At 42.2% G+C, this 57,581-nt stretch overlaps 1 protein-coding gene across 1 annotated transcript; it reads left to right on the top strand.

Moving 5' to 3' along the window:
* Nucleotides 1–19,110: 19,110 nt before the first annotated feature.
* On the top strand, nt 19,111–46,806 carry T265_11034 (hypothetical protein; the record flags this gene model as incomplete). The annotated part of the gene is made up of 11 exons (XM_009177577.1): nt 19,111–19,459; nt 28,779–29,144; nt 30,304–30,424; nt 34,966–35,514; nt 39,254–39,381; nt 41,332–41,457; nt 42,373–42,603; nt 44,366–44,757; nt 45,558–45,771; nt 46,406–46,618; nt 46,742–46,806. 11 exons carry the CDS (start codon nt 19,111–19,113, stop codon nt 46,804–46,806), a joined length of 2,754 nt encoding a protein of 917 aa, XP_009175841.1.
* Between the last annotated feature and the right edge of the window lie 10,775 nt (nt 46,807–57,581).

The raw sequence follows: 57,581 nt of genomic DNA on the forward strand, positions 1-57,581 counted from the left end.
TAACCAGTGTTATAACAAAAAGTCACATGTGCCAGTGAGTCCGGTTCTGCGTCACATTAAAAGGATTCTCTAACAAGGCACTTTCGTTGTCTTTTGCGTCTCATTCAAGGAGAAGCGAGGGAACAATTGATGCAGGTTGAGTAGTAAGCTTCTCTATAAATCAGTATCAGGTCATCGTTTGCTCTCCCTATGACCCACACCTACCAGCTTCTAGTTTAGGAGGGAAGCCCAAGCCACGTGGTGGGATATCTCAACCAAATCCTTCTCACCGGCCTGGACACACGTGAAGCATTATTCGCCCTTACACAAGCACCTAAACCGAGTTATTCGGGTTTCTTAAGCTTCAACCAATTAAACGATGCTGAATCTAAAATTTCGTCCACTATAACAACCGAAACAAGCCCATGGTGAATTTCATGAATAGTTTCCAGATTGCGGCTTTCAACGTTCATACCCTGTGGTGAATTGGTTAACAGTCACCTCTCTATAAGATTTTGCTCCCTCTTTCGAACGACGTATGTTGTTTCTCCGAAACACACACAGAGACTCACTTCGGTCATAAACTTCGAACCGTTCGGGAGGAACCCACATTTTTGCATTTAGTGTTCAGGTGTCTGGGAACCACGGTGCAATAGCCTGTAGCGTAGGAGTTAGGAAGTGTGCTTAGACCCGGGCTGAATGAGCTTCATGGGACTGAATTCCAACAAACTGTAGTATTGTGCTCCTCGGTTGACTGGCTCAATGTTTCTCAAAGCAGTTTCTTTTGCAACATGCGCTCACACAGACGGCGGCCGAAGTTGAGAAAAATAGCTTCCGTTGAAGCTTCTCACGGCTGTTTCGGTCATCAATTAGCACCGTATCGTCATTCTAGCAGGTTATATGAGTGCTGTGATATGATGGGTGATATGCGTCCTCAAGCCCATATTGGTGGTTGGATCTGGTTTGACTTTGTAGAACAACTTTCTTCAGTTGTGTGCAGAATGTACTTTGTTTCAAACCGGTACGAGCTTTCGTCACAAGCGTTCATACCGTCTTCTATCGAGATTATCAACTTTAAACGACACAGACTCCAGCAGACCATTTGACAATCAGCTACCGATGGACAACTTCAGTACAAAATTGCGATCGGTTTTAGAGTGAACAACCTGAATTTTCACCATCATCAGTGACAGCAACATGAGATAGGAACACTAGTGTTTCACTGCCATACAACAAGACTTTGATCATGCATTGAGGAGCCACGCCTAGTAATTCAACTTCCCTCCAGAATACATAGGGGGGGAGATGGACCGAGTGGTTAGAGCGCGGATTTGCTGACCGGAAGGTCCGTGGTTCGAATCCGACCTACACATTGGAAGTTGTATTAGTTCTGATTGCAGTGTGACAGATGAGGTGAATGCACGAATCTGCAAGGCTCGGGCCGCGTTTGCTAACTTGAGACACCTATGGCGTCAGAATGGTTTATCCCTGAATCTGAAGGGACGTGTGTATCAAGCTACAGTACGGGCTGTTTGGTTGTATGGCTGTGAGACTTGGCCTATTCAAGCAGCGGAACTGAGACGTCTTCAGGTGTTCGACAATCGTCTCAGAACCATAGCTCGTGCGGGTTGGTGTCAGCGAATCCGTAACGAGGCAGTTAGAAAGCGTGTTTCCGGTTGTGTAACGGATACTTCCATTGAAGAATGTGTCCAGCACCAGAAGCTGCGTTGGGTGGGACATGTGTTGCCGAAAAGAGTGCTGTTTTCCATGCCCAACTCAGAGTGACCTGGCAGTATCCCAGCCCTCGTGCTTACTTTGGGTGGCATGGCAGCTAGGAACCGAAAGGGTTCTACAGTTGAACGACTGACTGACCAGAATACATACATAGGTTAATGCAGTTCAGCACCCGCGAAGCATCCCTGTGGACAAAAAGATATGAATTTCAGGTGGCCGGAAAAGATTTCAGAACATTCGAATTCCTAGAACGCCGAGTTATGCAGGGCCTAAGGATTGACAGCGACCACTCGTAGACATCAAAAGCCCTGTAAATGGAGAAGGCTTTGGTGAAAGGTTACACCCTATTTCAGTTAGTCCTACTTACTGTTCTAGTGTGCGCACTAGTGGACCTATTGCCAGAAAGGATAAGGCCTCCAATCTTTCATTAAAACGCTGTCTTGGACGATGCACCGAACACTTTGAATACCAAAAATAGCCGCAATCCTGGAGTGATAGTCCGTTTTGAGTGCTACAACGGCTGATACTCCGTCTCATAAAGTTCAGCCATGCCAGGTAGGCAAAAAGGGAAAACAAACGAAAGCAACAGAACCCTGTACTAGGAATAGTCATAATGCAAGGTGGTCTACAACTAAAAAACGTACTATCATCCGCAGCTAAGGGCAGTTAGGTGCTCTCTCCAGGTGATATGCCTGCTCACATCTACATTCATGGAAGCCCCGATGCTACCTTCAAGGGAGGGCGAGTTAGAAAATGTTAGCCATAAAAATGGTACATTCAGATCGTCGACCAGTGGATTGTGACTGCCAGCGAGTTGTCCAATACAGCCGAAATAGAATCGAAACCCACCGAAAGCCTGATGCGTCTCCAAACGCACCTGTTATAAGCCATAGCACCAGCATTAAAGCACCTATGTCCAACTCCCTGAGGCTTCGGGCTGGCAGCCACACATTTCGGATTATTGTGTCAGTGACTCCGGTTGGGTTCACAGTAAAACCCACTACCTTTTCTGTGGGATATTTGATATACTTTTTGCTGTCTAACATATCGTCCAATAAAAGGGTATGATTCCTTACCAAACCCAAATAACTTATCCATGACACAGCCTTCAATGTTCGCGCTCCGTCAAACTCGGCAACAGGCCCCTTCTGCTGAAACCTTGCTTTCCCATTCTATGTGCGCTGTGCCACCGAAGCACGTAAACAAGAGTCCACTTCGATCATACACAACAAGCCGGTTAGGATAAACCAAGGTATTTCACATTCCATCATTCGTGTACCTGATTATCCTGATACAAGGTCTCGTGAGTTGCACTCAGCCCCAGGGCCGAAGGCGCTCTGCTAGAATGGGTCTCAGTAAGCAGTTCCGTTTGCCTGAACGGTTGTCTTGGTCAACACGATAAACGGGATTTATTTGTCGTACCACCATACGCCCGACTGGCCGCGGTTCTGAGACTCCGGACAGGTTTTACCAAGATCCACTGAACCATATAGAAACCCTTGTCGAAGAGTGGAAACATAAAAAAGGTAGAAACAAAGAAGGGCGATGTCCAATGACTTAGGGGATGCGATCCAAAATAAGGTACGTACACATTCCGACATCTCTTAAGTAAGCATATCCGAACGTCACGTAGAATTAAGGTGCTATCAAGAGGATGGGCCAAGAGTCCTTTGAGAGCTCACCCGTTATAAGCGGAGGGAACGACTGGCAAATTTAGTCTAGCCAACGTGGTTAGGTAATGCTGGTATGTGCAGCGCTGAATGCCACGACCTGCAAGCGCTATATAGACAGCCATTTAGGGGTACAGTCACTTGGAAGAGGGATTATTTAGAACCCCACCAAGAACATGCGAAGATCCTATGGGATTCAGTTGGACTTCAATCACGGAGTCACAAAGGATACGAAATCCTGAAGCAATACCTTGTAACTTGAAGGCAAGCGGCACACGCTGAATCATGGGATTAACGCCGATATCCTGTCTGGAATACATTCACGGGCGAACAGTTGTCAAACAACACAACGATGTGTCGCCATAAACCAAGACTATCAACCATCTTCCGGGGGTGTTGTGACCTACCGGACGGTCGTGCAACCCTGTATTGGCCTCTTGGCTTCCTGCCCCTCCCACTATGTTATATCAAAAGCGACGGTAGCTCCAGGCAGCCCTTCATGAATGATGTTATTACCACAACCTCGTAAACAATTTCTCGTGGAGGCAGCGGAAGATTATTACAGATGTATCTATTGTGTGTCCCACAAGGTCGTGCTAGAATTCCCGTAAGGGGGCGAGAAGCGTCGGGTTAAAGCTGCTCGATCCAGATTGGCTGGGATTCTGACCAATCAGGGCGTGCCTTATTTTGTCTGTAGCCCGCTCGTTACTTTCATCAATTTGACCCGCTGATCGGTTATTAGGGGTGGTTGGTTTCCACACAGTGGTTACGTCCACACTCGCATTTGCAGTCCCTCAAAGCGCGCACCACGTGATAATGCCAATGACAGAAATGAACAAATTTGGAGAAAGGGACAACCCCGGAAAACTCCACTAGCTGGTCTTTGGGTGGATAGCGGATCAAAATTCATCATCGGAAGAAGGATCCAATTTACTAATATTTCGTCACTGTGGACTCCAGTAATTGTGCGGAAGCCTTTGCACGCCTCAAGTGCACCAGGGTGTGCAGTCAGTAACAGCAGAATAACAAGCCACGAAGGAAGTTGAAACCAACTCCCCCTAATCAAGATTATTTAGAAGCACCCTTCTATCAAGAGCCGAAAGCTCCCTAAGAGCTACGGAAAGCTGTGATTTTTTTTCAGTAGCATGAGCGGCACTGTTCGAGCATCTGGCCTCATGCAACATTATTTCAGTGCTCCTTTACACGAATCTGAAGTCCTGTTGGGGGCTTTCGATTTATTTCACATGCCAAATTTTGGTGGCATAGTTTGAGCATAACAGGTAGGCACGTTACCACTGCCCTGGGGCTAGTAACCTAATGATTGAATGGTAGGTTCAGCAACCATTTCCGACAACTAATAAAACCATCGATCGAACCCAATCTCCAAGAGCAAATCCATATTCTTAAATACACAAGAACTTACTGAACAGAATGCGAAGAATTCGTCATCCATTAATGGCACTGGGAAGAACGTATCAGACCCAGAATGGTGTTTGCGCCTCATAAAATGTGGGTTATATACCTGCCCATTACGACCCAAAACAAGCGGGTCAAATGACTGGCACATAGGCACCCGGAAAGAAGAGAAACACACCGTTGTTGAGAGCATTGCTATCACCGTTCTAGAGGCCGGCATATATCACATATACTGTCTATGGGCATCTGATTCATGGAATACTTTAATGAGTGGATGAAAAAAAAATTTGTGGATTGCCAACCGCATCAGACAAATCCACTTCTTGAACGCCCGGTTCCACCACATTTTCCACCCGGAGATAGGTTGCGCGTGAGCCGTCTTGCAATCGACGATCTAACCCAGCTCTGCCTTCGACTCGAAGAGAGAGCATATCGCACAAAGAATTGATGAGATGCACTTACTTCCGTGTACACTCACGAAGCTACAACAAGGGGTGTGCGTGTATTATCCTTGGTTGACGGAGTTAGCCAACTGGTTAAAGAGCTGAGAACATCTTCCAACATCAAGCTGAGCCGTCGAAGAAGTTCCTGGATGAACCGACTTGTATTACAGCCATCATATCCCATGAATTTTGAGATCGCAAGCAACTAATTTGGTCTGATGGGGTATAGCTTGGGCGTAGAAAGGAAGATCGGCAGGCAGGAAAGCTACGTAAATGTGTGTGGTGAGGAAATGTACACACCCCAGGATACACGGGCTCTTCCAACAGGATGCAGCTTACTTAAAGCAGCTGTTTGCCACTAGGAGCCCGTCGAAATTGTGGATGTTCATTTTGGTTCTAGAGTTGATAAGGCAGTCAGCACTAGGTTGCCGGTGTCTATCGAACCGCAGAATGGTACATCCTGCATGAGGGACACAGGCGCACTTATTCCCCATACAGGATGAAACAGATATACTAAGTATACCAGAAAAAATCCACGTGGACGCAGTGCAACTAAGGAGTTTCAGTAACGCCCAAGAGAATTTGAGGAGACGGTTGAGATGGTTTGGATATGATGCAATTTAGATACGAGAGGGCGAACTTTGAGTAGAAGAATAATGCTAAGACCTGCGGGTGACGCGCAACCCCTATATCGGCCCCTGGCTTCATGCTCCACCCATTATGGTGTACCGATAAGCAACCCAGCTTGACAAGAAGGATTATCACCCATGTATTTATAAGGTTATGGCAAAATCCTCTACAAAACCGGGCCAGGACCGTCGGGCGGTGCAGTTTGAGCACCGAGCCCCCGGTGCTCGATTCTCATTGCATAAATTTCTGAACAATCGGGAAGTTTTCTCGTTTGGCCGTATCCTTGAACGAGGGGAACTTCCACGTAGTTTTGGCATTTGATGGTATATACTGAAACCTTCAAAACCTCTCCGGACAGTGGCAGTTTTACCAAAAAATGTTTAAGTTATCTAAAGGTATACGTTGGGCGCCGTATCCATACGTTAAATGGCCCTCGGGGCTCAGTATACTCACTCCGCGAAAGCGGTGGTGGATTTTTTAAGCTGATTTCTCCAAGTCATTTTCCTGCACTGGAAATAGAGATATTTGAAAGTGTGGATGAACAACAGTTACGTCGTCTTTGTTCTCGCATACTCAAAATGAGCCAGCCATTGGTGACCTGTGTAGCGAAGAGTTTCCTCTCGGTCCAAGAGGCATCTAGCCGGCCGAGGCCAAGAAATCCGTCGCAGCCAGTAAGGATGATAGACTCCCTTATGGTAGCCAGCACATGATGTATTGGGCGTGTGGCAAGGTTTTATCTTCGCTGATATGCTGCCACATTGATAGTCCGATGGGTATGTTTAGTTGGCCTATGGGTAGTGCGAGCAAGCGCCTTAATAAGCTGGCCAGTATTTCGAGGTTTCTGTTCTAGTTCATTGGGGTTCTATGTTCTTTTGTGCGCATGTATTATGTTCGGCGGATAAGTGATAGAAATTTGCTGAAATACGGGCAAGATATCAGATTGAGTGAAGCCATTGTGGTTCCGCTATTTCGAGTAGCACTTAGGTCCGCTGACAGCCCCATGCATGTTGGAGCTGTCAGAATAGTTGACATTGGCGAACGGATCGTGGCATATTAAAACTGTCATGAGTCAAGTTATTCTTGAGAACATTGCAGGTGCAAAGCGTTTCTTTGTTGCCAGTGGACTGGGACCCGTAATAACAGGCAGCTAAGAGTGTTTACAATTTCTGGCTGCCGAATAGGGCGCAGATTTCAAAAACGAAGATCGGCGCTCTGGTGAAGATAACAGGGAATGGCCGTAAGCAGCTGACGCAAACCTGCCTGAACATAAATGAAAAATGGGTAACATTCATTAGCCAAGTTTTGTACTGCCAAGTTCACAAATGAGGCTATTGTGCATAGTTCAGGCCTCATAAACACTGTTGAATAGCAGCGTTGAACAGCATAGACAATAAGAATACAAGATAAGCGACAGCGCGTACAGTTGTCGTGACGATCGGCAATGATTTACTTTATTTTCCGTTAGGACTTCTTCGAACGAAGGAGCATGAGCATTTCCAATCGAAAAGATATCTCCGTTTTGGCAATTCCCATGCAGGTATCTTATAACGCTGCAAAGTCTAATGACCATTTGTGCATATCTAGCGATGTGGATCATTCGCAGAGATCACATTGACATGTACAATGGCTTCCGCTGTTATACGGAAGGGTGAATGAGCATCCTAGACAAAACTGTGTTGCACCGAAGTCGGCTGAACGGCTGCATCTCATTTTTCACGTCTGAGGGTATAAAGCAAATAAAATTTAATCACCCACTTACATGAATGGAATTCGCTTAGAATATTCTATGGGTGTTGTTATCTTACTTTTCTAGAACATCGCGAAATGCTAAAACATGCTAAAGTTTGATTTTAGCTTTTATCTCTTGAACTGGTACCCAAATGCGAACCGGTGATGTTCTGTGAGCTTGAACTTTCACTCAGTGAGTGAATTCAACGAGAGACATATGGACGAAAGGCGCTCACGGATAAAACTCACTCTGAGCTTTTTGACCACACAATGCTCTTGGCTGCAAAACCTTTGTGAGCGCAACGAACTTTTTACTCCAAAATACTGCATTTTGTTGTGCTTAAAACAAAAACTACCCCAATCTGTGTTTGTGCTTTAAACCTCACTGCATTTCGTTGTTCACTGAAGCAATCATACCTCTGGCCGAGGAAGTCTGTCAGAATAATTTTCTAACATCATTTGGACACCGGGCGTTCTAGATGAAGCTCAAAATCTTCAAGTTGTACTCCGAACTCCACTGTTTTCCTTTTCAGTCCATCAGGGACACGTCAATGCTTCCGAAAATTCAACTCCCTTGAGCGAACCACGAGAGCCAGAAAAGAGGGTCATATGTAGTACAGTAAGGCCAGAGAATGCTCGGTGGAATGGGTTGATGGTGGGATGAGACCAGATACAAGGAGCCATCGTTCTGTGATGTGCAGATACTGGGTATGTGGTGTAGCTGGCGTTATCAGTATCGTCGTCGGCAGCATTGCGTAAGTGTTCAACGCTTATTCTTTGCTGTTATATGGCCCTGATATAGTTGGAAGACTTACTGTGGAGAAAAAAATAAAGGTGGATGGACAAAAAACTTGAAGCTAGCCTAACACAGTCAACCTAGTGTACCTTCATCTCTACACACTCACCCAGGCAATCTGGGTGTTGACGGACAACAAGAATAGTGTTGCTATCGAATGACGGACATACTTTATAGTCTTCAACCGGGCGCAGTGGGTCTGCTGCGGTCCGGTGGTCTTAAGGGGCGGGTGACACTGACAGCACCCAAATGTTTAGCAAATCTTTTCATCTCCTCCCGCCAGCTCAACGGTTCATCACGTTTCTTTTTCCGCCACTCTGAATAATTTAGCACGGAAAACAGCGCTCTCTTTGGCAAACGGTTTGTCAACATGCGCAATGCATGGCTCAAGTAACTCAGTTTTGGTTGTGAATACGTTCAAGGCAGGCACCCGTAGCGCAACTGAAAACTCATTTTGTATTTGCCTCGTTGCGGTTCTCAGACACCAACTAACAAAAGCTATTTCTCTAAAACAACGATTGTTAGAAAAACTGAAGACGCCTAAATTTCCCTTTTACCAGGGTGTGTTTTACAGCAACACAACGAATCAATTCGTACCGCAGCCTGATACAGATGTCCCTTGAGGGTCAGGGCTATACCATCTTGACAACGTAGATGTTTTAAATCGGTAAACGCGACCTGAGGCTTGCAGATTCATGCATTGAACTTGTTTGTTACGCTGCACTCAAAAGTAATGCAAATTCTAAGGTACGCAAACCGCGTTAGTTAAGTGAATTCAGTTCCAGGAGCGTGACCTTGCACTTTGTTGGTGCGAAGTGTATTTAGTGAGATCCTAAAAATTTGTTGCTTCGTCTACTCTTTGAATATGCGAACGATGTCCCCCGCATCGATAAGGTTTACGTCACCGGCTATTTGAACACCGATGTTTCTGAAGACAGTCCGAGGTTCGTCTCATTATTTCATCGACTACAAAATCAAGTAGGACTGAAGAAGTAGCAAATAGAGATGAACCGCGGGCTAGATTTAGCCAGTCCTTATAAAGACCTTGTACTCCGTATCCGAGGATGGTGGAACACATGGCACTTGGACGAAAATAGCGGAGTAGGATCACACTGGATGGATCGCCGGGTGGAGTGTCTAAATGATGAAACATACGCTAGAAATGTTGAAGTAGAGGGCATTCTTGAGGACCGAAAAATGGGATTAAATCAGTGATACTTACGTGGAAGTGGTTGAAAATTTGACAAGAGTGCCTTAAGCTAAGACATGTTGGCTAAGAATAAGAGGAAGTCGGGAACAACGGGTAAGTTGACAGTGCAGACATTCCATCTGGGAAAAGAACTGCGGGAGACAGGAGACATTTAGCCTTCTCGGCTGTGGTGGAGTGCGCTTTGTGAAAGGACCAGGTAGAGTCGGTAGTGATGAAGGCATTTAGATGTTTTTGAGAAGGGGACAACCGTACGAAATGGAGCTCAGGCAAAAGCGTGCGTGTGGCTGCGGAAGCGAAAACTCACAAAGACTAAAACCGAGAAACAGTGGGCTGGGGTTAAGTGCTTATGTGCGCGGCTTGCAAAGCCGTGTGTTCACATTTTTAGCTTTCCAAGCGTCGGCCTATGTTGGAGAGGTTTTATCAATTGATTGTGATTCTAGGCAGCCATATTTTGTCCCAACACTTGAATGTGTTTCAAATGTGCGCAAATCGACCTTTTATGCTTTAGGCGACTCAGAGGATATATAAATTGCAACCAACCAATGGTCCCATGGAGGTCTTCTCTGAAAAGTTTGCAAAATGAGGAAATTTATTTGGACAGCCAGGGTTCACTTAAATAAATAATTTGTGTGTGAATCAAGAAATACAAAGTTTCCGTATACCTTCATGGCAACTGTACATGCGGATTCCGTCACGTCGGGGGTGCACAACACGCGGTGTCTCCCTTTTGTAGATGGGTCTTGAAATTAGCCTCATTCCAGTCGATGAGCTGCGGAAGGTGCACAGATATACACAAGGTATTTAGCACGGAACTCCTCGTATACCCTTGTCTACATACCTGAGGGTTTGCTTACGGTCGAGGACGTACTTCTGTGGAGTGTGCAAATAAATCGTTGAGCGATTTTGAATATGTAACGACAACATTGACGACACCTTGAAGTATGTTTGGCGGCTACTAATAGCCGTCATGAGGTGTCAGTTTCATGGAGATGGAGAAAATGTAATTGAAACCGAACGATTTGTTCCTTTTTTGTGCCAAAAATTATAGCATTAGATTGACCGGAATGCATGAAGACCCTCTACTGCTACCTCGATCGTCAAGATGACTCAGCAAGCTGTGGCTCGAAGCAAATTTGTGTCTATCGCGTTATCGACTATGGATTTTTTTTCCGGTGGTATTGCCATGCCGTCAAGAATTCGCAGCGTGATATTTTAAATTTCCCTCTTCGGACACACATTTTGGTTCACGGTCGACTCAGAGGCGATTTATTTCCACAGTGCCCCCTCATGGTTCTGGGACTTCCCGTTCCATAAAACAGTCATCTTAGATCCGGCATCAGCAATGTCGAGAAGAATGCTCCACTTATTATATGCTGCAGCACCCACGCTGCGAGGAGTGGTATGTAGTTGGTTCTCTCAGAGTTACAGGGTGCTGCATAGGGTGGCAGCACTTTGCGAGGAAGATACAAATGTGACCACTCTTCTTGTGGGCACCTAGCACATACGTCCCGTCGCCAATCAAACTTGAAGAAAGGAAACAATTTGGGGAACTGGGGGGCGTTTTGAAAAAACGCGATACTTAGACACCGGATGAACATGAGAATTGTGTCCGAAATGCAGCGGTAAGATCTGTTTCCGGTACAGAATTTTCCACCTGACAGGACAAGTATAAATAACCTGTACTTGGCATGATTCACCTAACTTAGCAGCAACCCAGCATAACGGAGTCTTTTAATCCGGCCCCGTGGGATACGAAGCAAGTATATAAAAATTGATACAAATGGCTCAAGTCTATTGTCGTTCGGCCCACCTCCCGATCAGGTCCACACCCACAACCATTCGTTGCGTACTCCAACTTCCCCTTCGCAAGTTGTGGGCCTTATTGCCATACGCGTGAGGTTAGCAACATCCAACTGTGTAATCCAACTCCCCTTCGCAAATTGTGGGCCTTATTGCAATACGCGTGAGGTTAGCAACATCCAACTTAGCGCAATTCACTGGCAAATGAGACTTGCAAGAGTATTGTTTGGTAACACTTTACTGTTCAAACGTTATGGATTCATGTATTGATAAAATGATTTAGGAATTTGCCCGAACCCTGGGAGTGGGAGTGGGAGACTGGAATTTCGATGTCAGATGATGTAGAAACATTTCGAACTATAGCCTATCCATGAGTCTTAAACCGCTTTCCACATTTAATTTAGTTACGGTGGTCGTGCTATTAGCCGCGATCACAGAGGTCAGCGGTTTTGTATTCTTAATTAGGCACATTCTAGCCAGTGTCGGTCCCCAGTTCGTTGAGCACGCTTGATCTTCATTTACATAATCCCTTCCGTCGACGCGCTCCCACTGTCTCACGCTTCCATGGCCCTATCAATACTACCAGCTCACACAGATGACTAAGATTGACTGAGGCTCTCGCACTGCGACCTGTGAATTCCATGATTTTATCATCCATTTTCCCCCAAACAGATATTCCCCAACCAATTCCAACGTGTCACGTTGTGACACCACTTCCACCTTGCACTCCAAGGAGGTTTTTAGACCGCTAATTCTCATCGTCCATCTCCTCAATATGTTCAAAGAAGCGCCTCACAGCCAAAAGACCCAGCTTTCAATCTCATCACTATTCGAGGCCGGTACGCATGACAAACAAAGTAACCTTAGATTGTTCAGTAGTATTTCTGGAAGTCAGCTTATCAAAATGTGCCCCTGTTCCCCAGCGTATGGGACAGCAATTCTTGCAGTTATTCCCTCTGCTTCGAGGTACTGGAAAACCTCTTGTTTTGGTGATTTCGGTCGGACATTGTGTTATGTCGTTTCTCGCCGTCAAAGCGGTTTTTTGTGACGATATCGGTTTTGAGGCGAAGTGAAGTGCAATTTTATCCTCATTCTAGTGGTTATGCAGGCCTATATTGTAACTCGTACGGTATCTGTAAGGAACAATCAGTTGAGGTTCGCTTAATATGTGTGCATTTTTGTCTTTGCAATTGCACCGTGATACCAAAAATGTTATTTATTGTTTTTTCGTGAATTATCACGCGTGATTCACGCGTACTGACATACCTCCGTCTCCTTAACCCAGCTACCTTCTTTCAGAGCTACCGAAAGGGTCTCAGGTCCGGAAAGCCCTGGTAAATTTCAGAACCTGTCTGCACAAGTTAGAAATTAAAATGTCCTAATTCTGGGCAATACAGCCCATATCATGTTACCTAAATCATGCCGGTTGAAGCTGAATTCAACTCTCAACGCCATTCTTGTACCTAAAGGCATTTGTAGCCGATGCTTAGCCAGGTGTAAAGTCCAGTATTCGCTATAAATTCCGTGAATTCAGAAACCTCAGAATAACCCTCAGCGCGTAATATCTAGTTCTTTCTGTGTATCGCACTCGCATCTGAAACGACTCTGATCCGATTTGAAATACCACAAGCCAGAATACGATTTCGCAGTCTGCAGATTACTTCCTTCCGTGTTTAGCTGCAGCCGATAACCAACCACCTCTTGATCTCCTTCGTGATTCGGGTGCAAATCTCCTCTGAGTGCGACAAGGTATCTCCTTCGTCGGGTGCAAATCTCCTCTGAGTGCGACAAGGTAAGTTTAGTGGACGGAAAAACAAAAAAGATAGCTAAGAAAATGAAACCAGCCCTTTACAATTTCTTGCCACCTCATTGGCTGGCTTGAAGCAACAGTTACCTAGAGTGCCCGTTCAACAATCGTACTCTATTAGTGGCCCGACTTCTTTCTTCGGCAACTCATACTTAGTTCCCTCCAGCTAGCTCCCCTTTATGGACTTATTTATCCTGTCTGTTTAATGAGTGTGGCTTGATCTCGCCCAGCCACAAGCGACATAAACTAAAACATCAGAGCTTCTGGTACAGGAGAACGTCTTATACGCCGCACAACCCAATAATCACACGCATAAATAAGTTTGCGGTACGTCTATGTCCGGCTTTTAAGCCTAAAGTACGCCATTGTTTAGCCATGGTTCACACGGTCCGTGCAAACTTGTCCTGCTCTTTGTGTGTCAGTGGTAGCTGCTGCCTCATTTTTCTCCTCAGACACCTACCTTTTTCAGTGGCTGTTTGCAGTTTGCTCTCCCGAAACGCCCGAGCTGCATTACTGCACGGCTTTAACATGACCAGATTTAGTATCCAATAGCTAAATTTCTTAACAAATGCACGAGCCGCAATTGTGACTCTTTCGTGGCATGCCAAGCTTCGGATCTGGTAGCAGGCAAGAGGGACGAAAACCCGTATGTTGGGTGGTACATCCTGCACGGAAGTTTGTCCTGTTACGTATCACCGTGGTGCCCTCGTCTACCCGCCACCCCTATAATACCACGGGCGCTTCGATAATCACCGTTGGTTCTGCGCATAGCCATTATTCAAGCAGAACCTAAAAGGGCACTGTTGTTTTCTGTTTGTTGCTGCTGAGCTGGGCTCACCCCGATTGTGCCGTTTAACTGAAAACGTTATAAATTACGGGCGGTATAAACGAACCCTTCGTCTTTTAAAAATGGAATCTGCAAAAACAGACTGAATACCCGAAAATAATGCGATGTTCATGGTTCACGTTGACCTGCTCTATTTTGCTGTTTTGCTATTATCCGCTTCACCTACCCTGTTTTCTGCATCCACAGAGATCCATGACAGAATCACCAAAATAAATGCGAGCCCACGTCAGCTCCATTCTACCTCTGCGGATTTACTTCGCGAATCTGAAAAACTCCACTGCTTAAATAACCTAACATCCAACTCAGATGACCTTAAACCCAACGTTTGTTACGGGGCAGTCCAAATACCGTTTCAGTGATGGCACGACATTGCTATGCCATGTTTGGTAGCACCCTCGCAACTGGTCTCTTCATATTCTCTACTGTACCATCTCGCCTAACCGTTCAATTAATTCCAAATACGAACAAACTCGTCACCTCATCCATCACCAGAACGCATTTATTCATATCTACCAAATCTTTTGTTCGGATTTGGTCATTTCCATGGACTTTGTCTGTGCTCTCCATAAAGTCAATACTTTTCTGTACTTACCGCATACCTGCTTGTATGTTGTCACCATCTAACTTTTCCAGGGAACGTTTGCACTCGACTTCAATATAACGGTGAGCTCAGTGATTCCCTAATTTCATTCCACACCACTATTCTGAGATTCATACTACCGTTTATCCGCAGTGTCAGTCAATTCGTTTCACTATGTCCATGCACGCTTTTCTTGACCATGGCCGTAAGCCCAACAGTCCAAGGCCACGATAGCCAAGTGATGGCTTGAGGTTTTTATTCAAAGCAGCGGGCCGGATTACGCCAAATCTAGTTCTTTAACAGATCCGTTGTTCTGATTTCACATTTTCCGCAACCTGCAGTTTTATTGTCACAGGTCATACCTTTTGTTTTGTCCTCCTCCGTTTTGTTTTCGTCCCCCACCTTCAAATTGTAGCGTATGCGACAAATAACGCTTACTGTTTACGACACTGTCTATTTGTTGCGCAAAACCTGTGCCCACGAAACTCGCCAGTCACCCTTTTTTCTGACCTTAACATTCTGAACAAGCGTGGCGGTATGCCACCCACCAGTTGAGAATGAACCTTATTGCCATTAGTATATTCTTACCACAGGTTGTTGCGCTATTTCCGGGCCATCCGACTTTAAAGTTCTGCAAGGATAAATGTCATCGCAAGCGTATTCATGTATCAATCACACGACCGAGTCCGCGAGTTTACTTTACAGTGATTGCAGGATTCAAATTATTGAGGTCAACAATTTCTCCTTGATTTTTCCCCCTGCTGTCTGAACTTTATCTAAGCTATATCCCCGGTGGCAGAAACGTCTGCAGGATCCCCATTGTTTGTATAGGTTTACCGAATTTTACTGCCCCCAAAGGTAATCCGGGAGAGCTCGGCAAAGTTAAGAGATATTCCATTGAACATTTGTTATTAGAGAACATCAAAATTACCCAAAAGTACCGAAGAATTATGTTAATCCGATATGGTCCACCGTATCTCTAAACTAGCGAGAACTAGTTTTCATGCGCGTAGTTTCTGAAACCTTTGCTGTTTGGTTCCATTTGAGAACGAATTCTCCGCACCTAGTTGCCGAGTAACCCATCATCAGTTATGAGAAAGATATTTACCTGCTGAGTGATGATTATTCTCACACAGTCCCATCTGTGATCCGTTTGGGATATTCCGGGGTTTACACAGAGATGAATAATTTGGGCGAGGTTTGATGGGTTTTGGCGAATGCTAAACCGACTGAAGTTCGTAAAAGTATGTTGTACGTATGTACCGCGGTAAATTTTTCGGTTAATACCATAGTTTCTTGTTACCAAAGTTCTTTTTGGCGCTACTACCTTCCCCGGGAGTTTGTAGAAATAGGTTGCTTTATGTTATCGATGGTTACATTAGCCTTTTCAATGAGGCATCACCAACGTAATGAAGACAAGATTAAGAAGGGTTATTCGAATCGTTGCGGGTTCCTTTGAGAGATTGGGGCTGGAAATTGAGCCCAGATACTTTTGTGGCTTTCCCAATTTAACCTTCTAGCTGCGGTAGTCTTCCGCCGTTGTATTTGTAGTTTGAAGCTGATGTCCATAGTTGATGCTCTGCTGACTTTTGCCAATCGATCATGAATGTCGAGTTTCTCAGATTCGTTATCTACTTTTTCCACTCGAAGACATTGCTTCCTGACGCTTAGCAGACTTGGTAGGGCCGGTTATCTCTGTATTGAGTCAGCTTGCAAGGCAACGGTTGATCAACAAAAACATGGTCCATGCCAGCAACATTACCGTTCTCAGCCGCGCTACCCAAAAGTATCACAGGGTGGCATTATTCTGCTACTGCGAGCGAAAAAATTGGCTCGGTTCTCCATCAAAGTCCGCAATCCCTGAAGGCTAAGTGTACAGCAAACAAAACATTAAGAAACTTTTGGAGTAAGGACCAGAGCCAGAGGAACTTGGCAGAGCAGCCTGCTCTCCCGGCGCTGAGTGGCGCTACCCAGGCTCACCCTTTCCGTTCCCATGGCCACAATTCAAGTTGTCCAATTCAACACACAGGGGTGATTTGCAGCCCAGGCACTGGACCCGAAAGGCGTTTTTGAAGTGTTCTACTTCAAACACTCTTGGCATATTTGCGTTTTGTCCATTAGAGTTTTCATCATTGGCTACCAACTTTACCACCAACGTTTACATTTTGGCGGGTCGCAAGCCTTAATTAACATTAGATACCTCCCCCAGAAACTGAAAATTTGAAGCTACGGGTTCGAAAAGAATAAAGAGTAGCACGTTTGCTCCCCTGCGGAGGAAGCTGAACCTATATTTCTGTACAGCCAATCAGCCTGCGATCTTGCCTTTTCTCCGCTCAGTATTCGCAAAATGGAATCTAATTCTCGAAAACTATGGCGTGTCACGTTATAGAGAAGAATGCCCATATCAACTAATGTCCTGATTTGTTCAAGTGAACGAATCTCCAAAGTAATCACACACAACCGGCTGTAAAATAATGCTCAATCTAATAAGAGATCGCGAATTGCGATTAAACATCAGTCGCTCACAATGGACAATATTTGCAGGTAACTCAGCAGCTGAAAGTGTTCAGTGAGATTTTTCTGGATCTACATTGTGCTAGTGGACGCAGAATGTGCAGAAGTACAAATCTTTTAAATAATTTCAACCATTCATATCGGGTTGACTGGACGAATATCGAAATGTGTGTTCTGGGACCCCCATATATGCCACTGCATTTTATCGTCACGGTAGATACCGTTGTTATTTCCGTGCGAATTCGAAAATCGTAGGGCTTACAAATATTGCTCACCAATGCACGTACATCAAGTTTGGTAGTAAACTGTATCAGATATTAATATTCTAAGTGGCGAAACATGCAGAGACAGGTGAACGAACCCAACAGGCGCATATGCAAAACACGTAGCATGAAGTCCACGATGCCTAATCAACTAACCACCAGTAACCCATTTTGATTACAGCGAGTGGCTTAAGGAACCTTGCTGCCGCACACGACCAACATACGTCTGAGTTGAAGACAACAAAAATAAAGCGATCATCTGTGAACTTAGCTGTGAGACAAGCCGATCAGCGGAGAAGCCTTACCATCATAACAGTCAACGTGATATGATGCACGATCCGTTCGTCGCTGGTGCTGACCGGTCGGTTACAAAGCAAAAAACGAAGTTTGTGTCCATGGACAGCCGCTTGGTATGAGAGATATTATCTTCGACCAAAGGTACTCAGTTGCACGCTTGTCCCTAAACTGATGGATGAGGCGGTACTGGGTTCCAACCGGTGGAGTTAACCCACCACTTATTTAAGTTATTTACACAGTCTGTCGAAGGCTGTCGGCCTTGGCTTTGGAACAAGTATGAGGGGTCTACCATGCTCCGGTAGGTTGTAGTCTGATAGCCACCGTTGGTAGATGGGCTTAAGCTAAGAACCAGATTCTGGGTCCGCGCGGAGCAGCTTATGATAAACGAAAACCTGATATACGGCATTGTTCAGACGCGTAATGCGATGAAAGATGTGGCGTCTGTTCACAGAGTGTATCTGTGACCAAAAATACATGGATGGAATATGATACAGACGTGCTTCCTGATACCTTCTCTAATATGGAAGTAGCATCTGGACACTACTCTTGCTGTCCACATTCGCGCCGCCAGTTTGTCCACCCCGCAAGTTCTCACAATATACTATTGGTCCATCATTTCCCTGAACAAGCTGAAGACTTTATGAATAGGAGCGGAGTGTTTACTTTCCCCATAGGCACGCGTAAGTGGACGTCTGGTACTCGTGCCATCCGTGACCAAGAAGGTTTAAAGCTTGTTTCTTCAGTCAAGATACAAGTCGCTTCAGGAATATCCAAAATGGTCTTATGGTTGTGTTCATGATAATAAGAAGTGACTGAGAGATGGATACTTTGCCTGCTCAGAAAATAATGCGCCAGACAGCCGGTGCCCGCATACTATGTGTTAGGGGCAAATACGCTCAGCTTAGTAGCTTCTTCGGGGTTCTCGACACTCCCCATGCTTCGCTGGCTGCACATTAATTCTTCGACTACTGGCTACCGCGTAGTAAATGGTCATGTATTTTATTAAGGACTTCTCACACACCGCTAAGGATGAAAAGCCTACTGCTTTTAATCTCTCGGCAAACATTTGAAACAACTTCTGAAGCAACAAAATGGCGAGCCCAAAGTCGAATGCACGCCAATAATTGAGAATGGAGGTTAATTAAAACTAAGCGTGACAAAATGAAAGTGAATGAGGGCAATTTTTGTTTGAGCATATATACAGTAAAATGCAACATTTTTGGGCAGAAATCTTCATTTCACCCGTGAAGTTTCTGCGGCAAAGTTCAGTTTGCCGCTAAGAGTTACCTGTCTTATCCTATCCTACTCATCATTTATGAAGGTCGCGGTCAACCAGCTTGCGGTATTTTGAAAGTTATATCCAATATCGCGCGGGCATCCGAATTTCTCACACTACATGATGCACCATGGTGGAATTAAGATAATTTGCGCTGCCACATGCATCTGTTTGGCTTTACTTCCCACGCTTGCGGAGGACCCAGAAGATGTTACACCGCTTTACTTCATGGAGGAACCAAGACGCGCGATAGTTATCGAGGGAGAGAGTGTAACTCTTTCATGTCAGACGAACGTGAAGAACAGCTTGAAGACACTTTGGATGAAAGACAACCAAACGCTCCGCGAAAACATAACATTCTCATTCAGACTCACTTCAATAAATCGGGCTGATCACGGGATGTATCGCTGCGCGGCATTCAACGATCGTGGGGGTATACTCAGTAAACAGTTGGCGGTTGACGTTGGATGTAAGTTCAGTTACATGGGCCTCAAAGTGCTTCAATCATGAAGGTACTATAATTTATGCTTCGTTGCAGCTAATTCTCGCGCATTGCACGATTCCTGCTTGATGCCTCGTTCAAAGGGCCGGTGGAAATGGGTGTTGTTGTATCCATGTATGAAGCGTACTTATGTGGTCTTACGAAACTGGGGATATACTGGCAGCGTGAATATTAGTTACGAAACCCTGATGCGTTTTTTCAGCGGTGTGGAGGAGAGGTAGATGGGTCAACCCGCCGAATATGCGCCGCTGGACGATGCTATCTAATACTACTTGAAAGCTCTCAGATTTTGGGAAGGTATTCCAATCTGCATGGATTCAGCTGATTTAAGAGACATTTAAAACGCTGTACGCGCCAGAGGGATCCTGCTTTCCAAGTTCCCAATCAACAAAAACAGCATATCTGGCTTTCCCTTCAAAGTACACGTGATTAATTATGGCGAAGTCCGACTGTTGTTGGTGGGAATGTGGATGAGTGGGTTAGATGTTTACTTGCTTTATCGGTTGTCCAATTTTCAAACAAAGTCTGCATGACAGAGGTTGATTCGAGTCCAATAAAACTGAGAAAGTGAATGTACTTTGATTGTGCACACTCAAGCACAGGAATCTTACACAAGGTTGTTTACAATTTACTCAGATGAAAATGCCTCAAAGATCCATGTTACCCTGAAAACGCATTTAGTAAACATAAATCGTTCTTGACCTCTCTAGTATGTACTAATCACTATATGTTTTCCTTCTGGATAACGGTAGACTAGAAAATATATCTGTTGTCACTGAGCTATCTCGTCAGTCTGTCGTGATACGATGTCTCAGGAAAACAAAATCATCAAAATGTAACTAGACCCACATGTGTGACTCCCAAGAGGACTGAAGAAGAATAGTTTTCAAGAGAACAGCATGCGCGGTTCGAGTACGTTTGATTGGTCAGCTGTGGGCTTCCACCTAAGAGTAGCATGTATTAAAACAAAATTTGTGGTAGGAATGAAGTTCCCATACAACCTCAGTTCCTGTGTTTTTCACAGCCAAACAACTAGTGCTGGGTAAATTATTGCGTGCCTTTACACGCATGTTAAGAGACGGGTCAGTGAAACGGTTCATTACAAGGCTTATAAAATTTGGGGGCATATTTGTAAACTAGTAAATTTCTTTATCAGGAAAGATGCGATGAACTACAAATAGAACCATTTAATCACCAATGGTAAGCGGCATCTCGATTGATACCCAGTGAATATAAAGGCCCTTCACCCAAATTTTAAGGTGTAATCCGTGTGTAAAAAGTTTCTGTCTTACCACTTGTATTCCGTGCCAACGAAAGTGACCTTCTAGACGTTTCTGTTCAGCAAAGTAAAAACTAAGTAACCATGAAAAATGGCTCCTAATTCTTTGATCCCTTTTCCATGACTCAAGGATAAAGAAATGAGCGGAAGAAAACGCATAATAAATAACAAGTTTTGTTTAACTCTATTTTGGATAAACAAAATACTTCACCTTATGTATGCTATGCTGAGAAATGATGCTATAGCAGTAAAGAACATACTGTCTCAAAAAAGACTTCGAGAGTCCATAGACGTCCAAAATGTCCCACTGACTGCTCAAGATGCCACTACTGAGTAACAATTGGTTTGCTTTTTCCGTGCTGACCTTGGTAACAGAAGGGGGCATGATTGACGGCCAATCAATCGTCTGAATACAAAGTTGTAGACAGAATAGGGATTCCGTCCAGCAAATAACTGTGACCTGTTTTAAAAGCAAAGAACCCCAAATTTTTACCCACACTAGGAAATCTTCAGCAGCGCACATCTGACGAAACTTCCGTTCTTCAGCCTGTTTTTTCTAAACACGGTATTTTATTCGATTATCAAAAGTAAAAAAAGCCACATTGCAGATTTTTTTATTTGGTGCGCTTCCGCTTTTGGCCTGCCTGCAAGCAAGAAACATATTCACTCCCATTTTGCATTGCATTTGAATTGTTATCCATTACAGATTTTTGGACTACTAGGATATGTAAAATGTTTCATCAGTGAAACAGTGAGCTAAAAGTTTAGACAATTTTACCATTGGCGGGAGATAAAAGGCAAATAAAAAACAACGGTATATAAGGGCGACAAAAATTGGGCACGAAATGCCAATAGCGTGAAAAACAATTGCGTTATATAGTTGTTCGTCAAAGGCCAAACAAAGTGATAAGGTGTGATGAAGAGCGTATCAGCAACTGCAACTGTGCTGATATTGACTACATACTGGTACCCCAATAATTTTGTGGTAGATGCAAAAGGAACACCGCTAGAAGGCATCGTGTTGATCAGAAATTCTGCACTTAAAGATATTATCGTCTGCACAAGGACACCCCTGTTCTCCTTTCATGAAACGATAAATTGTGGGAAGCTTCCAAGTACCAACAGCATTGAATTTGATGTAAACAGTTTTGGTAGTTTTTATGTTATGTAAATACGTCAGAAAAATTGACCAAGTTGAAGCCATTTGAACTGATGTTTACCCATACAATCTAAATAATGTTTCCGATAACGGGCACCCGCCAGTAGGTATTACCATGAACGGTGTTATAATTCCCATGGGAAACTCAAACCATCTGCAAAGTTTTGGTAACGAGCTAACATGGCACCAAAAAAAACACGACACTTACCAGGTTTATCAATTCTAAACAGTAGTAGTCGAGGTGCAGAGGATGAGTTTAACCTAATAGCCCTCTGATAGTTGTGATTTGCTTTTTTGAGCTTAGAATCGTGCGGTTATTCTTCCTAAGCCGTTTGTGAAACATATCAAGAATATAATAAAAAAGAAACATTATTTCAAATAGAGGAAAATGTTGGTAGCTCAGGTATCATAGATGGTAGTCATTGGCTTGTTCGCTGAGCTGGGCAATTTGATTGCAAACGTTTCATCACCAATCGAGGTGACATCATCAGTGCGTTATTGTGGAGCGTAGTAGTGCGTAGCGGTGGGTTGGTGGTTGGTGGTGGGTTGGTGGCACAACCACCAACCCACCGCTACGCACTACTACGCTCCACAATAACGCACTGATGATGTCACCTCGATTGGTGATGAAACGTTTGCAATCAAATTGCCCAGCTCAGCGAACAAGCCAATGACTACCATCTATGATACCTGAGCTACCAACATTTTCCTCTATTTGAAATAATGTTTCTTTTTTATTATATTCTTGATATGTTTCACAAACGGCTTAGGAAGAATAACCGCACGATTCTAAGCTCAAAAAAGCAAATCACAACTATCAGAGGGCTATTAGGCCATTATTTCAAATAAAAATATTGTGCTTGCCGCAAAAGTTATTAGTAGTTCGTTTGAAAGTAAATGACAAAACTCCCTTCACTTAGTAGCCTAATTAAGTCGTTAGAAGAGGTAATATTTTAATTGAATATAAGCAAGATAATTACAATAATAGCCGGAATACAAAAGGTGACTAATTCACATTTCATAAACTATTATTTAAAATAATGTACCCTCGCCGTTCGGATCAAAAGGCCATCGGAATGTAAAATTACAAAACAGTTGCTTGTGGAGCATTTGGCTAATTAAAATACCCCTACCTAATGAACTGGTGTTGTGTTCAGAATATGGCACTTAGCAGGAGCGCAAAATCATAAGTGGATACAAAATTATTAACTGACTCCTCCGGTAAAGCCAATCAGAGTCAAGCTTATCTAAAACCAGAGCAAGAGTTGTAGTTGACCAATGACTGGGAGGCGCGTCAATTAGGAAGGTAATTTTTGTGAAACTTCTGAACCTGGATTCGTCTGGAAAAACAAGACTGGCGTTTGAAGCGAAGAGCTAAATTTTATTGAATCATCGTCGAATAAAACAACGTTCATAAGCCGACGTCTAGTTCCGAATGTTTTGTTTGCCAAAGCTGAATTCTTTCAGAACAGTTCCTTACTGGCAGCCATGCAAACATATTCAGGAGTCATTGTCTAAAAACTAGTAAACAGATCAACTGTGGGATCAAAGTATGGACGAAGTGGAAGATATTTTGTCCTGTCTGGCTACTTACTGCATGCATACATTTAATTCTAGGCTAAAGATAGTGGAAAGGTGTGTTCTCTATTTTCTAACCTCGTTTCAGGTAAAAATGGAAACAAAACATCAAAGGATATAGTCTTGCATGACAGGATGGGTAGAGGTGACTATTGATGGTAAAAATGAGATGGTATGGAATACTGAAAGCCAAAGAGATTCAAAACATGAACGGAATTTACAAATGAGAATTCGTCCTGTGAAAAGACTCAATATTAAAAAACTAGGATTCCAGCAGCTCTTTAATCCATGCCAGGAAGTACCAGTAATGCGCACCTTACAAAACGCTAGGAGATTTTAATCCGTGACATACCGATTTGTAGTTGAACAGCAAGGCGTTCTGCGACTAGCGGACGGTAAGCGCGGATACAACATATGGCATCACCCATCAATAAGAAAATTCAAATCTCTTGATAAGGTGCTAACGAACTGTTTAAGTAACGATTTATCAGACTAAGGGTGTACAAAGCTCGTCGACTAAAGGATTTACACTCACTGAAAAGTTGGATCAGCGTACTGACATACATTTCTTGGTATATGATATCTTATTGTCGGAAGGTTACAAAGTTTCCACATGGTTTTAATTAGTATTTCAGTGAGGCCTGTGATATATATAAATAAAATGCGCGCATCATGCACCACTCAAGCATTTCAAGCTCAAATTTCAACGTATCAGTAACAAAGTTTTGCAGAATAGAATAAAACATAGACCAACAAGTTGTGAATGCGAAACTTCACTGGCCTCACAAATACCTACAACAAACCATATATTGTTCACAAAGTCTCAGACGTTGACAATGTCATGCGACCAAGAATTCCAGGTAAACGTTTCAGCGGAACAAGGACAGTTGCCAGGTATTCTCATGAAACGTTGAGAAAATTATTCGTATTGATCACACCTAAGCGCGTTTTTTGGCTCGGACGTACAAACATATGTAGGGTGCCCTGGTAAAAGGTTCGGTATACGATTATCCTGCACACTGAATGTTAGCGAGTTCCGCTTGGTTCAAGGTTACACAGTGCTCATAGACCTTAACAACAATAAACAACGAGGGAATTGTTTTTGGTTCATCGTGTTGGTTAACCAGAATAATTGTGACGCGACAGTAGATGGACAAACGTAGATGCAAAGTAATCTTATTGACACTATTGCAAAACCCCTGCTGGCTTTATTCTTGACCAATATACTATACTTCTTTAGGAAGACGCAACTTTCAGCATTGAACATTCTTATGATACAGGACCAAAATTTGGCTGAATCAGCAAATTTTCGGTGTCCGGATTGTACTTTACAAATGTGCCGATGGATTAGCCTTTCATGAATGACTATCCTGTGTTGATAAAACTAATTACCTTATCGGCTTTCAAGTGCTCGGGTCTGGGTGCAAATCATCTTTGCTTTTTACTGCGCTCATACAGCAAAAATAGGTCAATAAGTTAGAAAGAATTCGAGCTGTAAGTTGACCACTGCATCGCGGTAGAACCATATTGTTTGCAAATTCAGGCACATTCTGATTTCTATGAGAAATCTGGTGTTGGATAAATAAGTACGAAACAAGCTGTGTATTGTAGTCAATGTTGCTCCACAGAGCACGCAAACTCACAATCAGTCGTTTTTGAGACTGAAGAATAAAGTAAAATATTTTATGAATTTTCTGTGTAAAATAATTTTTGTGGACTGAAATAACCTGCCAAAACTTAGACAAAGATACCTGTGTGTGACCTCCGTTGTAAACGATGCCTCCGCCCAGGTCACGGTTACTGCTGGGCATATCTTTCACAGGGATATTTAACATCCTTCTGCCTTCAGTAGGATTAGCACCATGCCGAAACCAGGTTTCATCTAACTCCGGCCAGTAGTCTTGTGACGCTGCTAACGTTCGATTCTATTGCCAAAGCAGTGAGCACCTGCTGTGATTAAAATGTGCTTGGGAAGACTCACCAATACGCTATTAATGCATTACTTCTGTGTAGACATTGTCGTAGCCAGTACTAATAGCGCTGTTATCTTACAAAAGACCGATACCATAAAACTCAGCAACGCTGTTGAAGTTTAGCAGTTTTGAATGCATTTCATAATATACCTTTAAGTGCCGAACACAAAGTGTCTGAGAAATTCCTCTCCAGAATTGTTATTAGGACACGTTCATTATAGGCATAAATCGTACAATAGCCTACTTGTCATGAACCAGGCTAACCAGTGTCTTTGGAATGTCGTCCAATTCTATCGATCTGTCTTATAAAAAACATATCTTCCCTCTTTCTCAATAGAAATACGGGATTTTCATGCATTCAAAATTATTACCAACTATGACAATATATTCCACAAAACTCTTTTGGTCCTTTCGGAAAACGAAGGAATTTCTCTGTAAAAATATGGATAAACCTAGGCTTTACCAGTATTTTTGCGCAGTTTGAGTGCTGAATCTGATGGCGCTCTAGTCCCTAAAGGTAATTCGCAGTAACAAATTAATCTGTGCACTCTGGCGCATTGTGACTGAGCGTTTTTTCGAGGTTACGTCATCATTCAATATTTATTAGCTTTTTTAAAAGCGCCACTGATAACATAATTTATCCGATCAAAACTAGCGAAGCATTTATTCCTATGGTTTATTCTCCGCCTCGTAAAAAGAGAAACTTTAACTGGGCAAAACTCTGTGTATTTGGTCTTAAACTAGTGTATATTTGCGTTTAATGTGCCATCGTTCTATCAGTCTCTCTTTGGCATTCACTTGATTTCTTTGTCCTTATTTCGTTCTCTAACAGAAGCTTCAACTATAGGAACCTTCGGACAATAAAGATTGTCTTGTTGATTTAGGACAACGGAAAGTGCAGGAAGTGCAAAGGAGTAGTCAGAAGTGCCTATCAAAAACACCTTTTAATATGCAAACCACAGTGAACTGAATAATATGCAGTTTGAGTTTATCTTTTGGAGCATTTTCCAAGGTGATTCTTGAAGTGTGTAGGACCTCAGATTTCGGACGCTTCCTGCAAGACACGAACGTTTGAATATCTATGGAAAGAATAGGAAAAACCCACTACTACTACTACTACTACCTGTCACACCGTTAATAGACAAAAAGAGTAGAAACCATTCATTTGTATGATTATTAATATTTTTGGGATTGCTTTTCGCTTGAGATAGATGTACACACCGTAGCCACTGAACACTTCTGATTGATAAAATGTCTTCTTTAAAAACATGCTGCTTATGTTAAACTCCAAAACATGACGCAAAGTTGTTGCCACGTTCCAAACACATGACAAGTTGAGTTTAGAGCTAAGGTATAGAATAACAAACCAATCAATTGCTGATGGAAATTCTCCCCTTTGGGATTCCCCAATCTTACTGAATGACGCCCACCATCAATTCTGGAGTAAATCCAAAGTGGAATCACAATTAATCCTTGATTCATTTTTTTATTGCGATATCAAACGTAGTGTCCCTTTGCGGCCAACGGACGTGATCGAATGGAAAAGTTAGGTGAATTTGATAGCTGAGTTACAAAACGGTGTTGCACTGGAACTCGAAGTCTAATAGAAGCATACGATTTTGACGTGATTCAAAGTTTAACATTTTGAAAGAATAGCTACTGAATTTTTGAAGCTATTATACAAGATGAAGCGGAGCATGTATACAGCTATAATTTATTGATTCGCATAAAAATTGAAAAGAGGAAGGTCGAGATAAACTGTCTCTAAGATAGGTGCCACACATCTGAAGTAAAAGTGTTTCAAACTTCGACAAGGGTGAAACATTTCGGATGCTGTGGGGTAATCAGCAATATGGAATACAATGCAGTTGCAAGATACGAGTGCATCATTGCCATATTCACTGGTAGCGATCAACCAATAAACTCTCATCCATATTATAGGGCTGTGATCTTTAGGCAGACTGAGAAAAGGTGCAACAAATAAAAAGGAAATAAATCGGATCCATCAACATTAAAGCTAACATCTTTGGAGTAAATAAATATCTCAGACGGCTGGAGTAATTGACACAAATACAAGCACATGCGATACCTGTGCTTCTTTGCACATAAAGTTTACGGATGTTATCCCTCAGCTGAGCAGAAAACAATGAAAGATAAGATAGATCTAAAGGAAAACGCTTTATGGTTTCAGTCACACAAGTGAAAGGGCACAAAATTAGAAGCCGAGCACGATGGGCCTGTTGCCCTGTTCACGTCAATGCCTTTTTGCTTGCGCTGACAGATATTGCAGTTAACAGGTAGCCTACTTTGGGTGTCACTTCGTCGGAAGCAGTTACAGTAGATCAGTGATCCGGTTTGGGCAAATTACGTTGTAACCCAAATACTCATTTTTAACCCCTTTGTCAACGGATTGGGAGAAAATCATGCATCTCTCCTATTGAGCGTGTTAGAATTGTAGGTGGAATAATGTACTCCACATATCGCGAAAATCACTTTCCGCTGCTCCTGACTAATTTTCATAGTTATGTCTAATAGAAGGCGTGCCGAGATATTTTAAACTTATTTTTACTGTGTTCATACATACCAATTAAGGAATAGAAGTAATGTTGAATAAGAACTGATTGACTGATTCCAGCATGGTAGCTAGATAGCTGTTTTATCTCGTGTTAAACATACACATACAACATCCGACTGAAATTCCAAGGTCCATGGTTGGTTATCGTCACCACAAGCATTTAAATAAATATACAGTTTCAGATAGTTCACAAATCACCAGACCTTACAAATTGTCGATTAAAACCGTTTCCCCTAATGCCTATGAAGCCTGAAAACAACACCAATAAAGCACTGGTCAGTGTACGATATTGTCTCTGTAAGAAATCGAGAGCATGTAAATTAGACGCACTTTTTTGTTAATTGCGTTCTCCTGACCGGTATCTGAAAATTTTAGAATTCCATGAGGCTAAAATGTAAAGACATGGCTCGTATTTTAGCCTTATCAGTTTGAAAAGTAAACGCAGTATAACGGAAAAAAATAAATACACAAATTATGTGTCCATATATAAACACTTAGGTGGAAACTCCCAAACAATGGTCGTGTGAAACCTGGACGTCAGACTAGGATTTAGTTAGGGAAAATTTTTTCGTTACCATGTGATCATTAGAGGTGAATTGTGTCTTGGCGATCGCGACTTTTGGAAGATCGCAACTTTGTTTAATGGCCAGTACAAATTTTGACATTTGTCTCCATTTTCGACCAAACCCACAAAAATTCCACCCCTGCTCTCCTCTCCACAGATTTAGACAATCCACCATACAATTCGACTCGCACCCTGGTGGACATACCTTTGGGGGAGTCGATCATATTTTGGCCCTTCATCTATGCGCACAGTGACCGGTCTTCGTTAACGGTATCTTCAGAGGTCAACAACACGTACTCGTTTGCCTTTCCCCCGCCACAAGCAAGGTGGACAATCAACAATGCTCCGGTAACCGCGTCATCTGATGCTTACATCAGTTCAATGGAACAGGCGCTGGTGCTACTCAATGTTGATAGGAATATGAATTTTAAAGTAGTGCGGGCACGGTTGACGAATGGTTATGGTTTAATGACTGCAGTTCAGAAGCCGATTTTCAGTCGCTCCTATATCATTCAGACAAGAGGTACATATCTGCGAACAACAAACAATTTGCTTAACGTATTTGATTCCTCCAAGTAACCAGCCTTTTCTACGAATATCATGTGAATGTTAGACACATCTAATTTGTTTTAAGGGAACTGGTAAGAATCCTGATTCGTTTCATTTGTAAACACGCTGAAAGTAAGTTCAAATGACGTCTTTGTTACAAGTTTTTTCTGCAAAGCGCTGTCATCAGTGGCCGTTTGTTTGTGGATTCAGACGGAATTCTTATTTAGCAAGGGCGTTTGGCTGCCATATGTTTTCACTGGGTTAAATAAACACCTGTAGATAGTCGGGATGCTTACGGTGTGGTCGAAAAGTTTGAACTTCTGTTAGTTACTGGTTCGTAATGTCGATGTTGTGACGCGATACTAGTCAGACCCCAGTCTGTCTGAGGAGAGACCAAAGACCTGGTGAGTTTGAGGAGATTCGACACCTAACTGGGACTATCAGCCCATACAACACATGGAAACTCCCTTTTGAGGAGAATGTTGATGGTGCAGGTAGCATAGATGGTCATCGGTCTGCTCGATGAGCTGAGCAATTCGATCGTAAACTTTTCATTGCCAACCAAGATGACATCATCAGTGTGTTGTTAGGAAGCGTAGTGACGCGTAGCGGTGGGTCAATCGTTGTAGTTGAAAATTTTCAACAACCGATCCTATCCCATACCACAATCGTCATTGTGTTTGAATAGAAGTGTCTATTTACACAAATTATGTAAATTAAACAGTATCTTAATTCGTTTCTACTTTCATTCGCGATGAGAGTCTGAACAGTCTTAGCTAAAAGTTATTTTTATTCGCTGTCTCGAATGATCCCGCAGGTTTTCCTAATCTCTACCAGCGAAGCTGCGCGTGTCAATAGTCAGAAGTGAGAAACTAACATGTACCTCAAACTAGCTGTGATGTGGTCTAAAAGAATGAAAGATAGAAATAGAACCCAGAAAATTACACGAAAAGTTTTAAAAAATAGCAGCTCCGTGAAGAAATAGGATTTTATTGCTGAGGCGTTGCCTTTACGTTAAGCCTATCCGATAAGGTCAAGTTAGTTTCAGAACTCTCTGAAACAAGTAATCAGCAAATGATATTGTAAGTTAGGTGTTTGGTAAAATCATTTATTATGTAATTTTTTTGTTTCAGAGCCTCCACCAAACAGGAGCATCAGACAATTAAGCCTGATACTAGCCCCGAAAGATGTGACACTTACACTGCAGAACAATGAATCAGGATCAGCAACTTTTGAGTGTGTATTCAACGCGCGGTGAGTATTTGCCTTGCTTTGAAAGCCATTTGTCTTATAAATGTCTGAGAACTCCATTGCCAGAAATTAGAGCTGTTTGATTGACTTTGTCGTTTGACGCAATAAAGTGCGCTAAGGCTTAAGTCCTATGGAATGGTAGGGGAATTTCTAGAATACGTTTGTTTATCTGTTTGTAAAACAATAGAAAGCGTCCAATACACCATAGCATTCAGTATTGTTAGAAAGGTATTTTATCAATGAACTCATTTGTCGATTTAGATTAGAATATACGTTTCTGTACGCTGCCAAAGACTAACATCAAGTTTAAATAACATTCCACATTTTTTAAAGGTTCAACAGGGCGGAAAAACCTAAATTACTCAGTCTGTTGAACATTTGACCTTTTTACAGGTGATAGAAATATGGGTAGAGGTTTCGCTCTGAAGGTCACTGACACAATTAGTTATCCATCGATAAGGAATAGGAAATAGCTTTAGGCTATTCTTTCGAAGGCTACTGAACACGGTCAACTGCTGCACACAATCCATTTATGGGTAATCCGGTTTGAACACAAAACGTGGGTTGCAACAAACGAGTCAACTGTTCATTCAGTGTTGGTAATAATAACAGCATGTCTACACAGACACTGTCGGGGTTTATTACACCTACGGGTGGACCGTAGACAACGTCAACGTTGATTCGAATAGGTTTGTTTGGTGAAAGACAACATCGCCTCGTGAAATATCTCTTTCATAGCTACTGAAATGCTAGTGACTCAACAATGATTATGCATTTCACTAGAAATGTAGAAAGAACCCTTTACATAACAGCAGATGGTTTTCTACCAGACGTTTCAATGTGTGTATCTACGACCTATTACAGTTCGACAGTGTTCAAATTAACCTTTCAGACGTACAAGTATAGGGATGGTGAGGAAGTCAAATTTCTCCTTCCTATGATGTGTGACGATGTGCTGTTAGCTGTTTAAACAACTATTCCGCTGTTATCAATTTGAGGTCTAATGTGCTCCCACTATGAAAGAGAAAGGGGGTTCCAATTTCGTGCAGCATACTTTTGTTCAAAATAAAGAACATGTCTAACGAAAAACACTAATGCAGGTTAAACACTCTCACGAGTATGACCTAAATATATGCGTTGGAATCAATGGAAGACGTGCGCCAGATGCTCTTTGCTAAGACTAACTGTTCAGAAAGTAGGAAGATATATAAGACATAGACCTCCTTCACAAACCTTCAAACCGCTTTGAAATAACTAACGATACTGCACCCAAGCACTTTATTTTTGTCTAAGAGTAGCACAACAACCATTGGATAGCTTTCAGTATGCCCGGTCTTGGCGATGAAAGAACCGAAAAGATTGAGATAAGTAGTTCAGCATGTGTTAGTTCGATAATCCACGGCAGCAGCAAACTTCTCATCACACGTCTTCGCATGCTTCCAATAAACTCACATCAATTCAAGTCAGGATATGTCAAGGACACCATGGTTCTAACATGACCAGCTTGTGCCTGTCAAATGCAGCAAAATAAGACATGCCAAAGTACTGATAACAAGCCCAATGTTCAAGCAATATATTTTGCAGCTGCACTTAAAGATGCTTTTATTGACGTCGTATTGCATTCGTGTATGTGAGACCAAACCCTAACTAAAGACGCTGATTCTAGATGTTAGTAGGAAATGTTTTCAAAGTTGAGCCATGTTTATGGCCACTGCAAGTCAACGGGGAACTCAGAGAGTTCATATCATATACTCGTGTATGCCGACTGTTACAAGAAATGCAAAACATGAGTGAACATTTTTGCCATCTTTGTCTTGGAAAGTCTTTTATCCCATCAGCTAATTGCCTGTAGAATCTGACTATTAGCTGTTGTCATGCAAGATAAGCTAATTAGAACGTCATTTTCCAGAGTGTCCATAAAACAAAGGTACGGTTTATTCTCGTTGAAAAAGCACTTTTGTCACGTTGTTCAACATGCACAGCACAAAGAAAGTATGGGCTTTTGGCGAAACTGATCACATAAACTGACGGTCTCTTGGCTTTCTACAAAATAGAATTTATTCTATTTCATTTTTTCAGAACTCATCTACTAATGGACTGTTCCGATAGCTAATTAATTGAAAATGAGACATAGATTACAACTGAATGTGGTATTTTCCAAGCGGAATCACGATCGTGAATCGAATTCTTGGCTTATATTGAATAACGAATTGAGGTGTTGCTTGAAGACTTCAACAGAAACCTACTAATTAGATGAGCGTTTCTGAGGAGTAATTTAATCACTGTCCATGCCGGTAATGAGAAAATCTATGGTTTATATTTCTTCGAAACTTTTTGCAATCAGAGAGACAATCATCGAGGAATAACTTTCACGAATGTTTGTTGAAGTTTAACCAGTGTCTGTGATCGAGGTTAAATTTGAGCGCTTGAGTGCGGTAATTGACGGTGTTCGTGGAAAAGCTGTTTGGTGCGCGCCACTCAGTTTTCATCCTTCATTTTCTACACCAGATATAACATATCTCACCGCTGCATTTTGCACCTAGCTAAAACGTTTACGATAAGGGCCAATTTTATCGGTCAATCTTTAACCCACACACCATAAGAAACAGTTGTTAACAAGCAGAAAGACCACCGGGACTGTATGGTCATTACTTGTCCTGTATGATCGACTGGCTGTCATCTAGAGGAGTAACCAGAATGCATGGAGCACTCAGCTTGCACAATTTAGGATACACCTCAGCTGTTCTGTTCACAATACCAGACGGTCAAACGAGATATATTCCAGATCTATTCGAATGATCAATGAAGAAAGCTAAATTTAGCAAGTTTTCATGGTACTCAATACTTCACACGCCAATGTTGACAAAATAAAAAGATGAAACAGAAAGCATAGTAAGCGTTAAATAGGAAGATAGTGCGATTCTTAGCCTTTATTTTATTTATTTTATTTTATTTTATTTTTATTTATTTTTATTTATTTTTTATTTTATTTTTCGCGTGGCCACTTCAGCCGATAAGTTATTCGAAAAATATTAGAAAAGATTAGAAAGGATCAGTCTCTGGAATTTGTTCACACCTAGCGCGGTACACTTTCAGACCTAAACTCCAGCTCTGTACACGCTTGCGCGGGTATTTCTAACATCTGGACGTAGACCGAGTTGAAAGAGAAGCCTCTATATGCTTGCTTGTACATTCAAACAAGCTCCGTTAAGCTAGTCGTCGGCTGCAAGTTTCGTAAGCATGGACATGCCGTTTGCTTTAAACTTCCTGCAGACTTTATGATACCTTTACCGTTCCTCGTGGAACTAGATGGTATAGGGTAAAAATTATTTTTACCGTAACCAATTCGAGCAGTGAAGTTTAAAATATTCGAAGGATTAAAAGCGGCATAATGAATATACAATCTCAGTAAATTTATAAACCTCAATCAAAAACGCGTATGCCGTAAGTATACAATTTTAATGTGGCCTTGTCGGGCAAATGCATACAGGAATAACATGACGGCTTAAAGGGAGATCAAATCGCAATACAGTTGGCCGGTAACTTTATTCATTATACAGCTGTGCAAAATGAAGCGACACTGTGGTTCAGTATCGGAAACAGTTGACCAGACAAGCGAAATTATGTAAGCAGAAGCGTCACATGGTCTGACAGTCTCTCAGGTCAAACTCTCTTTGATATTAACCACAAAGAGCGCTACAAATTGTGGAACAGTTTTATTAGTTCAAATGACCAATCATGCTGCAATTTGATCTGCCTTTTGAACGTTATCTTATCTATACGTACATTTCCCAAGAGATACACTAACGGCATCACAAAATCGCAAAAATTTGTTCAGAAGATATATTTATAATAAACATAAAGAGGTACCTGGAGGGAATAAAACATTCAAACCATGCAAAAAATTTTTTGAAAGCTGTGGCTAATCCGTGCAATAAATCACACATTTGGAACAACTCCAAACAGGTTGGTTTTGTGAAATATATTGATTTAAGGAAAATCGTTGCCAAAACGTCTCTGGCAATTGTGCTAAGTCTCTTTAAATGCACTATAATAACATCGCGTTTTTCACCAAATTAGCAGAATCAGGTGCATTGTGTTTTGTCCTAAAACTCGGTACGGCTGACATACGAGTAGTATTCGTGAGGAATTAGGGTTTAAGCTCATGCAACAATCAAAAGAAAATGCTTTGGTCAGCTCCATTTTGTTTGTAATAGGGTGTCTGTCTAAAATGGTGGAATGTCCGGGAAACTTACAATATTTCGCTTAGTTTAAAATGCTAGCGAATTTAGCGAACCAGTCTTTTGAGCGGATATTTTCAGAGAAAACTAGGCAGCTTAAGATCATTTTCGTAAAGAAAACTACTCACAAGGTTGCTGAAAACTCTGGCAGCCCATGACCGGGTCTGTCCTTCTTAGGGCTCATCAGGTAGGCGCAATACCCGATTTTCCGTCAACCTTATATTCTACTTGAAGATCATGTTATTTATTAGTTAAATAAGTAAGTACCGCTTGCTGGTGTAACTTAGTATCCTTGTTTTTCAGCCCTGCCGGAGCTCTTCGAGTGCAGTGGTTCAGAAAACGTATCGGAAGCGGGCCATATGAACAATTTGAGCCGATCTCATTAATGCACCAGAATTCCAACGTGACGGAGATAAAACATCATCGCACTCACTGGTTCGATTCATCTGGCTTTAATCGGAGCATAACTGTTCAGAACATTAGACTCAGCAATTTGGTTGGATACAGCGAAGAGTATATCTGCCAGGGATACCTCCTTGACTCTTCCTTTAGGGAGCAGGGCCAATCAAGCATGGGCATCGGTGATTTAGCTATCTCCATCGCTGAATTTGCAAGTGGGCCGTTATCTGCTACAGCTCGGCTTTGGATTCATACTCCTCCCGTTCTTCGCTTCGGTGTTGGACTGAAGACTATAACAAGTTCCTTCAAAAATGGCAGGGCACGTGCTGCGATAGTTGAAGGTGTTGCCAGCTCGGACACGAAAATGGTGTGTACGTTTGAAAATGAGGGTTATCCGAATTCTACCATCAGTTGGTTGAAAAATGCGAAGGAATTGTCTAAAAATGACTCTAGGTACGTGACATTGATTAAAGGCTGCACAAATACTGTATATCTGAGATTCGAATCATTCTTATATTCACATATAAGATAGTGATTAGCATTCAGTTACTGTAAGAATGATATTTGGCAGTGGAGTTTAGATGGACACTTTTCACGACAAGGCCAGGGATTTATCTACCAAAAGATAGGCTGATAATTGGCGTAAATTTATTTCCCTACCGTTCAAATTAAGCACTTTGGTCTAAACCCAGAAGACGAATTTATGAGCATTCAACACTAATACATTCATGGAAGTGCTTTCTGAATTGATTCAAAAGATGAAGGATATTTTTGTCTCTTTGATTGTCATAGAAAGCATCATTTGGTACAGTGAATCTTCTAAGCAATAAAGCCTTAAAATACTCAGTCATTTTGTCTCTACTATTTACAGCCGAATAGCTGTAAAAGTAAGACATTCGACGAGCCGTTATTTGGTCTATAAAGGAAGGAAATCCCTCAAGCTAAGAGATAGGTTTGGCGGTTTGAACACATAGTAGGATGGATACACGAATCTGGCGTTAACTGGAACTCATGAAAACTCTCCTCTTTGGTCTATATCGGGATTATGGGACAAACAGATGTTTTAATCTAATTGGCATGAGGTTACCAAAATCTCGCATATTAATTTGAAAACCGCTTAAAAACTAAATTAGGGTTTTCCATCGAGCTGAACCGACTTAAACCAGAAGTGCTTTCGATCAGGTAGTTCTTCGAGACATGAGAGGCTTTTCTGGCAAAAAGCTGAGTTGAGCAAATGCGACTGCAAGAACCATAGGATGAAGCCGTTTAAAAAAGTATTTAACATAGAAAACACGGAGTGTGCTTTTGTTAGTAAATTGTTCATGTGCGTCCTTTTATGTGTGATAATCTAGTGCTGAAATGAAATCCTGCATCAATGATATAATCTAAAAAAGCTACCACAGAGTTAATTGGACTTGATGTAAGAAAGCCCATGCGCCTACAAGTAAACAAGAACAGATCGCAAGACCTCAGACAGGGGTCATCCAGTGACCCTGGATCAAATGAAATATCTCTTGCCGATTCGCACTGTCAAGGTGATCAAAATAAGACAATACACTACTTGTCAACACTGATTTGGTTCCATCAGATGACTGCGAAACCTGCATTTCCATGAATCGCTCAAATAAGTGAAGAGTTCATCATAACCTTTGCAAACCCCCCTTTGTGAAATTTAATCTCGTGTTTGCCAATGAAGGAGAGGGATTACTTTATCGTCGGGAAGTCATGCAAATACATTTAGTTGCTGAAAATCAAATGATGAGGACGTATCAGCTAACCACTTCCAAAATGAACCCATTTGGTTCCTGCCGTAATTTTTCTTCCAGTACAAATTTACGGACATTCTTGGCATCTCCACATTTGGACTGTTCGTTTACCTTTACTAACTATGTCCATAATCCAGCTACAATGTCGTCCCATAATTTTGAATGGATACCTGTCAGTCTGTATGAGGATGTGTTGGGCAGTCTCCTTGGCCTTATGTCACCTGACACATTTTGAAACGTTTGCAACATTGTTGATTTTCTTGACAAACAGTGGACCTGAGGTGAAACGTAAGCTCTTTATGAGGTTTCCCGATGCTTATACAAGTTCTATAAAGATGGGCACACCAATTATTAGCATAAGGACTTTTTCAAACAAATTCTGTCACTAACTAGTTATTCTCAGAGATCTTTCTGAAATCAAAAACAAGAAAGCAAATGTAGTGGTCAGTGAACAATCGAAGCTACGCTTGCTCGACGTCATGCTTTCACCTATATAAGCCGGGTACTCTTTTGGACCACATCCAAAGCATAGCCTTTGCTTGCTTCCTGGATTGGCTTTCTAAATTGTTAGACCCTACATCCCTGTGTAAGGAGAGAACAAACCAGCAAAGCGGCACTCAAGAGATTCACAGACGAAAATGGTTTCGGCAGGAGAAATACCTTTATTCCATTTGGCGTGAGTGTGACGCGTCCCACTGTCTGTCTTTAGTGAATGGGTTTACAGGAGCGTCGGATACATTGACAATTCAGACGGCAGTCTGGTGCTCAGCTGTTCAGAAATAAGCAACTATGTGGCACCTCACAGATGGATCCCATTTAGACAATGAACCATATGTTGCCAAATGGTTTGTCAGAATAAGGTGTAGTTGCTCGTTAGCACGAGACAAACCAACTACCAGGCTCGAGCGATAACAATGACAAAGCAATAGATAATAATAAAATCGTTTGGGATAAAAACTGCTTACGGATCGCAATTTGCATTTTACTGAATTCACCACTAACATCATTTGATTGCGTATTTTTGTATAGGGCAGCGTGCCCTAACCGTAAAGAGACTGGTACACTTACATTTATGAACTAACCGGCCCTAGTGTAAGTGGAGGATGCAACTGCCAAATTTATTTCGTTATTTAGAAATATCTTCACCGGCCCTCTCCTAGAGAGCCAGCTCCGAGTTATCTGGCTTGAAGATCACCAGGAGTCTTCAGTGAATGCGCTTTGTGGATCAGGGTCCAGATTCTTTGCCTTTGAGTACTTTTACAGTCTGACAAGCTTAATGAGGGCATCAGGGTTCAGTTTATTTCACTGTTTGTTGAAATTTGCAAATACGGTCTTTGATCTTCTTTGGGCTTCTTGAAACGTAACAAAGTGCTCAATTGCTCGGGTGTGTTCCGAGATCTTTGTTACTCGTGTGACTTTTGCGCCTGTTGGTCTGTTCTGGAGTTCGTCATCCGGTTTGAAAACATTTTGTCACCATTCGTGAGACATCGCTGGTGTGGTTACAGCCAAAATGCAGTGCTGTGTCTTGGTGGGTACGTTGGTTGGTCCGGGTATATTTCATAGGTATTTCCGTACCAAATTTAATCTTTACTCTAAGGACATTGCTTTCAACGGTTTTAGTGAAACTGCCGCTCGTTTCGCACATCTGTGTGTAATTTTGGACCAATCTTCCTGTCTTCTGTAAACCAGAGAATTACATTCTGTTCTACCCTAAAGACGCAACCAAATAGTATTTGTTACACACTTGTACACCCTATGTTGTTTTCTCAACTTCTGTGACAATTTGCTTCACAAGAACCATCTGGGAGCAACATGATCAAATCCCTCAAATGCTAATGTATTTGACGTTCTGAAAATGTCAGTTCAGCTACGTTTAATCTGTGCTAATAAAATGGTGTTCACACGTTCTTCTAGTATACCACGAAGTCTAATTTCAGACCCAGCTGAGGGTACGGAGTGACGACTGTCCATAATGAAACTGAGGCTCGGGCCCAGTGATTCTCCAGTTTATTGTGAACTAAACGGAATAGTCATGTTAGCAAGGAAGAAAGTTTGTCCAGGTGAGAGCGTGGCGAATATAAATGAAATTTAGCGACAACCTGATGACCCAGTATTGACGTGGAGCGAATAGGGTGGGTACCTTACATATCATGAAGACGTTCCTTAAGAGATTAGTTTATTTTGACGCCGGTGTCTTCTATGACGAGATCTCCGAAAGAGATGCGGTTTAGCCTGAAATATAGACAATAAGCTTATTGCATCAAGCGTTCTAATGTGACGACTACCCTCTTTGCAAACAGGTTGTGAATTGGTTATAAAAATTTCAAGGCCAAAATGCTTATATTAGGTGAAAAATTGCCATAAAATCTTCCTGGATATATCACCCAAATGTCCGGCTTTTGCGCCATTTTTTCGGTTCCACATAGGATCTTCGTGAACTCTGATCACCAACTTGTAATTACCCATCTTCACATTGAGGATGCTGGGGTATATCAGTGTCACGCACAAAATGGCGCCGGGGAAGATATGCTCGCCTTCTGGCTGAAGGTCACATGTAAGTGAGACTAATTCATGGATAATTTACTCTTAAAATGTTAAACGATGTGACATTCTAACCGTACACATATTTACGTTACATTACATTACATATATTTATACGTTGGTCTATTACTTAGGATCACACTTTTGCTCCGCATGGACATTAAATTGCGGGTATTGCAGTTCAAACATTACAGTACATGTGCAAGGCTCCTAAATGTACATGTGGATGTTCCTATGCGTTGACATGTACTGACAGAACTTTTGGAGGAGGTGGCATCTTATTCTGTACAAACATTTGATAGTAACACAAAGGAGTTAAGGTAGCAACTGAGAGAGAGAGAGATGACTACTTGTATTTGTGTTAAATGACCAACATCAAGTGAGCAAACTAATTCTCACCCGTCACCCGTGTCGATGGTTGTTAAGCAGAACATAGATGGGTTTGATCGACTACCCACTAACATTATTAATCTTTGGATCATATTCATTTTGTTGTTAGAATGAACAGGGAATGGAAAATGGGGATGGTCAAAACGATTCCATATGGAAAGTTCTTCCGACAAGTGTTCGCGTATGAAGAAGTGCCAAATTTGTCTCGAGTTTACTGGGTATGCTAGGGGCAGATTATAAATATAGTGATCATTATTATAAAGTCTTATAAAGACCAGTGTCAGCTGCCGCACCTGCAGCTCACGTTTCTCTAAGGGACGAGTAAAAACGACACCCTGGATTTGGTGAACGTTAGTAAAGCATCGAAAGGTTTACGAAATTCTGTCGGCTGAGTTAACTCAATACAGCTCTTCTGTGAAATCGTCTTGAGCAGACCATCTGTGGTCTTCCTAAAGACACTGGCTTGCTATCATTGAAAACTGCTCCCAGTTTTAAAAAGGAAGCCACTCATGAGGCCCTCATTTTTTCAATAACGCATAAGCTATGTGACGATCGATTCCAGTGATCCGAGGATAGTGAATTTCCGGCAGTTGAAGATTTAGAAGTGGTTTGCTGAGGATTTTATTTGACAATACATCCTTCAGGTCAACCGTATGTTGTTTTGAACAACCTACATCTTGCAGATGACGTATTGTTAGCTGCACTAATTGACTTCTTCATCTAAGCTGATTTAGCACCGCAGAATACCCTTGAGAGAGTTTTCTCAAAAGTGCCACGCTCCTGGTACGAAGTTGATCTGTATCTCTCGGGTTAACCATATGTTGGGTTTGACAAAGAACAAGCTCAAAACAGTCTGAATACCGCACTCTCCCTTCCAGCCACCACAGATTCAAATGTGCTCAATTCATCCACGCTCGCCCACACCGGCATTGGAGCTAATAAAAAGGATGTTGCAATGACTGAAAATCAACCAGTTGCCTAAAAACTGAGCATCAAACGATGAGATTTATTTGACTACAGCTGCGTTTTCAGTGGTACAACATGCTCAACTGGATATCACCCTGGAAGAAGACCATTTTTATCGTTGCATGATGGGACTGCTTGTTTCAGGATACATAGCTTCTGAGATAAGTTGTTGGGTTTGGAGACGAATATAAGTGAAAAAGCATTGTGGACAGTATCGAGGCACACCGAATGGCCACAAGTTAGGAGACGGATACTGGACGTGAACATATGAAACGTTAAAATACAAGGCACATGGACGTCACTTACAGAGACGTAAATTATAGGGACAGTCTTTTGGACCCATTTGTGATCACAGTGTTTAGATTATATTTGGAGGATCACCTTTGTGCGTTATATACTGTGGTCTTCACCGGGGTTGCTCCTCAGTAACAGACCTACTGAACTGGTTTTTGATACAAAATGTCTTATGGTAATCATTCCGTCCTCATACGATATTCCAAAGTACAAGATGCGTATGAAATGGTTGCATGCTCATATCGCAACAAACACGTTATGATAATATTTCCTATGAAAACAGTTGCATTAATTTTGCCGCATTACATTCTAGCATTCGAGCCACAGCTTCAATCTGAGAGAGAAAAGGAGACGGAACTGACAGTACTGGAAGAAACAAAAACGTACATATCGTGTCCAATAATAGGGGCTCCCCATCCAGTCTACCACTGGTTTCGAGGTAAGAAAGTATTTGGTTCTAAAAGTTGGTCTTCTGAGTTAAAAAATTTTGTGAGAACATTCCCACATACTTCTACTTCAAATGAGTTGAGATTTGATTCAAGAACGGACCTGTAATAGCTTTTGGGAATCTGTTGTCAATGTCTTGGAAACAGCTCCAATCAGTGAATTAGGCCTGTTACGATCAAAGAACGGCTTCAACCGTCATAGGCCTTGGGTGAGCTTGCACTGTTGACTTATCCATATGAGTAGGAAAGTGTCCAAACATTAGGTTTTTAACCTTTTACTTGCACTTGGTATCAAGGCGTCTAAATGAGTTTGGCTTTTGATCGATGAGTTTAACTAGGTTAGAGTGATAGTTCGAGTCAGTCATATTTTGAAATACCTGGAAGCTGTAGAGAATTCCAAAAAAATTACGTCTGAAAGTAAGCCTATCTTTGACTCTTCCATGTTTGGAGTGCTCTAATTGTCTTAGCATCAGGAGGAGCATAATATTTTTTTCTGACAATAGATGGTGGGAAGCTAGGTTTAAAGAAATGTTAAATAAATAAACGTGGCATGTACGCTGGAGAGCTGAGAGTAGTACGCCAAGATCTCTCTACACTAATTTGAACCAGTGGTTATAATTGATACCAAATTGGCCCCTAAAACTTGCTGTAACGTTCGCAAGAAATGATAGATGCAAACATACTTTGCGGTTAAACCGGATTTAGTCAAGTAACACCGGTTTCCTATTTGCCTCAAAACGTAAGTCTAACTATGCATGCACATAGATGCTTTCATAGAAGATAAATAAGCAAATCCAAAATTGCACAACGTTTTGGTACCGTAAACAAGCGATTTTGTTCAGAATACAGGATGTAGTGAATCCAATGCTAGCTTTCATACTGCAATGGTTTTCTTTCTTTACCCGAAGCTGATCGAAGCCTGTACCCCGTGAATCCTCCTAAAATTTCATTGAACGTCAGTTGGTTACCCATCAAAAACTCATCGATGGAGCTCGGTGGTGGCAAGTATGCTGGCATCTATTATGATAGCAACCTCCTGCACTTCATATCCGTCTCTCTTGCCGATGCTGGACTTTATCGATGCTCAGCAGTCAACTACATGGGACGGCATGATGCCTATGTAAAGCTCTTTGTGAAAGGTGAGATATGCATGTCCAAGATCAGTTGCCATTTGGACTAACATTATTTGGTTTGGGTTTCTTCAACCGGTTTTGTACTTCGTGTACCATCACGCCTACTCCAAATTTGACAGAAATAAACAATCTGAGTGCGTCAAAACAGTGTTCGCTCATGTTTGTTTGCTAGCTTTTGCTGTGTTTTACGAGTTTGGAAATTGTGATGTAATCACTGTGTTACCTAGCTAGCTAGTGAGATGCTCTGTCCTTGCATGCAAACACTTATGTAGTTGTTAAAGCAGTATCCAGACAGGTATTGTGTTCTCTAATCAAGTCAGTGAAAAACATCTGTAAGAAAGCCGTCGATTTTGGCTGGTTAATGAGTAACAAAAATGTTTCTTCACAGTGATCCAGGTAAGCAGGTCATAGTTAGAAATGGCAAGTGCGGGACTAGTAGTGAGGATTGAGAGGACGAAGATTTACTCACCAAACACGGGTTTTTTATTATTCATGAGAATTTGTGCACGGTGCACAGGTTGCGCATACTTGTCCGGGTGAGGTCAGGCTTCTCTACATTCATTCTTAGATGAATGTGGTCACTCAAATCCAATTTTGAAGTACAATATACGCATTGCTGCACACGGATGTGGTCAACAACTGGAAATCATTTATTCTTACTTATCTAGGTAGAAATTGGTTGAACCAGAAAAACATAGAAGCAGTCACTTTGAGCCATCGCAAGCCGGATAAAACACAGCCAAGTGGTTTAGGTGTAGTGTCGTCGACTATTTATTGATCCGTTGAATGAATAGATTCGCTCCGATTTAAGTAATCGAATTTTTCCATGAACTATATCTGAGGATAGTTTTGTTTTGTTGAGAAACTGCTTATTTTGAAGAGCGACAATTTGACTGCGCTTGGCTGGTGACTGAATTCACCTTTGAGATCAGCCGAGTTCGACGCAACGGAATTTCTGATTAAATCCAAATTATTAAATTTCAAGACATTTTGGATAAAACACTGTAACATACTTTGTATTCTGGAATCGCTACTTGTTTTTGTGGTATATGCCCACGTGAAAAAGTTAAAGTACATCTTGCTCCTAATGTGCAAAGTTAACTGTTCGTCTAGACGAGGTGTGTGTAAATATCATTTATCACGTAGGATCACATCCTATTTTGTCTGTTTGTTGTTCTTCGGTACGGCTGTAAGGTGTTTGTTCAATGACTGGAAAGCAGCTGAATGTCACGAAAAGAAACGGATGCCAAAGCGTTTATTTCAACAATAAAGTAACACCCGGTGCTTTGCTTATTCCAAAGAAAGTTTTCCATTAATTTGTTGACAATCTGTCAATAAAAATAGATCGGTATAGACGTTCCAAAAGCTGAGTAGCTTACTAGATCGCAGTTAGTTCGGCCTTGCTAACAGGCACCTATTTTACGTACACATTTTGAGTTCGATCAAAGTTTCTCGCGGTCTTGAACATGAATCGTTAAGTCTCAGCCACTTATTCGGATAAACTACTTTAAAATAAATGATACATTTGGAACGTGACCGATTTGGTGGAAGGAAAAACCCAACGTCGAATGTACGACCAACCTCCTGCCGTGAATTCTGATTCATACGTGTGACAATTTCACTTAGTTACACGAACCTGGAGGCAGGTTCCCTAATACAAACACGTCTAAGTGCTTGTATGGTGAATGATATGGTAACATTCCTGATCAATAATAACAATACGTGTGGTCCAGGCTACTTTTTTCTACCTATTTCCTTTCTTTAACAGCCCGAACAAGAGCAGCTGTGGCACCCCCGTCGCGCCTGTCTGCTTTGATGAGTGACAGCTTAAGACTCGAATGTGTGGTACTTGCACACGGTCAGACGCGCGTGCAGTTCAATTGGCTGCATGGTCGTCCGAAGGAGGAACACAGGCAAGAACACAACGAAGATGTCAGCAAGCGGAAGTTTATTTCGGGCGCTGGATCCACTCAAAAATATTCCAGTTTTGATATTGCTCACTTCAATCGATCCTTGAATGTTTCGTCTTCTGTTGATTTCACGCAAATGCAGTATGGTTCTGTGCTAACCGTTGACCGGTTATCTCAAAACGATGCTGGTATTTACGTGTGTCAAGTCATTTCGTCAGCTGGAAACATGACTTTCAATACAGAAGTATCTGTAAGTAAAGTCTTATTAATCTTTTTAGTGTCCAGAGATGGAATTCACCAAACAATTAAGCCTTGTGCTAAATCGCCGTCTCCCATTGTTTTCCATCCCTGACTAAATTCAGCTTGCTGTAAGGCTTTTAACCCAGGTGATCCCAACGTAGGACAAAAAACTGATCTCTTATTGGAAATCAAAGCAGTGCAATTAGCTCCGTAAATATAGAAAGTTTATTTGAGAGGACCATTGGTTGCGACAGAAATGGTGGTCTTCACATATAATAAAATGTTACTGCCAATTTTACAGGAAAAATTTAAATATGCTTTGCTAAGTAAAGGGATGATAAAACCAGCGGAATCGTCAAGCTGCTTCAGTGTAAAAATGGTATGTGAGCATGCAAGTAACCCAAAATGTTTTTAGAGATAAAGCAATGGACCTCTATGCTTTTCAATGTTCAGTTATTGCAACAGAGATTTGTTCTTTCTTTATTTGTACCGCGGCAAATAACCGGCTTTGAGATGTTAAAACCGTCATGGAACGTAAACGGCTACTGGTGTTATTAACGGTAGTGATAACAACCCAAAATTACCTTGTTCAGGGGGATTTGGAGGTATTACTGCACTCCCACTCGTGGGTACATGCCTTGGTCGCTAGCGCAAGACTTGAAGAAAGTGACCATCTAAACTGTGTTTTGTATCAAAGCTGAGTATTTTAGGTTTCGTTATTCTACTATAATCCCTTGGGTTTTAATGTAACATTCAGTTATGTAAGTCCGCCATCAGACAAACAGAATTCCCGACCCTTATTCTTCTCAGGTTTTTTCTCCTCCATCGCCGCCCGATAAGTTTCTCATATCATATGACGAAGGCATAATACAGACGGAGAAGAACGCTTCAGACTCTCACGCTTTAGCGCCAGGCAATCTTGAATTAATGTGTTCACTAAACGAGGAGAACAATGAACCCCCGATAGAAGCTCTCATCTTATTCGCCAAGCAAACTGGTACATATTCGAACATGTCCGCTAAAGGTAAGCCCGCATGTGATGTCACAGTATTGTTTCTCGCTTTCCAAATCTGGAAACCACCACCCGCATGAGCAAATAAAATTTTCGTTTATTATACGGTAGCCTTTATTCCGTGATGGCTGCTGATATTTGTTACCTGACCGTCCTAGCTCAGATGTTTTGCATCGTGTAGTGTTTGTATACACAAAGAAATAAACTTGATTGGACCAGTATTTTTTCGTGGCTGAGGTTGTTAAGAATTTCTCTTGTAAAAATCTCACAAATTTACCTTGCTATCCGTGGTAACGCTTACATAGAGACAACAAAAGAAGCCTGCGAAAAATCAACGACCATCATTTGATAATTCAGCCATAATTGGCCTCACATCTCCCAATGGAACTGTCAAGAAATTTCAAGTGGCTTACAAAAAAATCCATGAGTACGGTTCCCTTTACGTAACATTTCTCAGGTCACAGTGAATAACATGTCAAGCATGTGTACATATAGACGCCCAAGATGATTTCTGAAATAGTTCGGCTAGTCCCTTACGAGTTTTTCCCAAAGAAGTCTAGGCACCATGTGTCCCTACTCAAAAATCGAATTTCTGCTTGTATGTTCAAGCAATGGTCTGAGCTACAATTTTCTCCGTATTATTCAGCATGTGATGATATCAAAGAAAATTCGTGGTCAATACTTTCCATGAGTCCGGTCAACTCCAGTACCTCGAATCTGGAAAAACTCACCGTCACAGTACCGGTAAAAGAATTATTGCCAGGTTTCAGTTATTGCTTTGCTGTGGCTGCAGCAAATCGGCTTGGGTGGAGTGAACTTGCTTACCAAGAAAACCTGGCAATATTTATCCCATTTCAAGGTAAGATAGCTATTACTTAGGTTTGTTATTCCAACCTGTTTACCAGGAATGGTTGTTACTAATGACTCATTCTGGTCCCCGCTGCTGCCCAAATGGATGACACTTTGTTTAGCCAACCGGCAGTCGGTGTGCTGGGCAACGCCTGCGGAAAATCCTACATGACAGCTGGATCGTCAAACACACCTTAAATGCGAACACAAATCGTCGCAGAGGAAAACATGCCTTGTTCCCATATAATCTGTGTATCCGGTTTTCGTATGTTTAGTCTGATAATCATTTACTGTTAGCACTTCGTGAAAATACAGTCAAAACATACTTGAGCGATGGAAGCTGTCAGTCAAAACTAAGCATATATGTTGGCGGTGATGACATCATCCTCTACAGTTATAGTATGTGAGCAGCACACGACCATTAAAATTGTTTGTTTATTATGGAAAAATGAAGTTTGGATACTAATACAAAACACTTCGTTGCAAAACTGTGACATTTTGTCCAGTCTGTCTAAAGCGTGATGCGGCGTTAGGTGAAATACAGCTGAATGCCAAATAACTTTGGTGGGTATATATTGAACTGAAAGGTCTAATTTACTAGCAGAAAAATTCTGATTCGGCAGAAAAATTTACCACTCAATGTCAATACTGATACATGTGTGCGCGGCTCACCTAATTGCTTGAAGCCAATAAAAAAGCCACCCTAATTTTTGAAATCGCAAGGGGTTTTGTCATTCCAATCTACCTCAAGGTTCCAAAACGTGCCACCTTTCCTGGTCACTGCATGTACTATTCCTTACCACTCACTGTTTTTTGATCGGTGGGGGTGGCCTCTTAGGATGTTTTGTTACACAATTAGTGCGATAAGTCAGTAGAGACCATCCTCGTTCTTGTAGTTAGAACAGAATTGCAAAGGTGAATGACCAATCATGCTTTGTCATTGTCTCTCTCAGTGAGATAGTGACTAGCATAGAATTTCACGACGTATAGGAAATAGAATGTTGGCATAAATGTATTGTTAGAAATACTAGCACTTTACTTTGCACCACAGTGGTTCATTGTAGGTGAGGTACACGTCAGATCTCATCATGTCTAGAGTGTGCAAGCAATAATCACTACGAATGATTTGAAGAGATTTGCTAATTTTTTAATGGGGTTTTGTTCATTCAGTGATACCAGCCCATGTTAAAAAGTCAGGAAGCACTGGGAAACTGTTGCGTCTTCAGTGGAAATCATCATCACTGCGTATCTAAAAAACTTCATGGAGTTTCGAACCCGAACCCCAACGGGCTAACAATTCCGTTATTTGGAAAAATAAATAGAGCCGCTGTCAGCGCCATCATAGATTTGTTAGGGAGTAAGATTTAACTGCAAGAAGTAAAAAATTTTGAAACTACTTCTGCACAGACATTCGTCTTGTCTACATAGATCATTCGATGCGTACAAATTGGCTGACTTTCAACTACAAAAAGCAACATAACACCATTACATGAAGACAATTTTTCATGAAGATCAGGATGTTTCTTGATTAACGTGACTGTTGAGATACCACACACGGGAACAGCTTAGTTATTAACCGGTCAACGCTGCATATATTTTCTGAGATGGCGTGACTTTCTCCACCACGTACTCAAGAGAGAGTGGAAACGTGAATTCTGGGTGAAAAAGAAACTTAGGAAGATGGATTTAACGTTCCTCTCATCTGGATACACTCAGAAGGCTGTTACTGTCTGGAGTTTCCTGCATGCATACAGCTCGCCCAAATTTAATTCCGGATAGGCCAAGGTGAGTCACTCCGTCTGGTTAGGACGGCGCCACCATGTGAGAAGATGGAACTCTCGAGAGTCGTCCAAGTTCAACATACCGTTTGTTAGATATTGTTTGGTTGATGACAGGTTGGAAAACCGAAATATTGCGCAGCACAAGAGATGCTTTGAAAACTTACAACTGTCTGCACATCCGCTTGACTGGTTCGTTTGTAGTTTGGTCAAACCGTCCTCTTCCACTGAAGCAGAAAAAGTAGTCAGCAGAAATGCAGTTAGTTTGGAGAAACAGTGCATCTTCATATATCTGATGTGTTTTGAGTGATCACAGCACTTCTCACATTGAACTCTAATCCTCTGCAGAGCTCGTTTACGCTAATATTTGACTACCTACGAGTTGAATTTTCCTGTTGGTTCACCATAAGTTACTTTTGACCTCAATGATTTCTAAGCTATCAAAAAACCAATAATACTTTTACGTTCCGTGAAATGATTGTTACGAGTAAATCTCATGTGTTTTGATCTTTCAGAGGCACTCCCAAATCACTTGCCGAACTTTTTCAAATGGATTAGCGACAAAGCCGTGGGACTAGTTTGGGTGACAACCGAGTACGAATCGACTGTCTTGAAGTACTCTAACTATCAGGTAAGATTGCCGGTCAATACAAGGTTATATTGCACGCCAATAGTGATATACAGAAACAGAGGCTGACGGTTAAGGAGCGCTAATTACTGCGTTTATTTCAGTTGATGTAAAGTCAAAGTGAACTAGCAATATTTTTAATCTGGACTCAAGTGCACCAACAAGTCTGTAGACGAAGGGTAGTGGGCTGAAGAGATAGTACTTTTCATCTGCACATTTTGCAGGGCAAAGTTGTGGCACTTACTGCAACACGGCAATAAGTTTTAATTTATGAAACTGACCAAACCTAACTCCTGCCTTCAGCAAGCATCCATATTTTGGCATAAGACAAGTATACCGGTTCGAATAAGTGCACTTGCATCTTGCTTGCTTTCGTTAAAAATAAAAAAAGGAAGAGAAGATTTCACTTTATTGTATGAAACCGAAAAGAAATATCTGACGTTTTGTGACCAAACAATACCTGCATGTGGATTAACTGGACATATTGTAGAAGTGAAAAACAGAAGGCGATTGTTCATCTTGACATAATTGGTGCAAACAAAATAAGGATACCTATCTAACACAAACTGTCAGCTTAACAAGTGTATGTGTTAGACCGATTTTTGCAATTTTTTCGTGCCAGCTAACCACAGTGTGCTTTTCATTGACACCGAAGTTTCACACGAACCGAATGCTTCAATAAATTCTTGACCTATATTTGAGTCCATTACAAACAAAGATTAAGTACGCTACCATGAGCTCTTCAAATTAGTTTGTATTTTGTTGGTTTTCTATCCGCACCAACTGGAGTTTTCAAGGTACTCAGAAGCTGGATGACAATGCCCTCCGTCTTGAGACCGCACATTTCAGTTATCTTCTGCAGTTTTCTTTGCGAGACTAGTTTGGTCTCTTCTATATCAGACAACAAAAATTGTTTATTTATCACAAGACAAACGCTAGTCCAGGTTTGATGGTTGCTTGATGAACTGCATCGTTCAATTATAGATGAATGTGTAGCAATCATAGGAGTTGCCTTATGCACCCGTCAGATGGACTGTTCAGACAAAATTACGTGTACCGACCGCATTCTGTTTTATGCCGCTCTCTTTAACAAACACAGGAACTTGTAAAATGCCATCAAATAGAAAGTAGCTAAAAAAAGTCCAAGCAAGTTTTCTTGGTGACAAAGAGGTTCTGTATGATCTAATCAAGGATTACTTATTTAGGACGTACCCACTCCCTATTTAAAAACAGTTATTGTAAAGGGGGAGCAACGGAGTGCTTTCACGTGGCTAACGTGCTCTGAAAGTACGGCCACATTCAGTCTTTTCCCTTAAGATCAGTCAATATCAACTTCCAGAGCCCGACTAGGCGTAAAAATATATCGCCTTGGAGTAACACCCTTCTGTAGTTCACGACGGATAAATGAGGCATACGGACACAAACAGACGAATGTTAAAGCCCTCACTACATGTTCTCAGTTTCATCCAGTCTACCTCACGGGTATAACGTGATTCCGAATAATCGGTTGCAGTCATATCAGTGAATACATTTGTCTCTCATAAGAGAAAAGCCCTAGCGTGAAACGTGTTTGTTGATGATCGGCAGACTAAAAGGGGACCTGCCAATTGCTTTAAGTTATTTGCTGCACGCAGTGATTTGCGAGCTAATTCGATTTCACTAAACGCTCAGTTGAATCACGGTGGAATTTCCTGTCTATGAAATTCTTCAAGTGGGTTTGCTGCGCAAAAGACACTGTGTTTCAGTGGGCATAATAACCGAGATACCGTCAAATATTTTCGCGAAAAAAATTCATATGGTTCTGAAAAACTAATTGGCATCCAATGGCCGGTTTTTATTTTCTGGGAGTCCAGCATGCAGCCGCCCCCTACCAGATTCTGCCGGAGCCATGTACACGAAATTAACCCGTATTTATTTGGCGAGGTATGTTCACTTTCAAACTGTTTTTGTCCTATTGCTAGACTCAGATAAAACTCGGTTGCACGTCTTGTTTTCCAGTCTTTAGCTAAATTTACTATCTGGTCGTATACTGCCATAAACTTCCTACCAAGTTGTGGGCATTTTTACTCGAAACTAGTCACTATTGTGGAGACCCTCAAAATCTTTACGTTATGAATAATAAAAAACATCCAAAATTATATCCAAAGTCTTTCTATGTTGATGGCTATTACACTGGAATGAATTTATACCCGATTTGTCAAAAAGAAGAAAAAACACCAGCATGTTTAAGGTACAATTTATCTCTTGTTTCGCCACTGCATCTTCGTAGTGGGAGACTGATAACCACTGCCACAACTTCAATTCTCTCATAATCGGTAGGTTATTTTACTAAATTCCCATAAAGAACATGAGATGGTTGTCATAGACGAGACTCATAGTGCCTACAAGATCAGCCACAATTTGTCTGATGTGTGGAAGTGCTTGCTGGGGAACATTTGTTCCAGTTGAGAACGTGCCATAAAGCTTAACTCATAAATTGAATTAGTTATACGCAGACCCACCAATCACCTACCATTGGCTATACGACCCATCGAATGCTGACCGACCCAAGGTAGATATCCAACTCGATTGTACCATGAACATTTACTTCTCTGATAAATTAGGTGGATAAGTGACGTATTGTAAACCTGTTATGGACCCCTTACAAAGATTTGTTCAAGGAGCATGTCAGAACACTTAAGGTGGTTAGAGGAATTTGGCCGTTTCAGTGCCACTTGCCTTTCTTTGTGCGGACTACTTATTTACCAACGCACTCCTCATATAAAGGAGATTATTTAGGCATCTCAGAGAATGTTCTCTCGTTTTTAGTTCTTAACTTCAAAAGACCTCATTTATTGTTGTACGAAGAGTATTAATTTCCATTCTTGGAAGAGTTACAGATGTCCGGCCTAACACTTGTCTTTGGTCTTTACTCCTAAGCTGACATGAAATCTGTTTGTGACTGTAAGCTCAGCAATCAGGCCCAGCTTCTAGATAATTTTAAGAGGAAACATAATGAGACCAAATCAAAAAGTTCACGCTGAATAAGCAGTCTATTGTTAGTAAAGGCAAAGCGCAACCGGTCTCTTCTTCACACCTCCCAGCAAGCCTTAAGATAAATCCGCCTTTCGGCAACATAGAACTAAACAGTCCAACTATTGAGGAAGTTTCACTTGTAAGCACTAGAGAGTTAACAGCAACAGGACCCACAAAAAATCGGTTTTTCTAAGGTCATCCTTTATCGGAAACGGTGCTACAAATAACGAAAAACAACGGATTTCGCAGCCCGATAAACCAATGGTGGTACGAAACTGAGCACCACGGCATAAGCACGGTGGTTACCACAGTATCTTCAAGGCCGAATTCATCCGCAGATCGTTGCGCGTCAAAAATTGTTTGAATTTGGAGCGAAACTCGCCTTCATAGGAGGACTAAGGGCTCAAAATATGACCGAATTAGGCTTTTTTATTGTCCTATCTAGAAGGGTGAGTGAACAAAAGCTTTACGGATATTTTGTAAATTCCATTGCCCGTAAATCCACATTAGCATCCGTCTGTTTTTCTCAGTGTTTTTCAGTGGGACTTGTTAACCGCCCAAATATCAGTTGAAGACACTAATAGCCCAGAGCATCTTGATACAAAATTTTATATGGTACACACAAACTGATATCAGTCGTTTGTATCGTAGTTTCTATTAGGTTATCCGAATGATCAAATGATTTGAAACTACTGAATACCGCAAACAGAAACCTTAATCTACTCCTGTTTTATCATTGGGCTGTCCGACGTGGTTCTAGATACCGGTCAGATCGGGCCTTGCCGAAGCCGGAAGGAGTGTCATACCGGCAGTTCCTGTTTGACTAGTTCTTTGGAGGTGTGCAGCATGCGTTTCGTGCCCAGTTGCGGCTGACATGAGCAACTGGCCAGTTTATTGTGGAGGAGCTGGTATATCTGGCATGGGAATTGGCCGAGTAACCACTGGCCACGTTGCAGTCGCAGGAGAAGAGGGATGATTCACCAGTAGAAGACCTGAATAACATGGTTGAACAATTAGCCGAACAGCTTGCAGCCATCAAGACAGGTTCGTGGAGGCAGTTCCAACGAGCCGACGCTACAAGTGTGGCAGGCCTGGCCACTGGAAGAATCAATGTCTTATTATTTCTCTTTTCCCGGGTTGGTGCAGTGATAGCATACGATACGGGCCGTTACCGAAATATACGTGAAAAGGGAGATGTGGCAATTGCTACAGAGGCGGGATTATCACTGAGGCGGAGGGGTAACGAAGCTGAATGCATAACGTGTGCGCTTGCCGTGAGAGCAGTAGGTGGACGCCAGCTAAAAATTAACGGATTGTCAATGCGACAGGTCCGTGCAGAACGAGTTCCGATCAGCCCAGACATAGAGCAGACAATCTTGGGAGCAGGGTTCTTCAAGAGCGCAGAACCTGTGATGACCTAAAGCGGGGAGAACTGGTGAAAAAGTACGGCGCGGTCAAGCTCGAAGATTACCCAAGCACCGCCACAAACAAACTTCGTGTCTGAAAGCTTCTGTTCTTGTAAGGTGCATTAGTGCAGTCCGTGGTCGAGGAAAGATTTACAGCCGATGAAGATGCTTTTTATCTTCTGCCAATGAAGTGAATACGAAATTTCCATGAAGGCTTTCGACCTTATGGCCTCCTTACACTGCCACTCCATCTGCGGGAACGGAGACGTTGAAAAAACGACATAATTGAAAAAGCCAACACCGTAAACAACTCCCCGGAAATACCAGTTTTGCGCGGATTTCCGGCGTTTGAATCAACTGACCGTAAACCGGGTTGTGGCTGTCTCTTCGATTTCCACCAATATTCTCGATATTTCATGATGTTCGACTTGCGTTCCGAATACTGGCAATTATCTATCAAGTGGAGTGGGAGAAAACGGCTTTCACGTTAGGGGACACCCAGAATCAATTCAGACGAAAGCCGTTTCGTTTGTCTAGAACACCATCCACATTCCGGCGCTTGATGCTTCGTCTAACAAAGAGACTACAAATGTGGCCGTGTATGCACATGATACAGTTGGGTACAGCAACTGGGAACCAGAGTAAGCAGTTCAATTGAAAGCCGTATTGGAGCTTATCCGGGAAGCTGGCCTGCGGATTAATGAAGCCAAGACACAGCTCGCTCGGGCATAAAGTGGATAACGTAGAGCTTAGCCCACTACCGGAACAACTGGTAAAGATCATGGACTGGGTTGCTCCCAATTCAAAGAAATCTCAAAGGCAGTTTCTCGGACGAGCAGCATATTACAGCCGGTTTGTCAAGGATTTCAACACGATTGTAGCCATATCATACGGCTTGTATGAGAAAAGTCGGAAATTCAAAAGGATAAGGAAAGCATATGAGTCTTTCTAATGTGTCAAAGCGTGGATGTTGGAGAAACATCTGACACCCGAGCTGCACAGGGCCGGACCTATGTTTACTGTTGCAATGGACGCTAGTGACCGCATCGTCGCAGTCCTGAAGCAGAGTACTGCAACCATCGATTACGCCAATCGTGTCCTGGCTAACGCTTAGCAGAATTATTCAAATTTTACGGAAGAATGCTAAGCAATGGTCTGGGCCCAGGATAAGTGGAGGCCGTACTTGCTGGGACAATGATTTAATGTCGAGACCGATCGCAAACCCTGCAGGGGGACAGACCCATCAGAAATTCTCACTTGAGGCTTGCGGGCTAGGCACCTCGGTTATAAGAGTGCGACTTCATGATCCGGCACGTGCCAAGCAAGGAGAAATAACCAGAGGGTGAAGGTGAGGCCCCCAGGATCATGACTGTTGCCAGTAGCCTCGTCGTCGAACTGGATCCCGGAAGGTTGGTGCAACTCCAACGGCAGGACTCTCTGTTACAGAGGGTTGAAGCCGGCTTGTTGAAAAAAAGGATTGTTGAGAACAGAAAGGGAGATAAGGAATTGGAAACGCTCCAGGGTCCCTTCGATAGGCCTAGTCTGAATGAAGCTGGTATGACTTGCCGGAGCGCCACCGATTCTGATGCTATTCTGCCCGTGATGCCTCGCGTCTTGAGACGGAAGCTTATCATCAAATGCCATGAGATGGCACACACAAGGTGCAGCAAGACGTACCACTTACTTTTGCAGAGGGTCTATAGGCGCGGGATGAGAAGTGAGGTGATGGATTATGTGGTGTCTTGTAAGCGGTGCCAACTGATGAAAGGGGACACGACAGAGGAACTCCATCCCATGTAACCTATTCCTGTACCGGAAATCGGCGAGTTGTGATCCGTTGACGTCATGGGCCCCTTTCCGGTGACAACCGGCGGAAACAGTATGTCGTGCTAATGACGGAATATGTCTCGCGGTGAGTCGGTGCCAAATTGACGGGCGACGACGATCAGCGGAATGGTAATGCAACACATCGTGGCGAATCATGACGTGCCAAAAATGACCTTAACAGATGAGGCGTGTTGCTTTAGGAGCGAAGAGTTTAGGAGAAGCTTGCAGAATCTGGGCACCAAACGGCTACGGACGGCACCCGCAAAAACAGATGGTCTAACCGAAGCAATAACCAAACAATCAAGGGATATCTAGCGGCCAAAGTAGGCGACTGGGAAGTGAATTTGCCGATGGCATTTCTAATAACTCGTGCTTCCATACAGCCAACCACAGATAATCCTGGAAGATTAGACTAGGGTCTCGTAAGATGGACAGTCGATGGCAAGTTTTGCTTGTCGTTACTGACACCAGGGGAATGTCTTTACAATTCAAAAGGGTCGGGGATCGAAAAGAGTGAATGGGACTCAGCTTCGGAGGATATAATACACCCAAAGAGCTACCGAATGGACCAGATGCTGAGATCGACCTAAGAAAGGTAAAGTGGAATCGGTGGAATGCATGCGACCTTTAAATGGTAAAGGTACGTAATGGCGGATGCTACTGATGAGGTATGCGAGTAGTATGTGGCTTTCTCGAAACTCCGCCTCGCGTCTAACGGAAGGTGTGGTTTATTGCGGACTCCGTGGAACTGCTTTGAAGCATTCGGTGGCGGTTGCGTGATAGTCAGTGGATATCCAGGAAAGTTCAAGAAGGAGATGGATATTCAACTTTTGAAAACAATGTGCATATGAGGTTTACTTTCCTATCTAATAGTTTGTAAGTGTCTGGTTAGTGTTCTCTGATGAACAGCCCCTGACGTTCCTGCTTTCACTGGCATAACTCAAGGCAAATACAGCGACAGGACATTTATATCCGGTGTTAGTCTGATCCTGCCCATGCACGAGGAGGCGGAATAGGTGAATCCATTGCGGTTCAAGTTTAATTGTGGTTCAAATTTATTCCCAAATGCTTCCGATATGGTTACACTATTCTTACTGAAATTCATCAGGACTGAAATATTTTCCCTTTAACTTGATTGCGAATGAGAACATATGATTTTCTGAATTCTCAGGTTATATCAAATTGTGACTCTCTGAGAAATGGATATCTTTCGGTTCCGGTGTGGCGAGGAACTTTCTGAAAATAAGCATGAATTGTGTAGACGTGTTTATCGTTTGTTATGCCGAGTGAAACGAAAATATCAGGGAATAACAAACACTATTCACAATATAGACACCTGTTTCCCGGTCATTTTTTTGTTTAGTTTCGGTATCGGAAAAAGGGAACTCACACATTTCGTACTAAAAAAGCATCCGTGAACCATCTAGTGAATGACGTGATTTTGGATGAACTGGAGCCTCAGACAGAATACGTGATCGAAGTAAGTCAGTATGATCGTGATCATCCATATTTTGAAAAACCGTCCGAAATGGTCATGTTATAGAATAGGCTTCAGACCAGTTGAGCAGCGGCCGCATAGTCTAGCCATGCTGAGAACTGTGCTTCTCAGCCTATCACTCCGATACCCATGAAACCATCCGAACGAACTCAAAGCATGCTTTCATGTAACGCTGGATGTACCTCATCTGTGTCTTTTCAAGCTTTCCGAATGCCCGAATCGGTCGCCGGTATGCATTCCGGTCAGTATTTGTCGGTACTCACCCGCGATATTGGTAACATGATTTTCTCACTGACATTGGGAGCGCATTTTTATTCATTGCAGCATCATGCCAACTGACCCTGGTTTCCCGCACACCAGCTCCCAGATTTTGTTTTTTTTTCGGACCGTATATCACAACCTTGTTCGTCTGAGAGGTGGTAAACTCTAACCGGGAGGCGTTTCCATAACCACTTTGTCTCCACTGGATAATTCTGCTGAAATCTCTACTGAGTTGTTGTGGCTACTGCGGTCATCATGCCCAGCTGTGTTTGTCAGATTTTTGCCCGAAGAGCTTCAGAATGTTATGATTGGTCAACATGATGCTGCCATGTTTTGATTCTCTGCCTTTCTGTCAACCTATACTTACCTACTTATACTGTTTTTTTTCCAATGACTATGGGCACTTCGTGCATAAATGTGCCGATACACTCGTTCATGTATGAGTGCTGCTGTGGGCTATGGGCGGGTGAGATTCCTTTGGACCACACAATATTTCGGCATACAGATGAACGTGTTTGATACTTAGCAACATGGTGTAGCCGAGAACTTCACTGAAGCAT

This window comes from Opisthorchis viverrini (genome assembly GCF_000715545.1).
Source record: "Opisthorchis viverrini unplaced genomic scaffold opera_v5_435, whole genome shotgun sequence".
Taxonomy (NCBI): domain Eukaryota; kingdom Metazoa; phylum Platyhelminthes; class Trematoda; order Opisthorchiida; family Opisthorchiidae; genus Opisthorchis; species Opisthorchis viverrini.